The 72,089-nt window shown below is 42.5% G+C and overlaps 2 protein-coding genes and 1 pseudogene across 2 annotated transcripts; 2 read left to right on the top strand and 1 right to left on the bottom strand.

The window, feature by feature from the left end:
* Positions 1 to 15,320: 15,320 nt before the first annotated feature.
* On the top strand, positions 15,321 to 18,205 carry DEFB129 (defensin beta 129). The gene is made up of 2 exons (XM_012755300.2): positions 15,321 to 15,378; positions 17,760 to 18,205. The coding sequence occupies exons 1-2, from the start codon at positions 15,321 to 15,323 to the stop codon at positions 18,203 to 18,205; spliced, it is 504 nt and encodes a 167-aa protein (XP_012610754.1).
* Positions 18,206 to 24,244: 6,039 nt separating this feature from the next.
* LOC105865795 (CDKN2A-interacting protein-like) lies at positions 24,245 to 42,977 on the top strand (annotated as a pseudogene).
* Positions 42,978 to 54,637: 11,660 nt separating this feature from the next.
* Positions 54,638 to 70,884, bottom strand: C16H20orf96 (chromosome 16 C20orf96 homolog). The gene is made up of 11 exons (XM_012755277.3): positions 70,672 to 70,884; positions 70,324 to 70,372; positions 69,606 to 69,723; positions 66,393 to 66,511; positions 62,689 to 62,847; positions 60,426 to 60,525; positions 59,368 to 59,525; positions 59,187 to 59,288; positions 58,937 to 59,023; positions 58,139 to 58,257; positions 54,638 to 54,978 (listed from the first exon to the last, which is right to left on the bottom strand). The coding sequence occupies exons 1-11, from the start codon at positions 70,689 to 70,691 to the stop codon at positions 54,918 to 54,920; spliced, it is 1,092 nt and encodes a 363-aa protein (XP_012610731.2). The 5' UTR covers positions 70,692 to 70,884; the 3' UTR covers positions 54,638 to 54,917.
* Positions 70,885 to 72,089: the final 1,205 nt, after the last annotated feature.

The following is a 72,089-nucleotide window of genomic DNA, read 5'->3' as shown; positions in this document are numbered from 1 at the left end:
ATCTTGTACATATTTTTGTTGGTCGTCACACAACGTCATGTTCCAATTATTAGTATGTGTTTATCTGCAATAGCCTGTGAGCCCCTAAAGGGCAGGTCTCTGGTCTTGTTCAATTTGGAGTTCTTAACACATAGCACAAAACTCATGCTCTATATACAATTACTGACAACGATGGAAAAGTACTGAACAAATTACTGCTACATAAAACACTCCAAGACAGTAATAAAGGGAATTAAGGCATTTCCTAAAGAAGGCTCTTTACCTTGTTTTGTCATTTTTGGACACCAGAACCTTAAATTTATAGTAATTAGGGCCCATCTGATCTAAATATCTTTTTGTGGCAGTATCTAGAAGAATTTTGGAATTTGTAAAGGCTGTGTAAGTATTTGTTAATGACGATTAAACTCTTACCAGAACATAGAGTTAGGGTAAGGGTGAGGATAGGAATGAGAATTGTATATAGCTTACTATGTTTACCAGTAACCAGAGCCCTTGTCCATTTCAGTCACTGCAGTACCTTATAATCCTTAAGTGACACAGAAGACAGAGACTGGTCAGGCTTTCAGAGTCTCATCAGATCCTACTGATAATATGAAGATCGCTAAGGTCATGGGTGCAGGAAATGTAGCCACTCAAAGATCAGAAGTATAAATATTCATTAAGGCTTTAACAAACAGATTAATCTCCCCCACCCTCACCCCCACATTGTACAACTACTCTTTTTTGTCAGCTATTTTATTTTTCTCCTTTGACCATGACAATCTACATCTCATGACAAGCAGCTGGGTTTTATTTTAAAATATGGAAAAACCAAACTACATACTGATGGTGCTGCCAATTTGAAGATGTTTCACCTCACCTTGGGTCTCTCTCCCTTCTAAAAGCAACTGCTTCAACTTTTGCTTTTACCTCCTTTGTTTCTCTGTACAAAGTTCAGATATGGTCTATACTCCCATCTCAGCTTCCAGGAACCTAGGAATTAATCTCCCTTTTGCCTCACTGTCTTCACTGTATCCCCTCTTCTTTACTTGTGCAAATCAACGTATCCATTTATTCCATAAATGATTTTTTAGTACCTACTATGTTCCAAGAACTCTTCCAAGCCCTGAAACTAGACACACATCCATGGAGCACAGATTCCAGGGTGAAGAGCAGATAAAAACCACACATAAATATACAGTAGATCAGACAGTGATAAGTTCTCTGGAGCAAAAGAAGACAGGGAGGGCAGATAAGAAGTTGGCGAGTGTGGAGTCGGGTATAGTCTTAAATAAGGTATTTGTGAAAAGACTGATTGAGGCAGTGATATTACAGCAAAGACTTGAAAGTTATCTGGGGGAAAGAGAAGATCTGGCAAGGAGAAGAGTAAGTGCAAAGGACCTGAGGTAGAACCATGCCCGGTGTGTTCAAAAACAGCAAGAAGACTGTACGAATAGAGTGAAGCAATGAGGAAAGACAAAAAGGAGATTATGTCAGAGAAGTAATTGAGGGAGAGCACATTTAGAGGCCAAAGTAAAGAATTAGACTTTTACTCTGAATGAAGTAGAGGTTATTGGAGGGTGCTGGCATGATCTGACATATTTTGAAAAAATGCTTTTGGCTTCTGTGTTCAAAATAGCCTGGGAGGGAGGGAAAGTGTAAAAGAAGGAAGCCTATTGTACAGGCATCGCAAAATCTAAATGACAGCTAATGGGGATTAGATGGAGTATAGCAGAGGAGAGGGTGGGAAATGGTCCAACTCTATATATCTACTGAAAATAAGGTCACTCATGGTAGAAGGGAAAAGGAATCAAGATGACACCACAGTTTGGGTCTGAATATGAGAGGATGGAGTTGCCACTAACAGAGATGGATATGATTGGAGTTCAGATTTTTTTTTATTTAGGGGAGGTTAATCTTTGTTTAAGATACATTCATTTTGAGGTGTTTAATAAACATCTAAGTGGAACTGTCTGGTAAACAGTTAGGAGAGATCGTAAACCACGAGATTAAATGGGATTGTCAAAGCCATGACCACAGAGAAGAGACCAATGACTGAGCCTTAGCGCCCCCCAATGTCGATAAGTAGGAACCACGCAAGGACACCAAAAGGGCCGTTCCAGTGAAGGAGGAGGAAAACCAGAAGAGCGTGATGCTCTGGGAGCTAACCGAATGAAGTTTGTCAAGAATGACAGAGTGCCACTCACTGCTGACACGTGGAGATGAGGAATGAGAATTGATCGGTGGCCCTTCCAGAATCCCACTTGGTTTCAGCTCCACCCCCCCTTACTGTGTGCCTGCTAGATGACAAATGCATTTTATATGATTACTTGCTTTATTCCTCACAAGAACACTATGAAGCAGAAGTTAATATCTCTATACTTTTAATTGAAAAACTACAATTTAGGCAGTTAATAACATGCCCCATGTCACAAGGCCAGTAAAAATTGAGCTGGGATCAACACAGGTCTACATGAACCTAAAAGTAAAGGCCTCCATCACTGTGCTAAGCTGCCTGTTCACCTGCCTCCTATGGGTTAATCTTTGGGAGATTGGAGGCCAAATATTCAAATACAAGATGTTACTTTATTCACACAATGTACTGGCCATGCACTTGGCTACCCACCCACTGACCCTTTTATATTCTATTCATCACTTAGAGGGCAGCTTGAGAGAATTCATATTTGTGATTTCTGCAGATGACATTATTACATCCTAGAAGTAATATTGATGGCCTACTTCAATATATTCCTAAGTCTGATTGTTCATCTGTGTCAATTCTTTAATATGGGCACAAGAAGCACACAGTCTCCTCGTTTTCAAGGCTCTTTGTAGCCAAGGAATAGATTTTCTCCGGGGTTTTTTCCCCCTTCCTCAGAGACTACTTGACAGATTTCCTCTTGAGTAGGCTGCGAAGTACAACAAAATGTTGCTTTTAGAAATGGTCAGTTAAAAAAAAATCAGCTATTAACATTTGTTACTGCATCTCCCACTGTGATCCAGAGTAGTACAAATAGCTTTTAATATCTTACTTGTAAATGGACTTTAATTGTGTTTCATTTCTGGGAAATATCCTCTGACTTCTACTTAAGATGTTATCTGTCCATACTGCGAGACAGGCTAAATCCAGGCAAGAACTGGGATAATTAATTTCCTTGTACAAAGACTGGATGAGTCAAAGCAAGATTCTTTTGTTGGCTATCTGGATGGACCCAATGTAAAAACAGGATCATTTGAATGTCGAAGCGGGTGAAGGAGAGTAAGCATCAGAGAAAGACCTGATAAGGCTGCAGACCTGGCTTTGAAGATGTAGGAAGGGACCATGAGCCAAAGAAGTGACTCCTCTAGAAGCTGGAAAAGACAAGAAATTCTCCCTGAAAGCCTCCAAAAGGAACACAACCCTGCCCATACCTTGTTTTTAGCCCAATGATACTCATTTTTAATTCAGAGCTGTAAATCCAAATTACCTTCAAAACCAGAGATGGTAAATATTTGTTGTTTTAAGCAACTAGATTTGTGGTAATCTATAACAGTAGCCATGGGAAACTTACACAACATTCAATCTCATGCCACGATGCCAGCAGTGCTTATGGTGATCTAGAATTATTCCATGATTACATCAAGTGATCGCAACAAAGCATGTGCTGTCAGAAAGGACACACCAACAAGCTTCAACTCCTGAACCGCATCTTTATTCACACACAGTTGGTATCCTCTATCCTAGCAAATAAACCCTGTGATAACTCAGTTGCAGGGATTTGTCTCTGAGAAGTTCCCAAAGTTTTAAAATCTAAACCACAGACATGTCTCATCCTATGATAGGACATCCCAGAGAGATCAGAGTTAACTCCAGGACAATGTGTGGGCTCAGGCTGGTCTTGAACTCCTGACCTCGGGTGATCCTCCCACCTCAGCCTCCCAAAGGGCTACGATTACAGGTGTGAGCCACCGCACCAGCCTATACAACAAATTCTTAACCTTGGTAACTTCCAGAGAGGGGAATGAGAGAGGTTTCAGAGATGAAGACACCAGTTTCCCTGGTTCCTTGAGTCACTGAAGATTCAAATTCTCCACTTTGTGAGGTAACCCTTTGATAAATCCTTTTCCTTTCTTTGGCTTTACTTGTGCCATCTGTAACATGTTAAACTAGATGGCCACCAACAACTTATTTTTTTTCTTTTTGAGACAGAGTCTCACTCTATTGGGCCAGAGTGCCGTGCCGCCAGCCTAGCTTACAGCAACCTCAAACTCCTGGGCTCAAGCAATCAAGGACTGGGTTCACATTAGCCACGTTGTAGAAAGACATTGCCATAATCTCACTAGTAGAGGCCACCATCACATACGTCAGTAACCCTAACTGCCTGGATCCACATCTCCCTGTGTAAGAAGACCTTAACTCTGACCATTTAACAACTTCTTACCTTATGTTTCTCTCATAAGTGGATCAATGAGTTCCAGACTTTGGGTACAAATGTATGAAAACACAAGAAAATCATATCTCCTTCTTAAAAGCCTAATCCCAGAAGTGATATCCATCACTTCACTTCATATCCATTGGTAAGAACAAATCACATGATCACAGAGATGCAAGAGGAATGGGATGTTGGCAACCACTCCCCAGTGAAAGTTATACATTATGGAAAGAGAGCTTGCATTTAAGAGGAAAGTTGGTCATCTCTGCCACAAGTGAAGAGTTCTGCAAACATAGGAAGGCATTGAAAGGTGCTAAGTAGTTAAAAGAAAGCGTCAAACGTCTATCACTGAAGGTCATTGGCACCAAAAGTTGCTTCTCAACTTACAATGCAATTATATCCCAATAAACCCTTTGTAAGTCAAAACTGTGTCTAATGTACCCAACCTGCTGAACATCCTAGCTTAACCTAGCCTACCTTAAATGTGCTCAGAACACTTACATTTGCCAACAGTTGGGCAAAACCATGTAAAACAAAGACTATTTTATAATAAAGTGTTGGATATATCATGTAATTCACTGAATACAGTACTGAAAGTGAAAAACAGAATGGTTGCATGGGTACCCAAAGTACGGTTTCTACTGAGTGCGTGTCACTTTCACACCACTGTAAAGTCCAAAAATTGGGCCAAACATCATAAGTTGAGGACCATCTGTATAAGAGTAAAAACTCTATTGTTCTTGCACAAATAGCAGTTATCAGGAAAGAAAGCACAGCAATTTCTGTTGGCTATACCCAAGCATTCGACAAGAAAAGGCATTTTGTACCAAAGTCATTCAAGCATCTATATGAAGAAGTAATTGTGTGCCTAGGTAATCAATGCTCCGACTGGGAATAGACAATTAAAATGTTGATGTATATTGTATTGTACTAAAATGTTAGGCTTCTTTTTTATTTGCTGTAGCAGTGCAAAAGTTCTTGCTCATTGTCCCAAAACAAATAGAACTATTACTTGTATTCCACTGTTTATGCCACTATGACATAGTTTTATAAATTAATCTATCCTGTTTCTGATACTTATACATACAATTTTCTTCTCTGGAGAGTTTCAGGAGAATATTCTTTGCCCTCCCCCCCGCCCCGCGCCCCCACAATTGCCTATGCACATCCTCAGAACATGCATAAGGCATACTGCACTACCTTAGCTGGAGGGACTAGGGAAAGTGTCTGCTAAGATTTTGCTCTCTTGGACCGTGGCAGAAGTGTATGGACCGGAGTGGCTGCAGATCATGTTGTGCCTGGGGTGAAGTCCCATTAGTAGGACTAAGAGAGATAACACACAGGTACAAGGTGTCTGTTCAGCCAGAGGGATTATTAGAAGCCCACAAAGAGTTCATTGTACTTTCCACACTAGGCTACATTGATCATAGAAATCACCCTGGAGTCATATAACTCAGATGAAAGAGCTGACCTTGCTACTACATCCTCTTCGTTGGGGCCTTTTATCATCTAAGTCCCTTAACCCACCTTTGCCAGGACAATTCCTTTATTCCTTGCTTTGCTTCAAGGGACAATAACCCTACCAAGACTCTAACAATAGGGGCAGGAGAAAGGGAAGTGTCCAGGATCACATTCCATCCCCTCCTTGGCTTACTTCCTTTGAATTGAGCTCCTGAGAAAACCACACAGCAGGTGCTTAAATAATGTTTATTGAATACTTAGGAAGAATCAGGGCTGTGCTGTATGCTTTAAAGAAGAAAGAAGATAGGTAGGGAACTCAGCATGGGAAAAGGTCAGAATTTCTGCCTACCTACCCCCCTTTCCACTTTCAACTTTATTGCCTTGGGGTAGAGATATTAGACATTATTTCCAGGATCAGATGTCTAGGACATCATATTGAGACTGACTACTCACATTATCATGCAAACAAGTTTTGAATAATTTCAGAGGCAACAGCAATGTTTTTTTCCCCATAGGCATCGATTTGTCTCTTGTTCTTATGGCATGTGTCCCTGCAGTTTGCTCTTCCATCCCAGCATTTTTGAATGAATAGCATTCTTGCAAAAAAGGAAAGAGAATTGGGTGTAGATTCATGTCTTAAGATGAAGCCATAAGTCACTAAAGGGTAAGGGGAAGAGAGAGAGAGAGGGAGAGCTGGTGTCTATGAATTTCTAGCCTTCTGGAATATTGATGGAAGCCCCAGGAAAAGGCAAAATGATTCTACACATCAGCCCCTGCATCAGTGTCCAAGGCTAGAACTCCATGTCATTCAGTCCCTCTTGTCCAACCATCAACCTCCCTATTATAATTATATACAGATGGCAATAACGGAGCATCTCTGGATTAAAAAGGGATGTGAACTCTGGGTTCTCCCTCTAGATACTGTTACGGCAAGTCTGTCCCATTCCCATGATTGGCAGGAAGTGATGGTAAATCATTCCTCCAAATAAGTGGAAAAACAAATGCAACAGGATTTTTGCATTTTAAGAGTTTAACATTTTGTTCCACTTTATGAGTTTGTCCTCTGTCTCTCTGCAGTCTTTGATCATTCTGGTGTTTCATTTCTCTCTTAAGACTTATTTCCTTTGTTGTTTTCTAATGATGCGTTTTCCTTTTGCAGCTCCCTCTTTTGTAGACACTCCTCCTATTTCAATCTCCTTAGACTGTTGTTTCAGAGCGATTACCTGTTATTGCCTCAGCATGATTAATTTTCCAGTTCATTCAGTAGATATCTATGGAACATCAGATGCTATGGCCCATGCCATGTGTCAGCCACTGTCTAGGCACTGAGGATACAGCAGCAAATAAAACAAATAAAAATTCTTGACTTCATAAAGTTTACATTGTATCTTCCCTACATATGAATGAGCCCTGCATCTCTATTGACAAAACAGTCTCCTTAGCCTGGGTCTTGTAACTCAGCAACTTGCTGGCTTTCTGTATTCAAATAACCCATCTTATTTCTGCCTCAAAGAATTTAAAACATAGTTAGTTTCTTCCACAAAAGTAACTTGGTAACTTCTTATGATGTTTATAATATGCTGCTTCACAACTAAGGTAGCTAGAAAAGCCAGCATAATGGTCTCTGTGTTACAGATGGGGAAACTGAACCCAAGAATAAAAAGCAGCTTTTCTCAGGGCTGGGAGATTTCCCAGAATGAAACCCAGCTCACCCTTATCCCATCTCACTCCCATACCAAACGTTTTGATTTGCATTTCCCTGATGAGTAGTGACATTGAGCATTTTTTTCATGTTTGTTGGCCATTTGTCTATCTTCTTTTGAAAAGCTTCTGTTCATGTCTTTTGCCCACTTTTTAATAGGGTTGGTTTTTTCTTGCTGATTTTTTTCAATTTTGAATTCTTCATAGATTCTGGATATTAGCCCTTTATCAGATGTATAGTTTGTGACTATTCTTTCCCATTCTGTAGGTTGTCTATTTGCTCTGTTGATCATTTCCTTTGCTGTGTAGAAGCTTGTTAATTTAATCAAATCATGTTTATTCATTTTTTTGTTGCTGTAATTCCCTTTGGAGTCTTAGTCATAAATTCTTTGCCTAAGCCAAGATCTAGAAGAGTTTTGCCTACATTTTCTTCTAGAATTTTTATGGTTTCATGCCTTAATTTAAGTCTTTTATTCATCTTGAATTAATTTTTGTAAGTGCTGAGAGATAGGAGTCCTGTTCCATTCTTCTGCATGTGGCTCTCCAATTTTCCCAGCACCATTTATTGAATAGGGCTTCTTTTCCCCAGTGTATGTTGTTTTCTACTTTGTCAAAGACCAGTTGGTTATAGGCAGTTTTATATCTGGATTCTCTGTTCTGTTCCATTGGTCTATGTTTCTATTTTTGTACCAATACCATGATGTTTTGGTTACTGTGGCCTTAAAGTATAGTTTGAAGTCTGGTAACATGATGCCTCTAAATTTGTTCTTTTTGCTTAAGATTGGTTTGTCTGTTTGGGCTCTTTTTTGCTTGTATATCTCTCATTGCGTACATACACTGTGCTGAACAAATATTTCTAGAGAAGAGAACCCTGGAGGTAAATTGGTAAGACAAAAAGTATGTATATTTAAAATTTTAGAATGTTGAAAGAAAAGAACTGTTAACATAAAATTGTCTTACTATATGCAGGAAAAGTATCTTTTAGGAATGAAGGATGAAATAAAGGCATTTTTAGATTAAAAAAAAAACTAGCAGATCTTCTCTAAAAGAAATGCTAATGAAATTTCATTAGGCAAAAGAGAAATACACCAGAGGAAAATGGAACTTCAAGAATGAAGATACTGATAACTTGAACCAGTAAAAAAAAAAAAAATAAAAAAAAAAAAAATAAAAAGAAGAATGAAGGAAGCGAGATGGCACACACCTGGATGCCCAGTACACAAGAGGACTGCCTGAGCCCAGGAGTTCAAGGTCAGCCTGGGCAAAATAGGGAGACCTCATCTCTTTAAAAAAAAAAAAAAAGAATAAAGGAAGAGCAACAGAAATGATAAATGTTTGGGTAAATATAACAAACCAGTTTTTCCTTTTGAGAACTTTAAAGCATGTATGGCAATGATTATAACACTGTCTGATGGAGTTTTCACTGTATGTAGATGTAATACATATGACAATTACAACATAAAGAGAGTAGAGTATAGGGACTTATATCATGGTAAGTTTTCTACATTTCACTTGAAAATATAAAATATTAATTCTATGTAGATTATGAAAAAATAATATTGTATATTATAATCCTTAGAGATATTATCAAGAAGCTACATAAAGAGATATAGTCAAAAACTCAACTAAAACAATTTAAAGAAATACTAAAAAATATTCATATAATTTAAAAGAATGCAGAAAGGGTGAAATAGGGAAATGAAAACTATTGAGAACAAACAGAAAACAAACAATAAAATGGAAGAACAAAATCCAAACATATCAATCATCACAGCAAATGTAAATGGTCTAAACACACAACTTAAATGATAGTGATTATATGAATGGATTTTCACTAGACAATTAGTGACCTGGAAAAGGGCCATGGCTTACTTTACTATTTTTAATTGTAGTAAAAAATACACATAACATAAAATTCACCATCATAACCTTTTTTTAAGTGTATAGTTGAATAGTAAGTACATTCACATTGTTGTGCAACCAATCTCCAGAATTCTTTTCATCTCATAAATCTTAAACTCTATACCCATTAAACAACAGCTTTCCATCCCCTCCACTCCCCATCCTCTGGTAAACACCCTTTTACTTTTTGTCTTTATGAATTTTATTACTCTAGGTGCCTCATCTAAGTAAATCATACAGTATTTGCTTTGGGGGGACTAGCTTATTTCACTTATCATGATATTTTCAAGGTTCAACCATGATGTAGCATGTGTGAAAACTTCCTCCCTTTTCAAGGCTAAATAATATTCCATTGTATGTATATACTACATCTATTCATCCATCAATGACACTTGGGTTGCTGCCATTTTTTGACCACTGTGAATAATGCTGCTATTAACATGGGTGTACACACCATTAAATTGGTGCTAATTGATCAACACATATGTGCATATATGGAAGTAACATTCATCAGGTGTCAGACAGGTGGAAGGTAAATTCACACCTAACCAGCACAGTGCACACTGTCTGGGGGATGGGCACACTTGTAGCTTTCACTGGGGCAGTGCAAAAGCAATTTATGTAACCAAAGGGTTTGTACCTCCGTAATATTCTGAAATAAAAAAAGAAAACCATGAGTGTACCAAATCTGGAACACCATGGGTATACCAGGTCTGGAAGACCCTGATTCTGTTCTTGTGTGAATACAATCATAGAGTTGTTGGATCATATGGTAATTCCATTTTTAATTTTGTCAGGAATCACCATACTATTTTCCATAGAGGCTGTACCACTTTACATGCCCATCAACAGTACACAGAGCTCCAATTTTTCCATGTTCTCCCCCACACTTGTTGTTTTCTGGGGGATTTTTTGATAGTAGCCATTCTGATGGGTGTGCAGTAGTATCTCACTGTGGTTTTGATTTGCATTTCCCTAATGATTAGTGATTTGAGCATTTTTAAAAGACCAAACTATATGCAATATCAATAGATTTAAAATAAAAAGATGGAAAAGGCATACCATACAAGCAACAATCAAAAGCAAGTTGGAGTGGCTATATTAATATCAGACAAAATTGACTTCAGATCAAAGAAAACTACCAGGAAAAAAGACTAATAATTTATGATATAAAATAACAATATTAATATTTTGGTTTTAAATGATACAACTAAAAAACAAACAATGTGAATAAACCAAGAGAGGTGGAGTTTTAGTGTTCTAATTCTTTGCAAGGAGGACAAAGACACTAATCTGCTTTAAATTTTGACACATGACAATGCATGATAAATTTTCTAGGTTAAGTATTAAGTGAATAGAAATAGAGTGCATACTTCCAAATCACTTATGGGGAAAAAAATTCAAGGGTCAAATAATCAGTCAAAAGGAAGACAAGGAAAGAGAGAAAAATATACAAAAAGAAAAAAATGGAATGAATAGAAAGAACAAAGCAAATAAATACTTAGCAGAGATAAATTCAAGGATACAAGTTATAACTATAAATATAAATAGATTAACTTAGACAACTAAAATATTAAGATTGTCAAATATGACAATCTTTTAAAACCTGGATATATACTTTTTATCATTGTTTAAAAATCATATATTTTTTAATTTCAGAGTATTATAGGGGTACAAATGCCTTGGTTACATATATTGCCTTTGCACCACCTGACTCAAAGCTACCAGTGTGCCCATCCCCCAGACAGTGCACACCACACCATTAGGTATGAGTTTACCTACCCCCTTCTCCCCTCTCTCACCTGCCCAACACCTTATGAATGTTGCTTCCATATGTGTGCATAAGTTTTGATCAATTAGTACCAATTTAATGGTGAGTATATGTGGTGTTTGTTTTTCCATTCTTGTGATACTTCAATTAGGAGAATGGGCTCAAGCTCCATCCAGGATAATACAAGAGATATTAGTTCACATTTTTTATGGCTGAGTACTACTCCATGGCATACATATACCACATTTTATTAATTCCCTCATGGATTTATGGGTACTTGAGTTGTTTCCACATCTTTCCAATTGTGAACTGTGCTGCTATAAACATTTGAGTACAGATGTCTTTTTTATAGAATGTCTTTTTTTCCTTTCAGTAGATACCCAGTAATGGGATTGCTGACTTCTACTTTTAGTTCTTTGAGATATCACCATATTACTTTCCATAGAGGTTGTACTAGTTTGAAGTCCCACCAGCAGTGTATGAGTGTTCCTATCTCTCCGCATCCATGCCAAAATTTGTTGTTTGGAGACTTTGGGACTTTTTGATAAAAGCCATTCTCACTGGATTTAAATGCTATTTAATTGTGGCTTTGATTTGCATTTCCCTGATGATTAGAGATATTGAGCATTTTTTAATATGTTTGTTGGCCATTAGTCTATCTTCTTTTGAAAAGTTTCCATTCATGTCTTTTGCCTACTTTCTAGTGGGGCTGTTTGATTTTTTCTTGTTGATTTTCCTGAGTTTTACATAGATTCTAATTACCAGCCCTTTACCAGATATACAGCATGCAAACATTTTCTCCCATTTTACAGGTTGTCTATTTACTCTAATAATAGTTTCCTTGACTGTGCAGAAGCTTCTTAATTTGTTCAGGTCCCATTTATTGATTTTTGTTGTTGCTGTGATTGCTTTTGGGGTCTTTTTCATGCATTCTTTGTCTAGGCCAGTATCTATAAGAGTTTTTCCAACATTTTCTAAAAAAATTCCAAGTTATTAAAGCAGAGACTAAAATGGTTGTGACCAGAGGCTGGGGCAGGGATGAGAGGTAGGGGAGGTATCGGTCAAAAGATACAAAACTTCAGTTAGGTAGGAGGAATAAGTTCAAGAGACCTATTGTACAGTATGATGAGTACACTCAATAATAACCCATTGTATCCTCAAAAATTGCTGAGAGTAGATTTTAAGTGTTCTCACCACAAAAAAATGATAAGTATATGATGAAATAGACAAGGTACAAAAAAAATCAATAAAGCAGTCTCAATGAATATAAAAAATTGTTGTCATATAAACATTATTCTCTTCCCACAATATATAAATTATTTAAAAATCATTAACAAATACATAATTAAAATATCACCACATGCTCAGATAAGAAACACATCTCTCGTCCAATGTTTCTCAGATATTAAAGTACATACACATCATCTAGGGATCTTGCTAACGTGCAAATTTTGATCATTGGCTCTGGGATGGGTTGAGATCCTGCATTTCCGACAAGCTCTTAGGAGGTGGTGATGTGCTGGTACACCCACCACCCTGAGAATAGCAAGGCTCAAACTAATCCATAGGTCAAAGAAGATGATACATTGGAAATTGAAAAGTGTTTAAATATTTTTAAGTGAACGACTATGATAATGAAACATTACATATCAAAAGTTATGAAATGCAGCTAAAGCATATATAAAGGGAAAATAAGAGTCTTGTCTACTTGGTTATAATGAAGAAAAGCTGAAAATTCATGAGATAACAATATAAAATAAGTTAGAAAAAATACAGAATAAACTGAAAGGAAGTTCAATGAAAAGAAGATAAAGCTGAGAGTAGAATATAACTAAATATATAAATCAAACATACAATAGAGAGGATCAACACAACCAAGAGTTAATTTTAAAAGGAACAATTAAATTAATAAATCCCTTAAAATAATGAGTAAGAAAAATATAAAAAACACCTTATGCAAAAGAGGAATAAAACATGTGGCCATCATTACCACTCTATAGAAAGTAAAGAGATCAAAGAAAATATTGTAAACAACTTTATGCCAAAAATTAAATTTAGAAGAAATCAACAAGTGCTTAATATAATCCAAGAAGAATGTGAAAATCTGACAGTTCTAAATTGTTAGAAAAATTAAATCTTTAAATTCAGTTTAGTTTTCCTGCTACATTCCAATGTCTGATCACCAGCTCTGTGGGTTTCAAGAGACGGTTGTAGTGGCAGCAGTAAAATATCTTTTTTTTTTTTTTTGAGACAGAGTCTCACTTTGCTGCCTGGGCTAGAGTGCTGTGGCATCAGCCTAGCTCACTAGCTTGAGCCCTCAAACTCCTGGGCTCAAGCAATCCTTCTGCCTCAACCTCTCGAGTAGCTGGGAATACAGGCATGCGCCACCATGCCCGGCTAATTTTTTATATATATTTTTAGTTGGCCAATTAATTTCTTTCTATTTTTAGTAGAGACGGGGTCTCGCTCTTGCTCAGGCTGATTTCGAATCCTGAGCTTGAGCGATCCCTCCTGCCTTGGCCTCCCAGAATGCTAGGATTACAGGCACGAGCCACCACGCCCGGCCAAATATCCTTATTCTTATATTTAATATTATAGCTAGCATGGTGTGTTCTTGAAGTCAACAGGTCCAATCATGTGCACCTGATCCCCTACCTTCCTCATTGTGGAAGAAGCAGCAGATTCTATGCTGGGCCAGTTTGCTGGAATTGTTGTGGAAGTCATTCTTGAAGCCCAATCCTAGAGTCATTTTCTGGGGGTCTTGGAAGCACCTAATTTGGGGTATTAAAAGTATTTCTGTTTAAAATACCTAATGTTTTCCATTTCCTGCAACTAAATCTTAACTGATAAACATAGGTGTGACACCTTACACATGTGCATAATTTGTCTTCTTACAGAATTATTCTATACTATTGATGAATTCATCTGATATGCACATGCAATATACAGCAATTAATTTTTTATAACTTTCTAATTTTTTATTAGCTCAACCTTCTGTTCTATAATAATTATGCTTCTCTTCTTACTGACACTCTCAATACTTTTATTGCTTCTGGACTAACAAGACATGATGGGGTGAATCATGTTATTTGAATGTGTTTTACGACACCAGAGACCAACGAAAATGTGATATTCAGGACTAACTGATCCCACAGGGCTGTTAATTCCATTTCTCCGTGTCAAGGTAAGTAAATATGCCTTAGCTTGATTATTTTTGTTCACAGAACTAAAATGTACATTTCATAAGTTGAAAGTTCATAAGTGGAACTGCTTTTTTTTAATAACAGCATAGTTTAAACAAAACAGGGAATTGTTAGAAAGATAACTATGGTAGCTAATGAAACCCTAAGGAGACTTGAACTTTAGAAAGGTGAGGAACCAAGGAAGCTCTTAGAACTTGAACCATTAATTATATTCAGAGCAAATGATCTTCAATATTTGAGTTTCTTAGAAGAAGTTACAAATTAGCAGGAAAGCATCTGATTGGTAGGCTTGGCTCTACTGTTACCCCTGAATCAATCAGCTATAACCAAGAAATCAGGGCAGCACACTATAAAATTGCTGCTTCTAGAAGATGTGAGAATCACTGTAAACTCAAAAGTTAAAGATATGCCAAGAGCTGCCTCCCACAAACTTGTTCAACAAACATGAACCGAGCTCATGTGTGGATCCAGTACCCTTGCTGGCCACACGAGATACCAGCAGGAACAAGACTGAGTCTCTGTCCCTCTAGTTCTTCTGATTCTCACACAGTAAGTGCCAAACTCAGCATAACAGGGCTGACAAATATGTAACCAAACATATAACTCTTGCCCTGCTCCAATATTAAGAAGGAGAGATGCAAAGGGCTTGCTCTTTCCTTCTTATCTTATGTGTCTTATATTCTCCCCCAGGATCAAGAGCAGGGAATTTGTTGCATAGAGGTATTCAAAAAGGGTGCTATCAAACAGAATCAGAGAAGACACAACTTCTGGAAGCAGCATCTGCTTTGGTTGCACTTCACTGCCCATGGCCTAAGGCCATGAGGAGGCCAATAAAGGCCGACGCTCAAGAACACCAACCCAGACCCAAGGCTACCTCCCTGGCACCCAGCCATGAAGCTCCTTTTTCCTGTCTTTGCCAGCCTCATGCTACAATACCAGGTGAACACAGGTAATGCAGATTCCTGGGTTTAAGAAGGGTCAGTGTGAGGAACCAGGGATTTAGCTGCCTGTGACAATGAGAACCCAAAGATGTGCTGAAAGGCGAGATGCTCAAAGAGATGGCTAAAGAACTCACCCATTGCATCAGTTACACATCATCCTCGATGCTTCTCCGTATGCCCCAACCTCCAGAGCTGTGTCTGAGGGAGACACCCAGAGAACTAAAGGGAAAGGAGGGTATTTTGTGTGTGTGTACTCAGAAACTATCCAACAGGCCAGGCACAGTGGCTCACATCTGTAATCCCAGTGCTTTGGGAGGCTGAGGCAGGAGGATCACTTGAGGCCAGAAGTTTAAGACCAATCTGGGAAATACAGCGAGATCCCATCTCTTAAAAAAAACAAAAAAACTAACAAGACATGGTGGTGCACACCTGTAGTCCCAGCTCCTCAGGAGGCTTAGGCAGGAGAATCACTTGAGCCCAGGAATTCAAAGCTGCAGTGAGCTATGACTGCACTCCAGCCTGGGTGAGAGAACAAGACTCTGTCCCCTAAAAAAAAAAGAAAGAAACAAAGAAGGAAAGAGAAACTCTCCAACATATAATGCTGCCTTCCTGCCGTGTACATATATATATTATCCTGAGGCTCTGCCAAGGTCTACTTAATTTATCTCTGTTTCTAATTGCAACCATTTCTTGAAGCAAAGGTCCCTATCAGTTTGTACTTTGGTGTAGGAAGGAGGAAGTCCTCACCCTCATGCTCAAAAAAAAACTTCCTCTGAGGACCCAGTACACAGGCTATGTTCTTCATCTATGTTCTTCATCTCAACTTTTTCAGGTTTTTCAGAGTCTTATCCCTTCTCTCAGCTTTTGCCTTCCTAGAGACCCCAAATTACCATAAGGATGTCTAGAAATGCATTATGGCTAAAAGCTGAACAAGAGGATTGGCCATTTAAAAAAAAATAAGGAAGAATCATTGAGACCTATTTCAGAATACAAGAATCACTCAGATATTTGGAATAATTAGCAATGGGTCAGGGAAGGGAAAGTGAAAGAGTCAAAGACGTTTCTAATGTTTTTATCCTGGGACCCTAGCAGAAGGGTGGTACCATAAGCAAGTATGGCTGTGTCCTCTTGGGTGAAGTCATTGAGCCACTTTGAGTTCCCACTTCCACACAAGTATAATGGGGTTAATCAATGCAACTGCTTCCAATACAAGAATTTTTCTGTTCTGTATTTGGTGAGAAAATAACATGAAAATGTAGTGCTTTGAAAATTATTTGATGCCACATAAATCTCTTATAATTGATGGACATTAACTGTTAAGATGGGTGAGGGGGCATGGTGGCTCACACCTGTAATCCTAGCACTCTGGGAGGCCAAGGCAGGAGGATCACTTAAGGCCAGGTGTTAGAGACTAGCCTGAGCAAGAGCGAGACCCCATCTCTACAAAGAATTAAAAAAAAAAAACAATATCCACCACTACATGGTGGCACACGCCTATAGTCCAAAGCTACTCAGGAAGCTGAGGCAGGAGGATCGCTTGAGCCCAGGAGTTTGAGGTTGCAATGAGCTATGATGATGCCACTGCACTCTAGCCCAGGTGACAGAGCAAGACCCTGTCTCCAAAAAAAAAAAAAAAAAAAAAAGATGGGTGAAGAAAAAAGATCTTTCTTGATTGAGGGGAAAAAAGGTGAGACATTGGATTGGAAAAATCATCCAACAGATGAAGATGAGGTATTAAGCTGCACAGGGAATTTAGAACAATCGATAACCATATGGGAGTTAACTTGATAGAAATGAAGTTAAGGCTACGATAATGACTAAGACCTCTGAGGGACAAAGTGTCCAGAGAAGCTAAAAGTGATAGAACACCATGCCCCAGGAATCACAGGTCTAGCAATTGTCAAAAAGAAAGAAGTCAAGGATTAGTGGGTTTGGTGAGAAGACGGCACTCCCAAAAGTCCTATTGATTCTCTTTTGAAATTCTTTCTTGATTAGTTTTATGAATGGTTTTGCTTTCATTGGTATTTCCTAGTATCAAAGAGATAGGATGGTGATGCCCCACAAGTGTTTAAGATGCTAAGTTGGAGGTCTGAAATCCTATCCTAAAAGGAAAAATTGGGTTACCTATTCTTTCCTCTCTGTGTCCTTGGCTTATTAAAGTTACTCAAGGAAAGCAGACTACACATGAGATTTATTTTGGATTTCAGAGGTGTTCAGAGACTCGCTTGGCCTGCCCAAGTACCTCCATCAGCATCTAAACCCTGGACTTAAAATTTAATTTTAACAAACTTACTCTTACCCTATTCATCTCCCTCCAGCACTTTTAATGCCATTTCTAAGTTAAGTTATAACCTTGGGCCAATGGTTTTCTCCTCTTTTTTTTGTGCAGAATATTTTGGCTTGAAAAGGTGTTTAAAGGGTTTGGGGAGATGCAAGGACCAGTGCAATGTGGATGAAAAACAGGTGCAGGAATGCAAGAAGAAAAAATGTTGTATTGGACTCAGAGTGCTTGAGTTGATACAAAACTACATGCAACATGAAATTCCCCACATACTTAGCGAAGACACCCCAAAAATGCTAAACACTACAAAGGATTTAAGTGCCATGATACAAACAAAACATATTTTACCTGGGGCTCTCCCCCAGATCAAAAACTCCAGCTCTTTTGCCAATATCAACTCCATCATCATCCCAATTGTCGTCTCTGAGAACTCTGCCACCACCAGCACCAGGACACCAGGACATAACACAGACACTGCTACTTCTACCAAGAACGACACCAAGAAAAGCAAGGATTCTGCTGTTTTCCCACCAGCAGCACCACCTCCCCCATAAACACTGCCAACACCGCCGCTGGAGCTGGAGGAAGAGATGAGCAGTGACCTGGGTCTTTCCCTTAAGACAGCGAGTTCCGCCCTGCTTCCACTATCTATAAAATGAGACATAGAACTGCCTCCTCTGTCATCTGCCATTCAATAAATACTGTTTAAGCACCTACAGTTTATGTAATGCTATCATTCTCACAGGAGCCTCACAGAGGAGGTGGAAAAGGGAGTGATGGAGGTTTTTGGGTTTTTTTCAGCATATTATGTGGGTACAGATTTTAAGGTTTCAATAAATGCCCTCTCCCCCCTCCCCCCACAAATCTGAGTCTCCAGCATGACCATCCCCCAGATGGTGCACATCTCACTCATTATATATGTATATACCCACCCCCACCCCCCTCCCACCTGCCCAATACCCTATTACTATAGTACCTATGTGTCCACTTAGGTGCTGCTCAGTTAATACCAGTTTGCTGGTGAATATATGTGGTGCTTGTTTTTCCATTTTTGGGATAATTCACTTAGTAGTATGGGTTCCAGCTCTATCCAGGAAAATATAAGATGTGCTATATCACCGTTGTTTCTTCATGCTGAATAGTACTCCATGGCATACATATACCACATTTTATTAATCCATTCTTGGATTGATGGGCACTTGGGCTGTTTCCACAGCCTTGTAATTATGAATTGTGTTGCTATAAACATTCGAGTGCAGGTGTCTTTTTTGTAGAGTGTCATTGAATCTTTTGGGTAGATGCCCAGCAATGGGATTGCCGGATCACATGGTAGATTCACTTGTATCGCTTTAAGGTATCTCCATATTGCTTTCCACAGAGGTTGAACTAGTTTGCAGTCCCACCAGCAGTGTAGGAGTGTTCCTCTCTCTCTGCATCCACGCCAGCATCTATTGTTTGGAGACTTTTTGATAAAGGCCATTCTCACTGGAGTTAAGTGATATCTCATTGTGGTTTTGATTTGCATTTCCCTGATAATTAGAGATGTTGAGCATTTTTTCATATGTTTGTTGGCCATTCTTCTGTCCTCTTTAGGAAAGTTTCTGTTCAAGTCCTTTGCCCACTTTTTAATAGGGTTATTTGATTTTTTCTTGCTGATTTTCATGAGTTCTAAGTATATTCTAGTTATCCGCCCCTTATCAGATGGGTAGAATGCAAAAATTTTCTCCCATTCTGTAGGTTGTCTGTTTATTTTCATGACTGTTTCTTTGGCTGTGCAGAAGCTTTTTAGTTTGATTATGTCCCATTTATTTATTTTTGTTGCTGCTGTGATTGCCTTTGGGGACTTCTTCATAAACTCTTTGCCTAGGCCGATGTCTAGGAGAGTGTTTCCAACATTTTCCTCTAGAATTCTAATAGTTTCATACCTTAGGTTTAGTCTGTTATCCAGCGTGAGTTGATTTTTGTGAGAGGTGAAAGGTGTGGGTCCTGCTTTAGCCTTCTACAAGTGGCTATCCAGTTTTCTCAGCACCATTTATTGAAAAGGGATTCTTTTCCCCAGCATATGTTTTTGTCTGCTTTGTCAAAGATTAGATGGCTATATGAGGATGGTTTTATATCAGGATTCTCACATCTGTTCCACTGGTCAATATTCCTATTTTTGTGCCAATACCAGATTGATTTAATTACTACAGCTTTGTAGTATAGTTTGATATCTGACATGTTAATGCCTCCCATTTTGTTTTTGTTGCCTAGAATTGCTCTTCTATTATATCTTCAAATAGCTTGTCCAACGTTTGAGTGTTTTCTTCTTCCCCTTCTGGTAACCCTATGACCCTCACATTAGGTTTCTTCACATAATCCCACATCTCTTGTAGGCTTTGCTCTTTTCTCTTGTTCTGTCTGCTCTATCTCTGTGACTGATTTATTTAATTGGAGGGTGTTATCTTCAATCTCTGAGATTTTTCTTCTGTTTGATCTATCTTGTTCTTGAGACTTTATTTGTAGTTCCCTGAATTGATTCTTCATTTCCAGGAGTTCAGTTAAACTTTTCTTCATTGTGTTGATTTCTTTAGTGAACTTTTGTTCCAGGTCCTGGAGGCTTTTTGTGGTTCTTTGTGTTGGTTATTGAGTTGTTCTTGCAGGTCGTTGAATTTTCTTATGATCCACATTCGAAATTCCTCTTCTGTCATTTTGGTTGCCTTATTTTGGTTGATGTCTGTTTCTAGGGGGCTGGTGCTCCTCTTTGGGCGTGTGTCTTCCGTTTGGTTCTTCATATTTCCAGAGTTCCTGCGCTGATTTCTTCCCATGTCAATCAGTTGTTGTTTCTTTCCTTTAGGTTTTCATTTGGGTATTCACATGCCTTGTTTACTTTCTGAGCCAGTACTTGGTGTTTGTGGGTGAGATTTGACCACTCCCTGTATAATGAATGAGTCAGTAGGTGCCATGAAAAGGGTGTGCAGGATGGCCTCCCTGTCAGTAGGTGGCGCTTGCTTGGAGGAACAGGCTACGCTGTTGTTTTTGTGTCCTGTTATCAGCTCTTGCTCCTGTAGAGAGGCACTCTAGTGCCTCAGGTGGCCGGTGGGGCCCTGGGACTTCCAGGTGTGTCCTTTTCTCCCCCTCAGTGAGGGCTGGTCTAGGAGAGAGTCTGGGTGGAGCTGGGTTGGGTAAGCCTGCCCTCAGGCACCACCAATGTCGTTAGCAGGGGTCAAAGTTCTGTTCTCTGCTTCCAGGAAAAGCTGTCAGGGAGGGGTGCTCACTGGAGGCAGCCGTCTCTGGGCTGGTGTCCGTATGTCTCTCCACCTGCTGGGGAGCCCACCAGCAGTCCGAGATGCAGGGGAGGGGAAACTTGGCCTATCCATCTACCCTTCCCGCTGGTCTCCAGGATGCTCTGGCGGTCTCAGCTTCCAGTTCTCCTCCGCAACCTCCTCCTCTGGAGTCTCCCATGGTTTCAGGTACCCCTCCTTCCAACCCTCGTCCACTGTATGCTCGTCTTCTTGCTTCTTTCTTCTAATTTCTGCTAGAATCTGTCTTTTCTGCAGAGACACTCTGTCTGACGGTGTTTCTCGTCCACCATCTTGATTCCAAAACCTTAAAAACCAGGAGTGATAGAGTTTTAAGTTTAGATGCCCAAGAGAGAACAAGCACAAGGAATGGTGACTACAGCATTGTTTAGCCCATGGATGGCCTACGTTAAACCTCAGTAACAAGCATTTATAGCTCTCACATGGTCTGTCTTTCCTGGAGCAGCAGTAAGGAAAGTATCAGGACATATTTTTCTTATATTTTTGGGAGAAAGACCCATATGCAAAATAGAATGTGTAGAAACCAGAAACAGGTAAAATTACTTTTAAGAATATATTTTGTTGAATGCAATATATTCAAAGCGTTATCATATCAACATGTAATCAATATAAAAATTATTTGAGAAATTTTACATTCTTTTTTGAACTAAATCTTTGAAATCTCATATGTGTATTATACTTAAAGTACATTTCAGTTTGCACTAGTCACATTTCAAGCGCTCATAGTCAAATTTGGCCAGAGGATTCTACATTATATTGGACAGCACAAGGTTAGAGAGTTTTGAGGGTACAAGTAGCTATAGGACTATTAGACAAAGGGGATGGCACTAATCCAAACAAGATGGCCATATTTGTGACAGCTGTGACATAGAATTTAAGAATACAGAAACCCAGATCTGACCTTCCCCTTGCTAGCCTGCTGATTCTGGCACTTTTTAGCTGTGCGATCTTGAACAAGTCATTTACCTACACGTGACCATCAATTTATTTCTTCATAAAATGGAGAGGTAAACATTATATTATTTCCCAGAATTCAGCATTCTCAGATCACACTCCCTTTTATTGCCTAAATTATAATGGCACAGAATCCTATTTTTTTGTTTTTCTAACAGATTTATTGAGGTACAATTGATATACAAAGGACAGCACATATTTAATGTGTATAAATGCATGAGTTTGAACATATACCTGTGATACCACCACTACAGTCAATAGACATATCCATCGCTTCCCAAGATTTGTTTGTGTCCCTTTGTTTTTTGTTTTGCGGGGGACTTTTTGTTTGTTCTTCTGTTTGTGTGGCAAACACTTAACATGAGATTCATCCTCTTAACAAATGTTGTAGTGTATACAATAGTATATTGTTAACTACTATCTAAAACTTGTTTATCTAGCATAACTGAAACTTTATACCAATTAAACAACTCACCATTTTTCCCAGCCCTTAACCCCTGGCAACCACTACTCAATTCTCTGCTTCTGTGAGTTTGACTTTTGTAGATTTCCCATAGAAATGAGGTCATGCAGCATTTGTCTTTCTGTGCATGGTTTATTTCACTTATCACAATGGCCTCTAGGTTCACCCATGTTGTTGCAGATGGTAGGATTTTCTCCTTTTCTAAGGCTAAATGATTCCATTATATGTATATACCATATTTCCTTTATTCATTTATCTGTCAATGAACATTTGGATTGTTTCCACATCTTGGCTATTGTGAATAATGCTGCAATGAACATGCGAGTGCAGATATCTCTTTAAGATATTAATTTAACTTCCTTTGGCTATATACTCAGAAGTGGGATTGCTGAATCATATAGTAGAATAGTAGTTCTATTTTTAATTTGGGGGGAACCTCCATACTGTTTTCCATAGTGACTGCACCATTTTACAATTCCACCAACAGTGCACGTGGGTTTCAATTTCTCCACATCCTCTCCAATGCTTGTTATCTTTGAGTTGTTTTTTTTTTTTTTTTAAATAAAAGCCACCCTAATATGTGGGAGGTGATATTTCACTATAGTTTTGATTTGGATCTCTCTGATAATTAATACATTGGGGAGATCAGGGTTGGGATCGAGGTGTCCGACTGGACACAGGTAGTATGTGGCTCCTCCACGGAGAGGAACCACAGTAGTAAGCAGATTCTCACATTTATGTGTCTTGTGTAAGACAGCTGGAATAATGCCTGGACCACAGTTGTACTAAACAAAGATAGTTCCTTCACTTTCCATGTCATAAATCAGACTAGCCCTGTGCTCTTCTTACAATATTTCTGGTCATTCATTCATTTGACAGCTACAATACTAAGCAAGTTCAGAAGAACAACAAAGTGGGAACACTTTCATTTTCTGATTTTAAAACTTACTATAGGCCAGGCATGGTGGCTCATGCCTGTAATCCTAGTACCCTGGGAGGCTGAGGCAGGAGAACTGCTTGAGCTCAGGAGTTTGAGACCAGCCTGAGCAAAAGTGAGACCCTGTCTCTACTAAAAACTTGAAAGAAATTTGGCTAGGCAAATAAAAATATTTTAAAAATATTAGCTGGGCCAAGAGCGGTGGTTCACGCCTGTAATCCTAGCACTCTGGGAGGCCGAGGCGGGAGGATCACTCAAGTTCAGGAGTTCGAAATAAGCCTGAGCAAGAGAGAGACCCCATCTCTACTATAAATAGAAAGAAATTAATTGGCCAACTAAAAATATAGAGAGAGAGAAAAAATTGGCTGGGCATAGTGGCACATGCCTGTAGTCCCAGCTTCTCATGAGGCTGAGGCAGGATCTCTTGAGCCTAGGAGTTTGAGGTTGCTGTGAGCTAGGCTGATGCCACCGCACGCTAGCCAGGGCAACAGAGTGAGACTCTGTCTAAAAAATATATATATATTAGCTGGGTGTAGTGGTGCACCCCTGTAGTCCCAGCTACTTGGGAGGCTGAGGCAGGGGATCGCTTGAGTCCAGGAGTTTGAGGTTGCTGAGAGCTAAGCTGATGCCATGGCACTCTACCAGGCAACAGAGCAAGACTCCATCTCTAAAACATTAAAAAATAAAACTTGCTATAAAACAATCACCATCAAATTAGTGTGGTACTGACATAAAGGCAAACATATAAATCAATGAAACAATGAAGTCATGAAACATTATTTACAAAAGCACAAAACTATAAAATGTGTAGGAATCAGCTTAACCAGATGTATGTTCCGCAGAGAACACATTATTGGATATTCTAAGGAGCTGATAAACTTAAATTATATGAAAGATAAAAATTCCACACATAACTACGTCAACCTAAACAAGAGGCATGAAGAGGTGAACACGCTAGATATTAAGATATCCTATAAACCCACAATAATAAAAACAATACGGTATTGATTGAAAAATACTAATAGAAAAAGAAACCGATCAGAGAGCTCAGACAGCCCCATGTGAATATATTTATCTCAAAACTTTTCCGAAAGATGTTTTCCATACATGGAAACAGCTTAATTGACTTTTTCTGATTATGAGGTTACCTATAGTCATTTTATAACATTCAGACTAAATAGAAAACTATGAAAGATAAAATAAGAATCACAATCCTTCCCAAAGATAAAGACAATTAAAATCTGCTGTATCTATTTCTCCAGATTATATATAATTTATATTTATAAATATACATATATATAACAAAGATGAGCTCATGCTACAGTTTTTTTAATTATTTTTCTTTTTCACTTACTATATCATTGACATATCATAAATACAGTCATATCATTTTTATATCATAAATGTAGTCCTCAATTATCATCATTGTTTGAAACTGCATGGAATTCTAATGTATGTACCATAAATTAGCAAATTATCTAGTGATAGACATTTAGCTTTTCACCTTCACCTCTGAGTAATGCTAAGAAGGAAATGTAGTATTTAGACCTTTGTGAATTTATCCTTTTATTCTACGCGTATTATTTCTGGGTCGAAGTAAGTGACTGAGGCAAAAATCTCAATTCAGCTGCTCCGGGTGCTGTCGTTTGGTTGTTTGGGCTTTCGGAGGGTGGTTCTCCAGAGGGTCGCAGGTCCAGGCCGCAGGTGCAGGCCACAGGTGTAGGCCGCAGTGACAGGGCCACTCGCCCCGCGCAACCCTCCTCTCTGCAGGTGCCCGTCTGCTCTGCGCGCGGCCTCCGCGGGCCGCGGGCCCAGTGTGGCGCAGGAGGTGTCCCAGTACCTGAGCCAGAACCCGCGGGTCGCCTCCGGGGTGAAGGCTCCGCACAGTGAGGGCGGTGAGGGCGAGGCTGACAAACCCGGCGCCGCCGCCAGGAGTCCTTGCTCCACGACGGGGGACCTGGCCCCCCGCTGCCGCGGCTCACACCGGTGAAGCTGCTGTCGCCGAGAGCGGGGCCCGCCACTGGCGGCTTTCCTTCTCCATGGCCTGGGCAGAACACGTCTTCCTCGGGTGCTGACTGATACCCTCCAAACGTTGCGGACAAAACACTTAGTAGGGCTGAAGGCATGAAAGTGTATTGTGGCTGCTCCCATCCACACAGGAGACGAACGGGTTGCCAAGAAGGGGTAGAGCAGCCACCCAAAAAAACCGAGTCATAGAAGGAAAACACAGTTGTACAGTTGAGCAAGATCATGCGAAGATGCCTGCCAGGGCAGAACGTGCATCAGCTCAGCAGGGTAACAGCTGGGCGCGTGCGGGTCATCCACCCGGTCAGAGGGTAGCGGAAACTCACTTGGGAGCCCGGGCACCTCCAGCCAGAATGGCTCCACAAGGGACAGAGATCCACCCGTCTCCAGCCAAAGAGGAAGCAGCATTCCTCTCAGTGGCAGGATCTGGAAGAGCTTCAGATACAGAAACTCCACACAAACATGGTTGCAGCATCATTTTTTCTTCCATGCTAAAGTCCAGCGTCAATAGGTACATGACCCATCCACTGATTGCAGACAGCAAAGGGGATCACCCACAAAGAGTGCTTGGGTTCTCAAAGCAGCTCAGAGATTGAGGAGCCCAGGCTCAGAAGCAGAGTTGTCATTATTGTCTTCTAAACCTAGTTCACAGACAGCTGCAAGTGGGTTAACTTCTAAAACTAGTTCAGAGGTAGGTGTCTCATCATAGTTTCTAAAAATGGTTCCTCATCAGGCACATCCTCACTGACTCCCAAGAGCAGCTCTTCAACAAATACATCATTGCTGTCTTCCAAAAGCCCTTCCCAAAGCAGGTAGCTGCATCACCGTTAGCTTCCAAGAGCCACTCCCAGACTGGTGGATCTCTGGTTTCCAAAAGCATGTCCTTAGCAAGTGTGACCCACCTGGCTTCTAAGAGAAGCCAAATTGATAAAGGAGTACTAGGCAAGAACTGTGATAAGGGCCTAGCTAAAAATAACGGTAATAATTAGCCACTGTCCCCGTTTGCTTCTCTATAATTGCCACTCTGGAGCCACTTAGCTGGAAGCTTTCGTGTAAACATTCTGAGCTTTCTCCATAGATAACATCACCTTTTTGAAATCTAGGGGTAGTTTCTGAGATACCTCCAGGTCCCACCTTCCAGTGGAATGGCTGACCACCCCAGACCAGCAGCCCATACCAAGAAACTGACTCGACCACTCTTGTGACCCCAGTCCAAGAACCTGGGCGGCAAAGAAGACAGCTTCTACAACGCTATGGTTCCACCCCGAACCCAGACAATTAGCAGACTCAATTGCCTATGCCAAACGCTCCTTACAAACCTTGCTTCTCCCAAATTCTCGGGGAGGCGGATTTAAGAAATTTCTCTCATCTCCCCGCTTAGCACTATGCAGAAAAAGCTCTTTGTCTGCCATAAACCTTGTTGACTCAGCGCATTGGCTTCCTCTTGGGCAGTGGGCAAATGAACCTGGTTGGGCGGCAACGAGAGTAGTTCTCAGACTAGCACCTCACAGTTGCCTTCTGAAAGGGTTTCATGGCCTGGTGAGAGCTCTGTCAAATTCTCTTGTTGCAAGTTAACCAACAAAGATGTGAAACAGAATCAACCGTTCTTCAATAGACTGTGTAAAAAGGTGGCAGGGAAGCTGGTAGCTGTTGGTGGTTAGTCCCAGTGGGAATCACGGGGCACTCCACTGAGGCTCTGGAAACAACACTGGATGTGTTGTTTGTCCCACTAAAAGAGCTGGCAGACTTGCCTCAAACTAAGCTCTCAAGAAAGTATCCTTGGTGAATTGAGGTACAAGAGTGTGTATTTGGGCACTGGCTATAGAAAAAGCAAAGAAAATGCAAAAGCAGTTGCATCATGAGAAGCATTAAAGTTATTTCTCAAGAAAAAGGTGGTGGTAAAAATCTATAAAAGGAAATACAGAGGCAGTGAAATTTGTAAATAATTCATAAATGACAGTACACATTAAAAGGTATGCATTGGCCGAGCGTGGTGGCTCATGCCTATAATCCTAGCACTCTAGGAGGCCGAGGCGGGCGGATCACTTGAAGTCAGGAGTTCGAAACCAGCCTGAGCAAGAGCGAGACCCCATCTCTACTATAAATAGAAAGAAATTAATTGGCCAACTAATATATATATACAAAAAATTAGCCGGGCATGGTGGCGCATGCCTGTAGTCCCAGCTACTCGGGAGGCAAGGAAGATGGCTTGAGCCCAGGAGTTTGAGGTTGCTGTGAGCTAGGCTGACGCCACAGCACTCACTCTAGCCTGGGCAACAAAGCGAGACTCTGTCTTAAAAAAAAAAAAAAGATATGCATTAACAGCATACCAGTATGCCATTTTATTTGCTGAAGAAGATATTATCTTCTATTTTTAATGATATATTAGGTACAATGTACAGTTCCGTAGAGTCTTAAAATTTTTGTACTACTTTCAACTGGTGAAAATATATTAAGCTGTCTATCATGCTTTTTTGCCTGGCTGAATAAACCACATCAAAGAAAAGGGACTACAGTATTTGAATGTCTGAAAGTCTGTGAAGCCTAAAGTTTTAAAAATGTTGCCCATAATCTTGAACATGTTTCTTAAAAAAATAAAAAATAGTTGCCTCAGGCTATTTTTATGAGAAGTTGTAAGCAATCTTAAGATATAAAACAGTATAAAGTACTTATTGTTATTTTATTCTGAAGTTGTTAAAAACTCACCATGATTTTGACCACTGCATATTCTTTTTTTTTTTTTTTTTTTTTTTTTTTTTTTTTTTTTGAGACAGAGTCTTGCTTTGTTCCCCGGGCTGGAGTGAGTGCTGTAGCATCAGCCTAGCTCACAACAACCTCAAACTTCTGGGCTCAAGTGATCCTCCTGCCTTAGCCTCCCGAGTAGCTGAGACTACAGGTGTGAGCCACCATGCCCTGCTAATTTTTTTTGTACATACATATATATATATATATATTTTTTTGGTTGTCCAGCTAATTTCTTTCTATTTTTTTAGTAGAAAGAGGGTCTCACTCTTGCTCAGGCTGGTTCAACTCCTGACCTCAAGCAATCCTCCCGCCTCGGCCTCCCAGAGTGCTAGGATTACAGGCATGAGCCACCACGCCCGGCCTACTGCATATTCTTTAAGCAGGTTAATTTATGTTTTGAGGCAGAATATAATTTATACTTTTTCTTAGAAGACATAAATGTGGGTTTTTGTATTAAGCATATTTTGTGACTACTATTAACAGATTGATTTGTTTAGATAGTAAATGCTTTAAGCTATTTTTTAAAAAGCTCAACCAGTGGAGGTTTATTAAGCCAAAGTTGAGGATTTGTAGGGGTGTGTGGGGCAGAAGACACAAACCACAGACAGACCTGTGGCTTTTTCTCAGAAGGGGAATCTGGAAGTTTTCAGCATTTAAAGAAAAAAGGCAGAAAGAAAAAAGGCAGGGAGCTGGCAGTAGTGAGACAATGGTCACATTCTTGTGAGACCCAGGAAAATCTACATTGTACATAAGGTAAGACAAATGTTAAAAGAGAAAAAGGAAGTGAAAGAAGCATCAATTATGTAGATATCCCTGGGTAGGTGGGAAACATGTCCGATTCTGTCTTGTCTCTGTTCTGTTACCTATAAAGATAAACCTTATAATTCATTATTTGTGTGGAATCCAACGGACTTTAGTTTTAGGTGCTAGACATGGCCTGCTGACCTAAAGTTGTAATTTGCACGTCTTTGCTTATGGGAGGCCAGTAAGGAATGTCCTAATGAATGATCTGTGGAGTGCAGTTCTTCACAGGTGTCTGAGGCCTTTACTTCCCTTTTGCATAAGGAGTTGGTTAGGGAGTGTCGAGATTTTTCATTTTCTTTTTACAAAGGGCAAGTATAGTTTCGTTTAACTTTGTTTTAGACGTGGAATATATATTGACAAGTTGCTCTCACAGGAGCAGTACGCGGTAGTCCCTATTTGCCTCACTCTTGCCAATGGTAACTAGAAAGTGTATTTTCAACATTGGATGCTAGTCTTCCAGGTATTCTGTGAGTGCTCAGTCAATATATGCAGGAGCCAATTAGACAGTCTAATAAAATCTATTTGCCCTAATGGCAGAGATTTCTACTTTATCCTTGGCTCACTGCCCAACTTTTGATCTCATCTGAAGTCCAACAAGGGTTGGAGCTCCAGGCCAATGACATAAGTAGCTCTGTCCCCATCTACCCCATCCACCCACCCATTCTCTTAAGGCATGTCCCCATCCTTCAGGCATAGAGTTCTTGCCTCTGGCTTTTGCTCTCTTATTCCTGGCTTCAATGACCTTGAGTAACCTGGAATCTTTCATATCAAAAATAGAATAACAAAGGAGAGGGGAGAGGAAAACAAAAGCATTAGACAAATCTACTTTAAAGAAGGAAAATTTTAGAATGGACATCTATAGAAGGAGGAGCAATGGCCTGAATCCAACAAAAAGAAAAGAATAATTGTGTCATTTTGGACTTAGATCTAAAAATCATCCACAGGAAGAAAAGGAGGGAACTAGTAGTAGCCCATATGGCAAGTGCTTGAACTCTTTCATTGACTAGCAGAGACCCATAAAAAAGTAAATGGGACTTTTACTAATGAAAGCATAGAGATAGTTTACTCTTTCTGTTCATATATTAAAATTCTTTCTTCAAAATATGTGGGCAACTCTGAAGATAACTGAAATTAAGCTTTTTAAATTTTTCTGAGGCACATATTTAGGCCACCACGGTAAGAGAAATCCAGGCAGCTGCTGATGTTCTCTGTTGACAGTGGCTTTACTGTTCTCTGCTTAGTAGCACAAACAGTAAATCCTATGAAGCAACTTTTTAAATTGTGTTTCTTCACGAAACATAGCCTTGCAAACATTGAACCTCTAATGTTGGCAAGGGAGTGAAGGAGTCCAAGGAGATAGATGGAAGTTCTGATCATAAGTAAAAAAGATTGAGTACATTCAAAATTAGACTAGGTAATCTTGCAACCATCATGGTAAAGATTGGATCAGGCAAGAATCATCAATGGTTGCTAAAATCTGGGGTATCATTTTGATGATGAGCAAAGATTTTCATGGTCTTAAAGTGGCTCCTCGCCCCCAGGCTGCTTAGTAGTTGCAAGGGAGAAACATCACAGTACATATAAGGTGGTGAGAAAATTGGGCAACACCTTGATCAAGGGATCAAAATTAACATTGCCCAGGAGGGACAAGTGGACATCTTGGGCCTCCAACCGTGAGAGCCTGAGCACACAATATCATCTGTGCCAAATGATGTCTGAGAATGCATAGTCACAATCTAACCGTAAGGAAACGTCAGACAAACACAAATGAGAAAAATTCTAACGAAACAAAAATAGGGCCGGGCACAGTGGATCACGCCTATAATCCTAGCACTCTGAGAGGCCAAGGCAGGCGGATTGTTTGAACTCGGGAGTTTGAGACCAGCCTGAGCAAGAGCAAGACCCAGTCTCTACTAAAAAATAGAAAGAAATTACCTGGACAGCTAAAAATATAGAGAAAAAAATTTGCCGGGCGTGGTGGCGCATGACTGTAGTCCCAACTACTCAGGAGGCTGAGGCAGGAGGATTGCTTGAGCCCAGGATTTTAAGGTTGCTGTGAGTGAGGTTGACGCCACGGCACTCTAGCCCAGGCAATAGAGTGAGACTCTTTCAAATAATAATAGGAAAAATTGTATTATTCAAAAATTACAACATCTCCAGCCTGCTCCCCAGATTTTGAACTTGCCAGCCTCCACAATTGCATGAGTTAACTCCTTAAGATAAATCAATCTCTCTCTCTCATATATATATTTATAATTTATATATATAAGATATATATATCATAAATAGATAGGTTCATCCTATTCTCTGGAGAACCCTGACTAATACAGGAGGCTAAAGGGACAATGCAAAGACAGTATCTTACACAATGGAAAACTATTCAGCTATACAAAAAAAAAAAAAAAGAGGCCGGGCGTGGTGGCTCACGCCTGTAATCCTAGCACTCTGGGAGGCCGAGGTGGGCAGATTGCTCGAGGTCAGGAGTTCGAAACCAGCCTGAGCAAGAGCGAGACCCCATCTCTACTATAAATAGAAAGAAATTAATTGGCCAACTAATATATATATATATAAAAAATTAGCCGGGCATGGTGGTGCATGCCTGTAGTCCCAGCTACTTGGGAGGCTGAGGCAGCAGGATTACTTGAGCCCAGGAGTTTGAGGTTGCTGTGAGCTAGGCTGACGCCATGGCATTCACTCTAGCCTGGGCAACAAAGCGAGACTCTGTCTCAAAAAAAAAATAAAAATTAAAAAAAAATTTAAAAAAATTAAAAAAAGAAAGAAATCTTGTCATTCATTCATAGCAATGTGGACATTAAGTTAAGTGAAACAAGTCAAGCACAGAGAGATACATACCGCACAGCCTCACTCTTATGTGGGAGTTATAAAAAGTTGAGCTCGCAGAAGTAGCAAGTAGAACAGTGATTACGGGAGGCTGGGAAGAGTAGGGAGGTATGGGGGAGAAGGAGAGGTTGATCAATGGACACAAAATTACAGCTAGATAGGAGCAATAAGTTCTTGTGTTCTATATCACTGTAACTATAGTTAACAATAATTTATTGTATATTTTCAAATAGCTAGAAGAAAGGATTTTGAATGTTCCCATCAAGAAGAAATGACAAAGAATGGCCTTTATCAACAAGGCCCAAAACAATAGATGTTGGCGTGGATGCGGAGAGAGAGGAACACTCCTACACTGCCGGTGGGACTGCAAACTAGTTCAACCTGTATGGAAAGCAATATGGAGATACCTTAAAGTGATACAAGTAGATCTACCATTTGATCCAGCAATCCCATTACTGGGCATCTACTCAAAAGATCCAATGACACTCTACAAAAAAGACACCTGCACTCGAATGTTTATAGCAGCACAATTCACAATTGCAAAGCTGTGGAAACAACTCAAGTGCCCATCAATTCATGAGTGGATTAATAAAATGGGGTATATGTATACCATGGAGTACTATTCAGCTCTAAGAAACAACGGTGATATAGCACATCTTGTATTTTCCTGGATAGAGCTGGAACCCATACTACTAAGTGAAGTATCCCAAGAATGGAAAAACAAGAACCACATATACTCACCAGCAAATTGGCATTAACTGAGCAGCACCTAAGTGGACACATAGGAACTACATTAATTGGGTATTGGGGGGGGAGGTGGGAGGAGGGTCAGGTATATACATACATAATGAGTGAGATGTGCACCGTCTGGGGGATGGTCACACTTGAAGCTCAGACTTGAGGGGGGGGGGGCAAGGGCATTATTTGAAACCTTAAAATTTATACCCCTACAATATGCTGAAATTTAAAAAAAGAAGAAGAAATGACAAATGTTTGAGGTGATGCTATGCTAACCACCCTGATTTGGTCATTACACATTGTACATTTGTATAGAAATAACTCTCTGTATCCCATAAATATGTCCAATTATTATATGTCAATTAAAAATAAAATTAGTAACTGCGATGTAGCTACCATTAACCACACACATTGACATACGCACTAAGAATGAAAGCATAGCATCTACTGCTCTGAGAGTTGAATGACATCAGTATTTGCTTGTCAAAAACTGTAAACAGTTATACTTTATTACATTTTCACCCCACCCTGCCCAGAAAGTATATTTTACGTGTAATTATAACTCTCAAAAAATCTCTCTCTTTTTTAAAAATGACATACAAATAAATTACCTAACTATTTAAACTTGATGATTCTCTATAATCAACAACCTAGTCTAAAGAAATGTGTGAATGTGTTAGTACATTGTACTGTCAATCCTCTGATATCAGTTTAGAATTGTTTTTTGATTAAATGTGTTCTGAAATTTAAAATAAATAAATAAATAAAATTAAAATTTTTTTTAATTAAATAGAAATACAATATATGGCCGGGCGTGGTGGCTCACGCTTGTAATCCTAGCACTCTGGGAGGCCGAGGTGGGCAGATTGCTCCAGGTCAGGAGTTCAAAACCAGCCTGAGCAAGAGCGAGATGCCGTCTCTACTATAAATAGAAAGAAATTAATTGGCCAACTAATATAGAGAGAAAAAATTAGCCGGGCATGGTGGCACATGCCTGTAGTCCCAGCTACTTGGGAAGCTGAGGCAGGAGGATCGCTTGAGCTCAGGAGTTTGAGGTTGCTGTGAGCTAGGCTGAAGCCATGGCACTCACTCTAGGCTGGGCAAGAAAGCAAGACTCTGTCTCAAAAAAAAAAAAAAAGAAGAAGAAAAGAAATACAATATATGACCTGACACTGGAATCTGAACTGAAGGAGGAAAAAAAATTCTATAAAAGTCGTTGTTAAGTCAGTTGGCCAATTGGATTATGATCTATAGATGGTAGATTAGATTGAAGTGGTATCAATGTAAATTTCTGAAGTTGGTAACTATACCATCATTATATAATAAAATATATATACTTATTTTTAGGAAATACACATTGAATTATTTAGGAGTAAAAGGCCATGATGTATTTAACTTAACACTCAACAAGTTCAGAAAAAAAAGTATATAGAGATAAATATAAATATACCTATAGATAGAGAGAAAGGAAACAAATGATAATGCAAAAAAGGTAAAATATTCACAACAGGGAAAATCTGGGAGAAGCTGGGGAAACATGTTGTACCGTATGTATTTTGCAACTTGTAAGTTTTAAATTATTTTCAAATGAAAAAAATATCTTACTAGGTCAAGGAAATTGGGGTGGCTCAAATCAATGATGAGATGGACTGTGCATGCTGTATGGTAACAAGTGGGAAAAAGTGTCATTATTGCTTAACAAGGGAAAGATGAAAAGACAACCAACTTGTGGAGAATGTGCACAGAGGCACAAAAGTCTCCAGTTCTGTAGTTATGGGTTTCGCAAGGGTGTGAAAGGGATTGCATATATTTTAGGACTATAATTTACAATACCTAACTGAAGGAATTATAAATTCTAAAAGATATGTGCAAATTTGAGCAACTGCTAAAGTCTTGGGACATATTCTTGCCAAGTCCTGGGTCTTTTGCACCAGGAAAAATGAGATACTAGAGCCACTGTACTTAGGTGGTCCGAATCAGGACTATCGGGATTCTCCTCTTGCATTGGAGGCACCATGTTGGATGAAGAATTCAGGAAAACTAGAGCTTGACCACAAGAGAAGAGTGTGGACGGTAAACAGACTCAAAAAGATGCTATAGGGGGATTTAAAAAAAAACCAAAATATTTCTGGAGAAGAATGTGGAGATGGTAAACTCCCTATAATCCAGAAACCTTAAACTCTAAAGAAAGAAAGCAAAAATTTGCAGGTGAGAGAATTCATATTAAAACTCAGACAAAAAGTAATTTTCCTATAAAAATATCTTTTCTTTTTCTAATGATGAAAGTATATGTAATCTTCTTCCCAAAACTCAGACATTTTGATAGATAGATGATAGACAGATACACAGACACTCACTTGCATACATACATACGTACATGTATCTGTAGGCACATAAACAGATGTTTCTTTTTAAAAGATTAAATTATACTAGAAGTATATCTTGTAGTATATCTTGTACATTTTTATATTTTGTCATCATTTTTAATGATTGTATAGTGTTCTATTATATCATATATTTTTGTATTAGATTAGACCCATATTTTGTCATAATTCAGGTGGCTTTTGGTCTTCTGCCATTGTAGACAATGTTTAGATTAAACCCCTTTATGTACTTTTTTTTTTTTTTTTTTTGAGACAGAGTCTCGGTTTGTTGTCCAGGCTAGAGTGAGTGCCATGGCGTCAGCCTAGCTCACAGCAACCTCAAACTCCTGGGCTCGAGCGATCCTTCTGCCTCAGCCTCCCGAGTAGCTGGGACTACAGGCATGCGCCACCATGCCCGGCTAATTTATATATATATATATATATCAGTTGGCCAATTAATTTCTTTCTATTTATAGTAGAGACGGGGTCTCGCTCTTGCTCAGGCTGGTTTTGAACTCCTGACCTTGAGTAATCCGCCCGCCTCGGCCTCCCAAGAGCTAGGATTACAGGCGTGAGCCACCGCGCCCGGCCTCCCTTTATGTACTTGTCTAATTATTTCCATTAGACAACAAAAGTCTAAGGAACAGAATTTCTGAGTCAAAAGGTAAGCACTTTTTCAGAATCCTCAAATGTACGTACATTGCCGAATTATTCTACAAAAGAAAAACTGTATGAATTAACAATACCAGCAACAACACAGGAGAGTACTAATTTCCCCACACCTCACCAACAATGGCTAGAAAACATAGTTTGGAAGATAAGTTCTATGAACTGATTCACTCTTTCTTCTGCCTCTCCCCCTCCCAACAGCCTAGAACGCAGGAGCTCAATAAATCAATCCAGGTTCCAGTCCAGCAGACATTCTGATCTACTCTGACTGCCCTAGGTGACAGAAAATTCTCCCTTTGATTTGCTTCCCAGTATCCTGGTACCATGTGGATCCTATAAAAGCAGTAGTTCCAGTCACATTACAGAAGGCCCCAACTCCATTAAGTCACCACCTGCTCCCCAGGCCACCCAGTCAGTCATGAAGTTGTCACTCCTGGTCTTTTTAGTCCTTGGATTGCTGGCCCAGGTGACCCCAGGTAAAGTGGATGGTGGGGAGAGGAAGGAGAGCTAGCAGGGCTCACACCACTGAGTTGCAATCTAAAGTAGGGATCTCCTAATATCCACCACTGGCCTCGATACCCTAGACCCAGCCACCATCCTATACAGCCTTGTACAGAAACTTGTTTTCTATTCTAACTCTACAATGACCCTCAACCTGGTCCAAAATATCTTCTTTTTTTCACAAATAATAAGTTATTGGGTTTTTTTTATATTGGAAACTACAATCTTTTTTTTTCAGACTATAACGGGGGTGCAAACATTTAGGTTTTATATATTGCCTTTGCTCTGCCCTAGTCAAAACTACAACCATACCCATCCCCCAAGCAGAGTGCACCACACCTACTAGGTGTGAATATACCCATCCCCTCCTCCCTCCTTCCACCTTCCCAATACCGAATGAATGTTACTACCATATCAGCACATGAGTGTTGATCAATTAATACCAATGAGATGATGAGTACATATGGAGCTTGTTTTTCCATTCTTGTGATACTTCACTTAGTAGAATGGGCTCCAGCTTCAGCCAGGATATACAAGAGGTATTAGTTCACCACTGTTTTTTTTGTGGCTGAGTAGTACTTCATGGTATACATATACCACGTTTTATTAATCCACTCATATATTGATGAGCACTTGAGTTGTTTCCACATCTTTGCAATTGTGAATTGTGCTGCTCTAAACATTCAAGTGCAGATGTCTTTATTATGGAATGTCTTTTTTTCCTTTGAGTAAATGCCCAGTAATGGGATTGCTAGATCGAATGGTAGTTCTACTTTTAGCTCTTTGAGATATTTCCATATTACTTTCCATAGAGGTTGTACTAGTTTGCAGTCCCACCAGCAGTGTAGGAGTGTTCCTGTCTCTCTGCATCCATGCCAACATTTGGTGTTTGGGGACTTTTTGATAAAAGCCATTCTCACTGGAGTTAAACAATATCTCATTGTGGTTTTCATTTGCATTTCCCTGATGATTAGAGATGTTGAGCATTTTTTCATATGTTTGTTGGCCATTAGTCTTTCTTCTTTTGAAAAGTTTATGTTCATGTCCTTTGCCCACTTTTTAATGGGGTTGTTTTATTTTTTTCTTATTAATTTTCCTGAGTTCTATATATTCTAGTTATAGAATATCTAGTTCTATATATTCTAGTTATCTGCCCTTTATCAGATATGTAGCATGAAAATATTTTCTCCTATTCTGTAGATTGTCTATTCACTCTGATGATAGCTTCCTTGGCTATGCAAAAGCTTTTTAATTTGATCAGGTCCCATTTATTTATTTTTGTTATTGCTGTGATTGCCTTTGGGGTCTTCTTCATAAATTCTTTGCCTAGGCCAATGTCTATAAGAGTTTTTTTTTGTTTGTTTGTTTTTTGAGACAGAGTCTCGCTTGTTGCCCAGGCTAGAGTGAGTGCCGTGGCGTCAGCCTAGCTCACAGCAACCTCAAACTCCTGGGCTCAAGCAATCCTTCTGCCTCAGCCTCCCGAGTAGCTGGGACTACAGGCATGCACCACCATGCCCGGCTAATTTATATATATATATATATATATATATATATATATATATATATATTAGTTGGCCAATTAATTTCTTTCTATTTATAGTAGAGACGGGGTCTTGCTCTTGCTCAGGCTGGTTTCGAACTCCTGACCTCAAGCAATCCGCCTGCCTCGGCCTCCCAGAGTGCTAGGATTACAGGCTTGAGCCACCGCGCCCGGCCATGAGTTTTTCCAACATTTTCTTCTAGAATTCTTATGGCTTCAGGCCTTAGGTTTAAGTCTGTTATCCACCATGAGTTGATTTTTGTGAGAGGTGAGAGGTTTGGATCCTGTTTCAGTCTTCTACATAAGTCTATCCAATTTTCCCAGCACCATTTATTGAATAAGTACTCTTTCCCCCAGTGTATGTTTTTGTCTGCTTTGTCAAAGACCACATGGCTATATGAGGATAGTTTTATATCTGAGTTCTCAGTTCTGTTCCATTGGTCTATGTCTCTGTTACCATGCCCTTTTGGTTACTATAGCCTTGTAGTATAGCTTGAAGCCTGGCAAATTGATGCTTCCCAATTTGTTCTTCTTGATTAAGGTTGCTTTTGCTTTATGAGGTCTTCTCTGGTTCCATACACAGCATATAATTATTTTTTCTAGATCTGCAAAAAAATGATGTTGGTATTTTAATAGGGATTGCATTAAATCTGTAGATCACTTGAGGTAGTATAGACATTTTAATAATATTGATTCTGCCAATCCATGAGCATGGTATGGTTTTTCATCTGTTTACAATCTCTGCTATTTCCTTCCTCAGTGTTTTGTAGTCCTCACTATAGAGGTCTTTCACCTCCTTAGGTAAATGTATTCTCAGGTATTTTATTTTCTTTGTTGTATTGTGAATGGCACTGATTCTTTGATTTGGTTCTCAGTTTGACTGTTGTTGGGGTATAGGAAAGCTACTGATTTATATACATTGATTTTGTAACCTGAGACTTTGATTAATTTGTTTATAAATTCTAGTAGTCTCATGGCAGAATCTTTGGGGTTTTCTAGATATAAGATCATATAATCAGCAAAGAATGATAGTTTGACCTCTTCTGCTCCCATCTGGATGCCCTTGATTTCCTTCTCTCGTCTGGTTGCTCTGGCTAGGACTTCCAGAACTACATTAAATAGAAATGGTGATAGAAGACAACCTTGTCTGGTTCCAGTTCTAAGTGAGAATGTTTTCAATTTTCCCCCATCCAATATGATGCTGTCTGTGGGGTTGTCATATGTAGCTTTTATCATTTTGAGGTAAATCTCATCTATGCCTATTTTGTTAGGTATTCTTATTATAAAAGGGTGCTGAATTTTGTTGAATGGTTTTTCTGCATCTATTGAGAGGATCATATAGTAATTCATTTTTACTTCTATTTATATGGTGAATTACATTTATAGATTTGCATACGTTGAACTATCCCTGCATCTCTGGGATGAAGCCCACTTGGTTGTGATGGATTATTTTTTTAATAAGCACCTGAATTTGGTTTGCTAGGATTTTATTGAGAATTTTTGCATATACATTCATAAGGGATATTGGCCTGTAGTTTTCTTTTTTCATTGAGTCCTTTCCTGGTTTTGGTATCAGGGTGATGTTGAATTCATAAAACGTGTTGGGCAGGATTCCTTCCTTTTTGATGTTGTGGGATAATTTCTGCAAAATAAACATCAGTTCTTCTTTGTAGGTCTGGTAAAATTTGGGTGTCAAACCTTTTGATTTGGGACTTTTTTCTTTTTAAGAAAGTTTTGTATTGCTGCTTCAATTTCAGTACTTGCTATTGTTCTGTTCCAGAATTCCATTGCTTCCTGATTGAGCCTAGTTTTAGCTGTGTCCCATAGATTTTGATAACTTTTATCCCCTCTATCATCTAGTTCAAAGAATCTTTTGATTTCCATCTTAATTTCCTCCTTGACCCAATAATCATTCAGCAGTAGGTTGTTTAGTTTCCATGACTTTGTGTAGAGATGAGTGTTTTTGTTGGAGTTGACTTATAATTTTATTCCACAGTGGTCTAAGAAGATGCATGGTATAATTTCTATTTTTTCAAATTTGTTGAGACATGTTTTGTGGCCTAGGATATTGTCAATCTTAGAGAATGTCCTATGAGCTGATGAGAAAAATGTATATTCAGTGGTTTTGAATAGAATGTTCTCTAAATGTCAGTCAGGCCCATTTGTTCTAGAGTTCTATTTAAGTCCATTGTTTCCTTGTTTATTTTCTGTTTCCAGGATCTGTCCTGTTCTGTCAGTGGGGTGTTAAAGTCCCTGGAGATAAAGTATGATTTGCCTTATCTGGGTGCATCCGAGTTAAGTGCATAAATATTTAGAATCGTTATGTCTTCTTGTTCAATTGTTCCCTTTACCATTATATAATGACCATATTTGTCTTTCATTAGTTTTGTTGATTTGAAGTCTAAGTTATCTGAAATGAGAACTGCTACACCAGCTTTCTTTTGGTTTCCATTTGCATGGAATATTGTTTTCCATCCTTTCATCTTGAGTCTGAATGCATCCTTGTGGGTTAGATGTTTCCTGAAGACAGCAAGTACTTGGCTTGTGTATACTTATCCATTCAGCCAGCCTACGTCTCTTCAGTGGGCAATTCAAGCCATTCACATTTATTGAAAGAATTGATAAGTGGGGCAGATTTCTGTTCATCCTGTCGAGTTGAACTTTGTTCCCTTGTTTTCTCTCTTGAATCATTGTGGTATCTGGCCTTTGACCTTTAGCTTTTGGATGATTTCACACCGGTGAGTGTCTATGGTGCTGACCTATGTATAACGTTGTTCTGAGTACTGGAGAGCAGGTCTTGTCTTGATGAATTCCTTCAATGTTTGCTCGTCTGAGAAGGTGTTTATTTCTCCTTCACATAAGAAACTTAGTTTTGCAGGATACGGGATTCTAGGCTGGGCATTATTTTGTTTGAGAAGACTGAAAACTGGGGCCTCAGTCCCTTCTGGCTTGTAAGGTCTGTAAGTTGAGAAGCCTGCAGTTAGTCTGATGGATTTTCTTTTTTTTTTTTTTTTTTTTTTTCTTAATGGCTCAGGATTCGGGAAGGATTTTCCATTGTAGGTTACCTGCTGCCTTCACCTTATATCTTGTAGGAAGGCCTCTGTCATGTTTATTTTGGCCAGTCTGATGACTATGTGTCGTGGTGTTTTCCTTTTTGTGATGAATCTCCCAAGAGTCCTTTGAGTTTGTTGTACCTGTATATCTTGATTTCTAGCAAGGCCAGGGAAATTTTCCTCCATTATTTCCTCAAATATAGTATCCAACCCATGTGTATTTTCTTCTTCACCCTCAGGGATGCTTATGATTCTTATGTTAGGTCTTTTCACATAATCTCATATTTATTGTAGGCTTTGCTCTTTTCTCTTATTTTTCTGCTCTGTCTCTGTGACTGACTTGTTTAATTTAAAGGTCTTGTCTTCAATCTCTGAGAATCTTTCTTTTGCTTGATCTAACCTATTCTTGAGGCTTTCCACTACGTTTTGTATTTCCTTGAATAAATTTTTCATTTCCAAAAGTTCTGTTTGATTTTTCTGTAATAATTCAATTTCTTTAGTGAATTTTTCATTCATTTCCTGCATTCTTTTTGTGGTTTCTTTGTGTTGGGTTTCCATTTTATCTTGCATTTTATTGAGTTTTCTTACAATTTATGTTCAAAATTCTTCATCTGTTGTTTCAGTGTTCTGACTTTGGTTGATATCCATTACTAGAGAGCTGGTGTTCCCTTTTTTAGTATCCTATTACTCTGATTCTTCATACTTCTAGAGTTCTTTCACTGATTCCTTCCCATCTAGAGCAGCTATTGCTTCTTACCTATGGATTTTCTTCTGTTTAGATAATGACACACCCATATAATCTCTGAGCTGGTATGTGGAGCTTGTGGGTAGTAATTGACCACATCCTATATGATGAGTTAGTAAATGAGTTTTGTAACAGGGCATGCAAATTGACCCCCCTCTGTAGGTGGCACTTGCCAGGAAGAGCAAGCTGCATGTGGTTTTGGGGTCCTGCAGCTGGCTCTAGTTCCTCAGGAGAAGCACTCTAGTGCCCTAGGTGGTGGGTGGGATCTTGAAGCTTCCAGGTGTGTCCTTATTCTCCACCTCAGCAGGGGCAGGTGGAGGAGTGCAGCTGGGCAGGGCTGGCTTGGGTGAGCCTGACCTGAAGCTCCACAAATGCTTTTTGCAGGGGTCAAAGTTCTGTTCCCTGCCTCTGAGCAAAGCTGGGGTGGGGAGAGGTGGAAGTGGCCCCACTCAGCCAAAAAGTCTATGTGTGGGGGTGGGGCTGTCTGAGACCTGTAGTCTGGTAGTCTGGAGCAGGCCTTGCTCCTCTGCTCCCTCCCCTATTCCATGTTTTCTCCCAGGCCTCTGGCAGGCAGGACCTCAAACCAGCCAAATTCCCCAACAACTGTTGTGCAGGCCAGGAGTTTCCCTGCCCATGCGAGAGGAAGGGTGCCCAGCGTGTTTACTGAAGCTAGGACCCACTCTGTACTCTCCCCCCTGATTTGCCCCTTCAGGCACCACACTTCACAAGACTAATTCACAAATATCCCCTTTGTGCCCCCAGGCAATGCAATCAAGACCTGGGCGTAAGGGGTCTGGCCTGCAGGCCTGTGCCCCAGACCCCAAAGATCAATCCCTATCCACACCAGGGAGAAAAATGCTGATCCCAAGTCACCCATGGGATACCCAAGCTGGGTCAATGTCCCTCCACCTCGGGTTTGCCCTGCTCTGCTGGAGTCACCAGGCAAGCAGTACCAGGGAGGGCTGGTGGGTAGGGAGATCACAGTCCAAGCATCCCCAGGACCCCAAAAGGAAATGACTGAGCCCTGTTCCCAGTGGATACCTCTGGGTGGTGGCTAAATTGTCTCTCTCTGCAACCACAGGTAGGGGAAGGGAAGGGGAGAATAAAGGACTAGGTGGAGGAAGGTCTGCACACTGGTGGTCTCTGACCCTCTCTCTGGGAAGCAGTCTGCCCAGAATGGCAGTCTGGAGCCATACAGATTGCTCGGACTCATTGGACCCCCATGGCTCCTGCAGTCTGGGCTGGAGTTGGGAAATGTCTGTGTGGGGACGAGCAAGATGGATCCTGGGGAGTTGAGCCCCCCCCCCCAGGGAGGACAAAGGTGCCCAGTGGGTAGAGAAGCAGTATAGCGCCTGCCAACTGGCTCACGTCTGTGGGGCAGGAGGCGCCCCTGGGGAGCTGGGAGCCTGGTGCCCTATCTGCAAGAAGCTGTCCGCTGACTGTCTGCAGCAGTCTCTGGGCTGGCGTAGGCAGGTCTCTCTAGCAGCTCAGGAACCCACCAACAGTCCGTGATGTAAGGGAGGGGAATTTTAACTGTTTCATCTGCCCTTCTTGCTGGTCTCCAAGCATTTTGGGGCTTAATCCCTGCTGATGCCTTTCCCCTTCCAGGTCTGCTCTGCAACCTCTTCCTGTGGGGTCTCCTGTAGGTTCAGGCAGCCTTCTTTCCACCCTTCATCCGATCTATGTTTGTCTGTTTGCTTTTTTCTCTTTCATCTAAAATTTCTCCTTCTTGTAGATATGCTCTGGCTGTTAGTGTTTCTTGCCCACCATCTTACCCCCAGCCCAAAATATCTCCTTTCACATTATATGAGCTCCCTATATCTAAGCTCCTAGAACACTGTGAAGGGTTCTCTCTTCGCCATTTGCATCTTTTGATATCAACCCTGAGTTAAGAGCTCAGAGAGATATTGAGCCCAGAAGGAAGAGATTCAGGGTCCTGCTCCTGTGCCCAGCAGAGAGCTGGCACATGGGGCAATGGAAGGAGACCTCTTAGAAGACAAGTTCCCACAGGACGGTAAGCAAGGTGCTCAGCTCAAACCCTGGGGAGAGGAGAGAATACAGAATCAGAGAGAAAGCCATAAGAAGAGGGCCAAGCAATGGACGTGAAGAAAGCCAAAAAGGAAGAGGGTGCTCAGAAGGGGCCAATGCTATGAGCCAGTGGCAGACACACAGCACTGAGACAAAGCCCTCAGTTTTGATCAGAACGAGGTCCCTGGTGCCTGGCACTGTGAATGCAAAAATACCCTGTCAGTAGCAAATATTATTTTCTGTTTATTCCTTTTGGAGAATGATTTGACTCCCCACACACGTACTCTGGGTCCTCACACACACATTCTGGGTTGACTGATATTTACAGTTTTAGACTCTCTTAAAACAAATGAGGCAGAAGTACCACAAAAAGGGAGCCTGTGGGGTGAGTAAGAATAGCCCTGATTCTCCCTTTCAAGTATTCAAGCTCTTCCCTGACAATGAAGACCTGGTTCCCCACCCTTGTTTTTACCCATCCATCCTATTCTGCAGTACCAAATAGAGCAAAATTATAGGTCTTAACTAGCTTCAAAGATGCAGATACCAGCACAGAAAAAGAGCTCCTCAGACAAAGTTCCCAGAGGCCATCAATTCAAGGAGACTCTGTCTACTTGTCACTGTGTTTCAAGTCTCATTTGCACAACATCTTAAGCACACATCTCAGAATAAAAAGCCAAAGGCTCCCATCTAGCCCTGACCCTTGGCAGTCCCTATGCTGCTTCTAACAGTGATTTCTCTGCATTTTCCCCTCCCACACAGCTGGTTTTGGCAAACTAAAATGTGGGGAAACTATCCCAGGACACTGCAGGGTGACGTGCCACTTCCAAGAGAGATCATATTTCTCCTGTGACAGTCAGAGATTATGCTGCCTACCTGAAAAATATAAACCTGTGAGCGGCCATCGCTAAATCTAAGACCTCAAGCAGAAAAACTGCACAAGCGCAAGGTGAGACCCAGCAAAGGACCGGAACATCGCCATAACAAATGCTATTATCTCCACCAACTCACTGCACTCTACCTGGGGCAACAGAGCAAGACTGTCTCAAAAAAAAAAAAAAAAAAAAACGAGAAAATAAAAAAATCCTAAATGATAGAATATTATGTATTACTAACATGTATAAACATGTACATATACAATGCTTACAGAATAATGGAACAAAATAACATCATTCAAAATTGCATTTATTCTGTAGTTGTCATGCATTGTATGATATGAAACTCATGAAAATTGTGACTTTTTTGTTCGGTTGAAAAACAGAATCATGCATAAATTTCTTCCTATGGTTTGATGTCCATTAATTTTATATAACATTTATGTGATAGGTACCAACTTCCACCCAAGAAGAACCAGAACACTCAAGCCTAAACAATTAAAAGCAGTCCTAGAAACTAGCTAACCATACCAAAAATATTTTAATGCCAATTCCCTACCTCATATCTTAGGCCAAAGCTAATTCCAGATGGTTTAAAAATGATAGTGTAAAATATAAACTATTAAAAGATTATATAGTCAAATATTTAATTTGAGAGCAAGGAAGTTCTTATTAAATATAACAATAAAGGCAGAACTGATGTAACAATAAATTGATTCGATGGTATAAAATATTAAACTTCTCTATATCAAAAGACATCATTTTTAAATTCATCCATCTTATTGCATCTGTCCATGGTTCATTCCTTTCTATTTATGACTACTATTCCATTGTATGAATAAACAACAATATAATTCTCCATTGATTTGTTGATGGACATTTGGATGGTTCCCAGTTTTTGGCTATTACAAATAAAGCTTCTATGCACATTCACATACAAGTCTTTGCAGCGACCTATGCTTTCATTTCTCTTAGGCAAATACCTAGGAGCGGAGTGATGGGATCATATGGTAGGGGAATGTTTAACTTTTAAGAAAATACCAAACTGATTTCTGAAATGGCTGTGTCATTGGACATGCCCATCAGCAGTATGTGAAAGTTCTAGTTGTTCCTCATCCTCACCAGCATGTGTTATGGTCATTCTTTCTTATTTTAACCATTCTAGTAGATGTGTAGTGGTATCCCACAGGGGTTTTAATTTGCATTTCTTTAATAACTAATTACCAAATAAGTATATTCTGTATCATTCCATTTACATCAAATTCTTAAAAATTCAAAGTAAGATCTAATGACAGACAGCAAGTCAGTGGTTGGGGATGTGAAGGGTGGGTGGGAAGGGTGGAAAGAATGGATTGCAATGGGTGTATACAACCACGATGAGTAAGATGTGCAACGTTTGGGGAATGGACATACTTGAAGCTCTTAATCGAGGGGGGAGAGGGGCATGGGCAATATAAGTAACCTTAACACTTGTACCCCCATAATACGCTAAAATAAAAAATAAATAAAATAAATAAAAAAAAAGAATGGATTTCAAAGAGGTATGAGGGCTCTTTGAGGCGTGATCAATCAAAATATGTTTGTTATCTTGGTTGTGGTAATGTCCACTGGGGTATACATAAGTCAAAAATTTATCAAATTGTACACTTTAAATGTGTTCAGTTATTGTATGGCAATTATATTTCTGAAAAACTAACAAAATAAAAAAATCTCAAAGTGAAAGAGAAAAATAAAACTATCATAAGTAATTTAAAGACATAAGACATGTGACAAACTGAGACATATGTGACACAGTATGGATACCTATAAAATATATGAGTTAACACAAAACGACAAAGAAAACATGAAATCCCGGCCAGGCGCGGTGGCTCACGCCTGTAATCCTAGCACTCTGGGAGGCCGAGGCGGGCGGATCGCTCAAGGTCCGGAGTTCGAAACCAGCCTGAGCAAGCGAGACCCTGTCTCTACTATAAATAGAAAGAAATTAATTGGCCAACTAATATACAGAGAAAAAATTAGCCGGGCATGGTGGTGCATGCCTGTAGTCCCAGCTACTTGGAAGGCTGAGGCAGGAGGATCGCTTGAGCCCAGAAGTTTGAGGTTGCTGTGAGCTAGGCTGACGCCACAGCACTCACTCTAGCCTGAGCAACAAAGCGAGACTCTGTCTCAAAAAAAAAAAAAAAAGAAACATGAAATCCCCAGTAGAAAATGGAAAAGTGACATGAACTAGCAGTTTAAGTCCAAAAATGGCCCCCAAAATGGATTACAAGTCTGACTTGTAGGCAAATAAATGCAAATTCAGACTACAATGAGATCTCATTTTTTTTATCTATCAGATTGTCAGAGATTTAAAAAATGAGCAATCCCACTTTTGGCAAGGTATAAATAGACAGATGGGATGTCTGGCATTGAGGAAGCAATCACTTGATCTAACACCGACCCTGACAAGGTATAAATAGAAACAAATCTTGTCATCAGATGCTTCTGTTCAGGACTAAATGTGTCAATTCTGGAAGACACTTAGCTATACTTTTCAAAAACCTCAGAAATGCTCATGTTCTTTGGCTCAAAGACTCTACTTGTAGGAATATATCCTGAGAATATAACCAGCGTTCATATTTAAAAGATTAATGTATATATAACACAATCATAGCAGCATAGTTTCAAATAGTGAAAAATTGGAAACTGCCTAAATACCCAGGAGGAGGGAATTGTTGAATAAGGTGGATATATTCATGATGGGGAATGCTGTGTAGCCCTTAAAAAAGATAACTTCAGAGCTTTTTTCCAATGGAGTCAAGTTGTGTGTTATTCAAAGAGCAATTTTTAAATCATATATATAGTTGATCCCATTTTGTAACAAAAATACATGTGCACGCAAAAAACAATACCCAAAAAGCTGGGGTCCTATCAACTACTGGTATTTTTGCTCCATGCCCTTTTCCAAAAAGAAATGTGATGTATCCTACAATAGCTTCAACTCCACAATGCAGTCATGAGAAATAAATGTTTTGCTGAAGATTTCATGGGAACATGTGGAAGAAGTTTTGCATCACCACACACAGTTCGGCATCCCACAGCAGATCTTTAGGATTCCCTTAAAAATTCCTGTGTTTCTCTTGAGTTCCTTTTTAGCCTCCTGACACTTCATCCTCCCAGCCCATAGGCCCTGGGTCTCCCCTCGCTCTAGTCATTCACCTCACCTCTCCCCTACACCCAGTTCTAGTTCCCCCTCTTTTTATATGAAGGTCATTTTGCCCTCTCTCAACTTCTATTCAAATCCTTACATCTGTAACCAGCTCTTTAGGTAATAATCTTTCTTAGTGTTTACTTTCCTTAGACTTCTTCATTGTCTTAAACACATTTCTGATAGCAAGAGACTGTAATGGATATACAAAGATAGGGGATTGTAGATAATGTTTTCTATTAATTATTTCTCATTTTTCTACTTTTTCTACAGTAAACACATCACTGAGAAATGAAGTAATATTTTAATAGAGGCATGATAATTAGAAAGCATATCACAACTTAAACTAGCAAAACATTTTCAATGTTCTACTCATTCCCTCACTCTCTGTCAAGGATTCACAAGGATCTGTGGGGTAGAATGGTTATAAATGGTCCCCAAAAATGTTTAATGGTTTATTGGTTCCTTTGATATTCCAAATAATTGATTAAGAATATAACCATAAGAAGAAACAGTTCCACTGACACATAAAATGTAGATAAATTGCTTCTTCAAGACACAATCCCAAAATTATGGGTGGTGTTGTCAGTAATGAACAAGACCCGTGGAAAAGATAGGATACTACACCTTGTTTCTACCCCTCCCTCCACTCACAGTGAAGGGAAGGAGATAGAACTAAGAAGAATGTGAAAAGGCTGAGTTTACTAGAGCAATGCAAACCAGAAGAGAATGTTCTAGCAGTTAATCAAGCCCTGCACCTACGGCATCATCATTTGTCAGTCAAACATGGAGGAAGTGAAAGACACTGTGACATTTCTCCATGATCCTGCCCTTGATCTTCATCCAGTGTATCCTGAGGCTATGAATACAAGACATGCATTCATTTTCATAGAATCAGACAGTAGACAAGCAGGCTGAAGAATGCATTGGGCTCCCTCTATAAATCAAAAAACTTTTAGATTTAATAAATATGAGACTCGGCCTGCTAGACTCCAATTAGTACAAGATACATAATTTGCGGGACCCAGTACAAAATAAAAATGTGGGGTTCTTTGTTCAAAAATAATTAAGAACTTCAAGATGGCTACAGTAGAATATTAAACCAAGCAGAGAGTCCTTCTGAGCACAGGGACCTGGGTAATGCACAAGTTACGCGCCCACAAAGCCAGACCTGGCTGTCATGGTTAATACAGTAATTATTTTAGTCATGTGCAAAACATCAGAATAATCTGGACTTGAAGCTGCTGGAGTGGTGAGAATTGTGCATTTCTTCATGACAGTGCTGACATTCTGACTGAGCTAGGCGTGTCAATTGAGCACATTTATTTCTCTTTGCTGCCCTGACGTTGCTGAAAGCATCACCTAGCACAGTCACAGAATAGGCATGCAACATGGGTTGAATTAATCACAGATTTAATGGCCACGAAGCCACATTTCCAGGACTCATTCATGTATTTAGATAAGTAACAATTATGCTTTAAAGTATATGTGTCTTCCTTTCGGGTACAAACCTTAGAAAGTGCTGTATTATCAAACCATCTGACTATATAGTGTGGCTTAATTACAAAAGGGAGTAATTAAGGTACCAGGCAGTCAAGGTTCTTCTGGTAATTTATCAGTTCATACAACTGAAAGGTCAGAGACAATTCTCAGGGCAGCTGGTCAGGGCTCACACGATATCATCAGAGCCTGTCTTCCTTTCACCTCCAGTGGTTATATGGCTACCTTCTGCTGTATTGGATTCATTGTCAGGCCATACATGATGGCTTCAAGCAAAGAACACATCAACTCAATATCAAATCCAGTAGGAAATAGAGATCACTTTCCCCATAGCACAAACAGAATCCAAGACCCGAGCTTTGTTAGCCCTGACTGGCCTGACTCAGGTCGTGTTCCAATCCTTGAACCAATCAGTGAGTGGCTGGGGGATAGAATGTTCTGATTGGCTTAGCCTTAGTCATAAACTCTACTCCCAAATCCAGAAATATTAAAAGAATAAGCTGGGGTCAAGGTGGATTCCCAAATGGAAACTTAGGAATTGTTAGCGCAGGAAGCAAAGTAGATGTTGGACAACAAAACAACACAAGTCCACCACAAGCAAAGAGCAAGCCACCCCTACTAAGACGTTTCTGAGCTCCAAAAACTAAAGATATGACATCAAGAGCCATCCTGAAATTTCTGACTGTGTTTCAGTATTCTGGGCCATAGTCAATTGACTCTCTGAAAGTACCTTTTTTTTTTCATTTTATGAAACAACTGAAATCAAAGCCCAGAACCAGCACTAGGAACATGAGTTTGAAGTCAAACTGAGTCCATGTATTCCATGATGGAATATAGCCTGCAGTTCTCAAAAATGATTCAGGATCATGGGCATTAGTTATTTATATTTGTTTTTAACTTAAAATTGTTTTTGCAGTAAACAAATTTAAAATAGAGAATTGTTTAGTCAATTTTATACCAGTGTTCTCATTGACGTGTTGAAAATTACTGTGCCCATAATTATGCACGTCTAGGTAAAACTTTTATATAAACAATTATATAAACATTTATTTTTACTGTCTGTCAACTAAAAAAAATCTACTCCAGCCCTAAGATGCTGACCAATAATAACCCAACCACCATGTTAAGCAGTGAGATCGCTGACCTTTTATCTTGTATTACCTGCCTCCAGGCAAGGAGGATGCTAGTCACTCCTGTGTTCTCAGGAGACAACTTGCAGGCTCAATCTAAGTAGGAAAAAGCTGCACAAAAAGATTCAACGTTTAACACAGGGACACATCCCTGTGAAGATGACAGCTAACTTGGGATCACAGATATTCTGTTTACTGATTCACTGTAACGGGAGGGCATGGCCCAGAACCCATGGCTTGCCTTAACAAGCTCGCAGACCAGTGATAGTCCTCATAACTGCAGTGTGTTAGCCGTATGCACCACTTTTCCTCTCTATTGGTTCATTTTCACTTCATTTTCACAGCAATGCAAGTGTCACTGCTGCAACCTAGCTTTACAGTAAAGCCAGTTCATTAACTCAATAATTTAATAAATATTTATTGAGAACCAACTATGTACCAGGAACTGTTCCCCACACCAGGAATAGCAGTAAACAAGACTTGACAAACTGCCTCCCCTTGTGCAACTTATTATTTCAAAAGAAATAAATGAATGTGTAATCTACGATAGTAATCACAGCGGTAACGGACATAAAACAGAGCAATGGGTGGAAAGTGGAAAGCCATCTGGAGACCTTGAGACAACATTGAAAGCCCAGGACCAGCGGGCTCAAAGGCTGAGCAGGCAATGAGCCTGGTTGGTGGGAGGCATGCAGGCTGGCGGGAGCAGAAACTGGCACAGGAGTCGAGCGGTGGGAGATGAGGCTGGAGGCCGGCTCACGTAGGCAGGGACCACGCACTGGCGACGGTCGCACAGCAAAGCCCTCCCTCTCGCCACACCAGCGCCCAAAATGGTCGTCTCCGATAGCGAATTCCGCAATAAAATGCTCCGTGGGCGATTTACCAACCCGGGCTCGTCCGCCAGGAGCCGCCCTTGCAGGCGTTGGCCGGTTGATTTCCTCGGCCTTTATCGCCACCTGCCGGCAGTGCTCGGTGCAGCCGCGCCGCGGGGCGCGCACGTGGGCTGAACGCGGGCAAACCCAGCGCGCCGCCGCGGACCCCTCCCGATTCCTAGCCGTGTCCCAGACGCCAGAGACTCAGGTCGAGGTTCACACATTACTTCTCGAGATATACAGAAATGGGACAGGAAATATACAGAAGATACACAGTTCCCTGGAACTTCCATTTACCCAATTAGCCGGATTGTTTGGGGGCAGATCTAGGTACTTACTCTAGGTTATCCATATTGGGGACAGTCATTCAAAAGAGCAAACCGCTGGGCGCTGTGGCTCACGCCTGTAATCCTAGCACTCTGGGAGGCTGAGGCGGGCGGATTGCTCAAGGTCAGGAGTTCAAAAACCAGCCTGAGCAAGAGCGAGACCCCGTCTCTACTATAAATAGAAAGAAATTAATTGGCCAACTGATATATATAAAAAAAAATTAGCCGGGCATGGTGGCACATGCCTGTAGTCCCAGCTACTCGGGAGGCTGAGGCAGAAGGATTGCTTGAGCCCAGGAGTTTGAGGTTGCTGTGAGCTAGGCTGACGCCACGGCACTCACTGTAGCCTGGACAACAAAGCGAGACTCTGTCTCAAAAAAAAAAAAAAAAAAAAAAAAAAGAGCAAACCTTCCACTGCTCTTCCCTACTGTCCCTGGTGGACAATTACTAAAAATTAGTAATTTCTACTACATTCTCCCCTACCCCTCCTCATACTTTGCAGGTTACCAGGGACCCTTGACTGCCAATCATCCCCAGAGTGCCTCCCCAGTTGCCCCTACCATTCATCCCACTACAGTTGACCTGCAGACCCTGAGAATAAGAATAAATTCTTTAAAATCAAGGTGTCAGCTGGGCAAAAAGAAAAAATAAGAATAAATTCTTGTTGAAAGGCCATTGGGTTTTGCAGTCATTTGTTGTGCTGCATTATTATTGGGGACATAGCTGACGAATACAGAGAATTCCCAACAGGACATGCTGTTAGGGGTCTCTCTCTTTTATTAAGACAGGCCTGATGTATGTCCATATGCACATGCATGGAGGTATATTTCTGCACATGAGAGTTGACCCCCATGCAGCTCTGAGTAAGTGGGAGAAAATCTATGTACAGCACTGCACATGCGTGGGGTTTACTCTCTGTCATGTCTTGAGAGATGATATGGCTACATGGAATATGAGGGAATCTCCCATCCAAGTACTAACCAGGCCCAACCCTGCTTAGCTTCCGAGATCAATATAAGGGAATCTACATTCAAGCTTCATTTCTTGATTTTTCTCTTTAGAACTCAGGCATTCCCTCATAGAAAGAGTCCAGCTTTTGACTAAAAACCTATGTGCGACTGTTGAGCCCAAACACAAGCAAGGCCTGGGGAGAAGGCTGCCCTCCCCACACCAGACTTGGGCACAGCCAATACCCTGCAGGCTCTAAAGGCAGCTACAGTCAAGGACTCCGAGGCCCCAGACAGCCAAGCTCCTGCATTCCTAGCCCAGGTCTTCATCCAGACGCCTCTTTGCTGGGGACCTTCAGCCAAGACCTTATTAGGAGGCGAGGGGAAATTCTTGATGCTTTTCTCCACGCTGACTCGGTACTTTTTCCAGTCTCTCTTCCCTACCCCTTCCCTCACCCCCAGCTTCATAAACCGGCAGGAGCCTTTTGTTGGACGCTCCTCTGCTGTGAGACTATCTCCACATCTGTGCTCTCCTCATCCAGTATAAACTGGGACACAGTGGATGTTCTCTGGTTTACCTCTTCCATATATTATCACAGCAAGCAATTAGGGATTGGCTGTTTTAGGAGGGGAGCCCAGGGCCAGGATGCAGTTAGAGATAGGGCCTTGCTTTGTTGCCCATGCTGGAGCACAGTGGCTATTCACATGTGTGATCGTAGCTCACTGCAGCCTTCAACTCCTGGGCTCAAGCTATCCCTCCACCTCAGCCTCCCAAGTACTGGGGCTATAGGTGAGCGCCACTATGCCTGGCTTGGCTGTCACTTTCATTCTGACTCATCTTGATCAGCAACTCTGACAGTAGGCAGCTCAGCTCTCCCAGCTCAGCTGAGCTCCTGGCAGTATAGTGGTTAAGAGCAAATGTCTCTACCACTGACTAGCCTGGAGACTTTGGAAAAATCACTTTACCGCTTTATGCTTTGGTTTCTTCATCTGTACAAGGAATTGATAACCCTATCTACATCCCAGGGCTGTTTGTGTGAACATGTGCTGAGCTGATATATGTAAAGCATAGAATAAGCTCTACTTAACGTGTTTGCTATTACATCCAGCATGGTCCATCTCGGTTCAGAGATCCATACAGTTCTGGAGAGTGGCAATTAACTCAACCTCTGTCATGTGCTTCACCCCAACCACCCATTCCCCTGCTCCAAGGCAGAGTACATGACCTGGACAAAGCCAGTAGGCACCTCTCTACCTCCAACACTGGCTCAAGGTGGGCATTGATATAACCCAGTCCCGTCACAGTGAAAACTCTGGCTGAAAATGTTAGAACACAGCAGGACACATACAAGGAACCTGGGAAATGCTGGCATATTGGGACCACAAGGAGTGCCAACCTCAGGAGGAGGACAGTACCTTGGAAGACAAAATAGAGAAACAGAAATCAGGTCCCTGTGCCATCACTTGATTTCTGAATAAAGCCTCACCCAGACTATTTACCTGAGCCCTTGATTATTTAGGCCAATTTGAGTTGGTTGTTCTGTTATTTATAACCAAAGTCTTCCAACACAGAGTGCATCCATGAGTGGCCAGTCTCACGAGGGTTGTAGTGGTCTAGGTCCCCAAGGAAGCCAACTCTGAGATGGAGTGTAGGGGTCGTTTATTAGTGAGTGCTCTTGGAATCAACAACTGGGAAAGGGAGGAGAACCACGTGAGATTGGGCAGAGGAACCGATGCAGGCCCTAGGACAGTTTCAGCTGACCCTACCGGGGGTTCTGGGGCCAGAAGAGCCCCTGTTCCAAGTTGGGCCAAGATTGTCTGGGCCTTTGATACCTGCACATCAAGCAGTCACTGGATAGGGGAAGGAGCTTGACCTTGGCTGAGGTAGTTCTCAGCAGCTGAGGCAATCCCTGAAGCGTCTGATTGCTGAAATACCTGCCAACAGCGCCTCTGAGTCTTTGCCTGAAGGGGGATCTGGGCGGTCATGTCTTAAGTCCACCACAGAAGACTACGCAGTGTGGAATTGTGTATAACTATGCACCCGAGTGTGAGTTTGTGTTCATGTCCAAATGCAGTAGGGACAGAGGCAATGGACAGGCAGATGGCTGGACTAGAAGAGAGATGGCCATCTGCAGTGAAGGCCCAGCAAGTTCCCAGATGTGTTAAACTCAAGAAGTCTCCCCTTCACCATAGGCACTGGCTCAACAGGTCTGGGCACAAACTGGAGGGAAGCTGGGCTCCCACTGCACCAGGAGGGAGTGGCCCAGAGCCACATGGCCATGGAGACTTGTGCAGGGGGGTCACTCCAGCACTTCTTTAGGAGTAGTTTTGAGCCCCAGATCCTGTCAGCACAGTTGCCCACCCCTTATCTTAAGATGAAGTCCATTCTTACCACATCTTCTACAAGGCCTTGCTGGGGACCCCCAGATACTGGCAAAAGCAAATGCAAGTCCAGCTTTATTGGTAAAAGAATTGGTAGAAGGCATGACAGATTTACCTGGGAATTTCCACCTAGCCGAGCAGTAGCACCAGCAAGAAAGAAGGGAAAGAAAGAGAAAAACAAAGAGAAGGAAGGAAAGAAAGGAGGGAATGAGGGAGGGATGGAAGGACGAATGGACTGCAGATCAGTGTCTAAATGGAAACACGGTCCTGGAAATAAAGGATTCAAGGCTCCAGGTCTGGGCAGAGGGCAGGGAGGGAAGGGGTGGCCCACAGCACCGCCATCTAGAAGGGTAGCAGCTCTTCCATAGGTATGTTGAGGATGACCTCCATGTCTGGGGTGCACCTGGAGGGAAGCAGCAAAGAGGGGTGTGAGAGGCCAACAGGGTGCCAGAGTTGGAGTGGGCAGTGCAAACTCTCAGGGGAGCCCAGCTCTTTAGAGCAGTACTGGTACTTACAGTGAGGGGCAGGTAGGCCCAATCCCAAAACACAACCTGTGACCTGGAAGGCCAATTGGGCGTGTACACACACACACACACACACACACACACACACACACACACACGTACGTACAAAACATAAAAAATGGAAAAGGAATGAGTTTGGCAGGACCAGTGTTCCCCTAAAGAGTCTGAGGACAAGAGGCAGCAGGGACCCTGCTCTGAAATGCTGAGGCCCGTCAGGACAATCACTCTCTTTGGAGTCACGATGACTGCTTTGGGAACCTGACTCTGTGTCACCTTGAGACATTTTTCCTCTCTGAGCCTCACTCCTTCAGTTGGCACTTATGTGTCAACCACCCACTACATACCATATCCCAGGGAAGCCTCTGTTTCCTCTTATGTCAAATGGGGATAATAATTCCGACCTGGGTCATTGGTGGGAAGATTAAATGAGACCAGCATGTGATAAGTGCTCAGGAAATAACAGCCATTATTCCTTCCATGAAAGTAGCAAGAGAGATGGATTCCCATCGGCAGCATAGTCCCCATCTCAGTGACCAGCACAAACAGGTAACAGACTGAGGATCATGTTCTCTCTCCCAAGCAGATCGTCCACTCTCATGGTTTCCACAATCTACCAACACACATGGAGTATTTGGGCATGAAATGTCAGGATGTCTGCAATTTACGATACTTTAGCCAAAAAAAAAAAAAAAAGAATGAATGAAGATGAAGCCAAAATGGCAAAAATATAACAATTTTTAAATCTAGATGGGCAACTGGGTATTCATTATAATATTCTCTCTGCTTTTCTGTATATTTGAAATTTTTCATAATAATAGCTAAACAGTTCATCTCTATAGTGGCAACACCCAAATTTCTACCTCCAGCCAATATCTGTCCTCTGAGGTCTACATTCATCTACTCAACCGCCCACCTGATGACTCCACGTTGACATCTCACACAAACCAAACTTACCGTCCAAGTCAACTTCTGACTGCACCTACAGACGCACCCGTTGCCCCAGTCTTCCCAACCTCTGCGTTTGGCACCACCACACCCCCTGCTACAAAAGCCAGGAACCTAGGGGTTACTTCTGACACGTCCCTGTCTTGTACTTCCCACATCCAAACATCACCAATCCTACAGATTTTACCTCCTTAAATGCTTCTCCAGTCCATCCATTCTACCCATCTCTTCTGCCACCCGCTTGGCAAGGCCACTCCCAACGCTCCCTTGGACAACGGTCCTCACACCCACCTGGACCTCCCATTCCCGCTCTGGCTCCTCTCCACTCTCAGATATCCCCATGCCCTTTTCAAAATGATGTTTTTAGAATATAAATCTGATCATGTCACCGTTCAGCTTTCAGGATCAAGTACAAAACTCTGGCCTACAGGGTCCTAGGGGCTGAGCTGTCCAGCCTCCTCCCTGCCACTCTCCCCATCACTTTGCATTCCAGCCACACTGGCCTCACTCAGCTCCCTGTCAACACCAAGTTCCTTCCCACCACAGTTGCTTCTCAGCCTCACTGCTCAGCATGTGGTCCACTGGGACCAGCAGTGTAAGCATCGCCAGGGAGCGTCTTAGAAATGCAGAATCTTCAGCCCCATTCCAGACCTACTGATTTGGAACCTGCTTCTTAACAAGACCCCTGGTGTTTCCTACGCATGTTCTAGCTGGAGAAGCTCCACTCGGCAGCATGCCAGGCCCATGCCTGCTGTTCGTCCAGGTGGAAGGTGTCAGTGAGTGCACTGCCTCCTCCTCACTCTACTCCTGGAAAGGGGTATGACCGCCTGGATGGTGAGTCCAGGGAAGAAGGAGATGCAGATAGCCCAGCCCCTTCCTCTCTCAGCAGCAAGCAGCCCACAAGGACTACACTCTGCTTCAAAGGCTGCCTCCAGCCGGGTTCAGCTCCACCATGACCAGTTGGCTCAATTTGCTTAATTCTGAATTCACGATTCAGAAGCCAACAGGCCTAGATATGAGCCACATTCTCTAACATCAGAATAACTTTTACCAGAATAAAAGTGATAATCTGGCCCCTGTGTGCCCTGCCCTGTGAGTCCTATTCACTGGGTTCAGAGCTCAGGTAAAGACAATGAGTGCCTACTTATAACCTCCCTGAGAGACCCAGCCACCATCTAGAACTGCTGTCCCTTCAGCTCCTCCATGTGTCTCCTTTGCTTAGTGACCATCTATGCATCCTTCAGATGTCACAACCACAGGAAAGCTTCCTTGACTTCCCAGACTCACTGTCCTGGGAGAGGCTCTTCTGGTGCCATGCACTTGCCCCAGCAGCTCTGGGCTCAGCCGAAACTTGACACTGACTTGTGGCTCACCATCAGTTAATGTCCGGCTCCCTCCTTGGCTCCATGGGGGCAGGGCCAAGGGGGGTTTTCATTCACATGGTGCCTAGCACTTCAAAAATTCAACAGTAATTTTAAAAAAGAGGAAGAAGAAGAAAAGGAGGAGAAAAAGGTAGAGGAAGAAAAAGGATAGGAGGAGGAGAAAGACACAAAGATAAAAAATTAAATAATTTTCAAATGCCAGGCTCTGTCACACCTGCTCCTGTGGTGCCATCACGAAGAGGCCTAGCCCAGGGGACCCTCAACCAACCTCCATAATAGAGGGCCTGGTCCAAGCAAACACGGGCAGAGAATTGTTGTGGAAGGAAATTCTTCCCTTGGGGCCCAAAAGCCTGCCAAGTGGAGGAGACATCCTTCTCTCCTCATGTGTCTCGAGGGCCATTATTCCTTGAAACCAGCCACTGCACTCCACACTGCCTTCCCCAACAACCCAGAAGCCAAGGGGTGCACCTACTCTGTTGACACATGGAGTCTGGGAACTGGAAAAGTCCTTAGAGATTACATAAGCCAGCTTGCTGTGCAAAGATGGGAAACTGAGGCCCAAAGATGGGAAAGGTCACATCAGTGGCAGAGCTGAGATGGTACCCCGGCCCCCTCCCTCCCTGTACAGGCTTCTGCCATCTGCACCAGGCTGCCTTCCCTGAGAACAGAGAGCCTGGCTAGTTTAAGAGGCAGCTGCATAAAGATCACATACTTGGGTCTCCGAAGCAGAACATCCTTAAATACAATCTCTCGCGGTTCCTGGATCTGGGCTTCAAGCTCTTTCACCTCGGCCTTGAGTATGGGCATTTCCTCCTCAAACTGGTCAATAAACTGAGGGGAGAGGCACCACAGGGGAGAAGTGAGAAGCCAAATGTCCCCCAACCAAAAAGAGAAAAGGAAAAAATGGACAAGGATCAAAGATTCTGGGGAAATGGTGTGGGCTTCGTCACTGGGACATGCTAGACTCCAGAGCGGGGTCTCCCTGTGTGAGGCGGGGCTGGCTTGAAAGGTAGTGACAATATTCAGTGATGCTGAAAAAGGTGAGGGGATCGTGGAGAATGGAGACAGTCTGCAAAGGGGTAGGATTGCTCGATCACAGGAAGTAGCGGGGGCTGGTGGAGATGGGGAAGGGCACCATAATGAAAGGCAAGATAATGAAAACTAATTGGAAAGAGCAGTGATGGTGAAGTTCATTAACATGGATAATGAGTAGCAGTCAATGACAAGAATTAAGGGTGAAGATGGTTAATGGTTAAGTAGATGGTGCTTGATGAAGCTGCCTTTGGGTCATGGCCAGTGCCATTAGTTAATGAGGTAAGGCCCAGGCCAGTGCCAATCCCCTTCCCAGAGGAAGGACAAGTGACAGTAATGGCACTGGCAAGGAGGAAGGCCCACAGTAGCGTCAGAGACCTCCTGAGTACCAGATCAGGATGAGCCTGACTCCCATGGGCCTGGGGACCACCCACCACTGCTCCCCACAGAGGGCCCCTCGCCTTCCCTGCCTACTCACGTCTCTGTACTTGTTCATGACTTCCAGCATGCTCTGGCTAGCCTGGACCCTCTGTAGAAGAGCCTCCTGGTAGGGAGACTGGGTTTTCTGTGGAGGAAGGAGAGGTCTGGGCCCCAGGGGTCTCTGCCTGGGCAGCAGTACATGGTAGAGACCAAGGGCAGGGGGTGCCAGGGGCCTGGCACAGAGGAGAGGGAAGAGGGCAGGGCTGGATGTGGGACCTGGATACCCACCCCAGCAGCTGCCTACTCACCACCACCAGAGACTTCAGAATTTTTATTTTCTTATTCTCCACCTTGTTGGACAAAGATTCCAGGACGTTTTTACGCATCTCACTAAGGTCATCCAGCTCATCCTGGGGACCAGCAGGAGGGTGTTGGTCACCAGCCCTGCCTCCCACACAGTCCGGCAGAGCAGGGCCAGGGCTCCCCTACCTGCTGGCTGTCTTTAAGCTGCTGCAGCTGGCGCACAAGGCTGGCAATCTGGACCGATTTGACGGAGTACTCGTGATCCATGTAATTGCTCAGGAAGGACACTTCCTTGCGGGTCCGCTTGACCTTGGCATTCAGCTTCTCCACCTGCTGCTCCAGGCCTGGGGAGGGATGGGGGAGGTCAGGAGGGGCAGGAGGCAGGATCTTCCTCAAGGACCCCTCCCAGGAGGCCCAGGAGGCCAGGTCTCCTTGGCCAGTGGGCTAGGGTCTGGGCTGAGGTGAGCTCACACAGGGCTGGAAGGTGGCAAAAAGTTAAGCCCCTAGAGAATCTCTGCAGAAGAGGCAACTCTGGCCAGGAAAGAGAAACGAAACTAGTACAAGATCCCTAGATTGGTCCCAGCTCTGCCACTGACCTACAGTGTGGCCCTCAGCAAAACTGTCCCTCTCTGGACTTCAGTCTCCTAGGACACACACTCCCAAGGGAGACCCAGGAGATGGGGCAACGCTGGATCCCCAGGCGTGACCCACAGCAGGATGGAGACACAGTCTCTCCTGCCTTCCTCCATGGTGGGGATTGCCAATGTCTCCAGCTGCCTGGCACACTGCCCCTTTACTCAGAAGGCATCTATTCTACTCAAGGGAAAGAAACTGCAGGCCAGGCAAGATGGAAGCCGAAACAGCTGGGTCCTAGCCCAGCCACTGATTCCCAGAGGGACCCTGGCAGGAAACAGAGCCAGGCTAGGATTGGATTCTGGCTCCTAACTGTATAACCTCCAGCAAGCTACTTCACCTCTCTCAGCCTCAGTTTACTCATCTGTAAAATGGAAGGACAGTCCCTGCCTCGGAGGTAGCCATAATGAAAGTGTGCCCACAGCAACGCAGACACATGGGGGCCTAGAAGGCGCTAAGTGAGATATTAGTATCATAGCAATTCCATCTGCCTAAAAGGGAAATGGTGGGCTGGCTGGTTTCTGAGAGGCAGGTGCAAGGTGAATGCTCTGCTGCTGACCTGCCCAAAGTGCCAGGGATTCAGGTCAAGGAGCTGCCCCAGGGATTCTTACACTTCATCTTGCATTGCTCCTTTTCTTCCCACTCCTGAAGCTCAGACTTCAACTGTTGCAGCCTTTTCTTGTTTGAGCACTCCAAGATGTCGATGATGGTCTGTGGGAGTGGTGGGGCCAGCTCACCCCCAGGCTCTCGGGGGCTGCAGCCGGCTGTGTGCACCTGGCACTTCCTCAGAGGAGGCCCCAGGCCCAACCCCACTTCCAGGCCCAGCAGCCTGGCCCGATGCCGAGCACAGTTACCTCATTTGCCAGCCCCTACCAACACCCCGCTCCTCTCCTACCACCCCTACTCAGCCAGCAGCCCTGCCACACCCCCGGTCGCACAGGCCCAAACCCAGGCTCCAGGCCCTGCTCCCCTCTCTCATCTGAGATGTCACCAAGTTGTATGGATTTTACTCCCAAATGGCTCCCAGAGACATGCGCTTCTCTCCACCCCCACTGCCGCCGCCTTGTTCAAGTTCTCTTCATCCCCACCTGAAATATTAGGATGGCCCCCCTCTGCCCTGTAAATGAGGTCCCAACTCCTTGCCTTGGTTGACCGGCCCTCCTCGACCTGGATAGGGCCAACCACCTCTTTCTCCAGTCCCTGCCTCATATAGTATTGTCCGGCCACACTCAGCAGCATGTGGCCCCTTGAGCCAGCTAAGCTCCATCTCACCACAGGCCTTGGGCACCTGCTTGCTCTCCCTGGAATACTCAGCCAGTCTCTGCCAGTTAACACCTCCTCTGCAGGGTTCAGCCCAAGCATCACCACCTCCAGGGAGCCCTCCTGATCCTCCTATACCTGGGTCAGAGGTTCCCTCTGGGTTCCCCAAGTCCCCCGCCTCCAGCACAGCACACACATCCGAGGCTTTCTACCTGCCTATGACTCCGCTAGAATGAAAGCTTGACGTGGATGAAGTGTCTCACTGATCGCCATCTCCCGTAATGACCCCTAGGACACACTCAGGATGAACAAAAAATGTAAACGTGGACCAACAGAGGAAGAGTCAGACAATGACTTCGTCTAGGTATGGAGAATGTTCTGCTAAGTTTCCTTGGGTTGCATAACTCTGTATGTCCTTGGCCTTGGCCCCTCTTGTAGACTAAATTGTGATACCTCCTCCCCATTCATATGTTGAAGACCTAACCCCTAATGTGACTAAATTTGGAGATAGGGCCTTATAGAAAAGTAGTCGAAGTTAAAAGAGGTCATAAGGGTGGGGCCCTAATCCTATAGGACCGGTGTCCTCATAAGAAGAGGAAGGGGCAACAGAGCCCTCTCTCTGTCCATGCACAGGGGAGAGTCCATGTGAGGAGGACACAGCGAGAAGATGGCCAATCTGAAAGCCAGAAAAAGGCCTCGCCAGAAACCAACCCTGCTGGCACCTCAATCTTGGGCTTCTAGCTTCCAGAACTGTGAGAAAATAAATTTCTGTTGTTTAAGCCACCAATCTGTGGGATCTTGTTATGGCAGCCCGAGCAGACTGACACAGTCCCCAGAAGTCTGAATTTTCTCTTCACTCACCAACTCTAGGTGAGCTCAATCCTTCTCCTCCCTGGGCAGACTGCTGTTGGAGGGAACTTACTTCTCCATTAAACCATTTTCTCTGAATCTTCTCCTCCCTAAACTCCCTATGAACTTTCTGCCCTCTCACCGCAGTGTCACCAGTCTCTCCTAGAGGAGGCAGAGGATGTTCCCTGGGTTCTTCACCCTCAGTGCCACCCCCAGGCTGAGGGTGCTAATAATAGCACAGTGGAAAGAGCACAGATCCTGGCATCAGACTGACTGGGTGCAAATCCCAGCTCGGACCCTGGCCACCTAGGTGACCTTGAGCAAGCCACCTAGCCTTTCTATTTCTTCCTATGTAAAATGGGGATAATAATAGTGCCCACCCCATAGGGTCACTGGAAGGTCTGTATGAATAGCGCGGAGTATTACACAGCAGTGTGTGCGAATGGAGCTGCTGGTGGCTGCTACTTTTTCTTGCACAAGTACAATATGCATCCCTTTGGGATGGGTGCTATTGTGTCCCATTTTACAGAACTCAGAAACGGCGTTAACTCAAAGTCTCCCAGCTAGTAAGTGCTGGCGCGTTGGGATGAAACCCCCACCTCTGATTCCAAAGCCCAGGTGGGCGGGGCCAAGGGTGGAAAAGATGATCTCCCAGAGGGAGGAAGCGGCACGCGCAACGGGGCCAGGAGAGGGCGCAGGAGCGGCGAAGGAAGGCGAGAGCCGCGGGCACGCCCGCCGCGCAGAGGCCAGGAGCGCGGGTCTCACCGCCAGGATGTCCTGCTGCTGCAGCATCGCCCGCACGCTAAGGGCCGTGCTGTCCTCCATGTCCTGGATGGTCTTGATCAGATCCTGGTTGAACTTGGTGAGGAAGTACTCGTGGCTGCGGAGCTCCTGGAGCGAGATCCTCCTGCTCTTGAGCATCGCCTGCGGGTGGAGCGGGCGGGAGGGAGGCGGCGCTGCCGGGCCAGGTCGAGCCTCCGCGAGCCTGGGGACCGCGGGCCGCCCGCCCCCTGGTGGCCTCCGCCAGTAAACGCGGCCGAGCTGGGCGGCGGGGCCCATTGTGTGCGCGGGGGCCCCATTGTCTGTGCTGTAAGGGCGCCTGGACATCTTTTATTTAATTAATTAATTTTTAATTGACAAATAATAATTGTACCTATTCACAGAATACATAGTGATGTTTTGATACATATAATGTACTGTGATCAGATCATGGTAATTAGCATATCCATCATCCCAAACATTGACATTTCTTTGTGCATGGACTGTTCGATATCCTCCTTCTAGCTATTTGAAACTATATAATAAATTATTGTTAACTACAGTCATCATACAGTAGTATAGAACACTAGAACTTATTCCTCCTATCTAGCTTATGTAACTTTGCATCCTTTAACAAATCTCTCCCTACCTCCCCTTCCCCCCTACCATTTCCAGACTCTTTTTTTTTTTTTTTAGCTGAATAAAAAGTATTTATTGAATTTGATTCTAATTAAAAATTCTCAGAATGACTCTAAGGGAAGTATCTAACTTTATTAAAATTGCAGGTTAATAAAAACATTTAAAAACACATGGTATCAGTAAGAACTCTGAAATCCTCAGAATATAGCTTAGGTATTGTTTCTCAGTCCTCAGGCAGCTGCAGGATTTCCAGACTCTTTGGTTACCCTTTAATCCATCCTAAAACACTCATGTTCCCATGACTTCACATCTCTGTGGTGGGGATACATCTTACAATTGGTGGCGTGTCTCCATATAATTAATAAATGTTTTATTAGTGGGTAAATAAAGGTGTGCCTTAATAGCAATGGCTTCTTAGAATCAATGAAATATAGAAATAATAACAATACACTCCCCAGGTAGGTTAGAAGGTGGCAGAGGTGACTGCCACTTCTGGAAGGGAAGCAGGGGAGGCAAAGTGGGTGATCATAGCCACCACTTCCTGTTAGGTGGCTGACCTAATGAGTACTGTCATTTCAGACAACCTGTCCCTGTGGAATCAATGAGGGTCTGAGGGGTTAATGAGACTCAGAGAACTTAATGACTTCCCCAGTGTCACACAGCCAAGAAGTGGTGGCACTGGAATTGAAAAGCCAGACTTCTGAGTCCTCATGTGTATCCTTTTTCCACTACACTAAGACAAGAAACTGAGCAGGCTTAAAACTGCAAGGCGTGGCTTAACCACATACTGATTAGGTCTTGGGTGTTAGGTGTAGACACACACCTTGGTTCAAAATATCCCATCTCTGCCACTATCATCTAAGGGAACCTGGGCAAGTTAATTAACCTCCCAGAACCCTGGTACACTCATTCTAAAGGTGAGGAAATGAACATCTGCTTTAGAGGCTGCCATAAAAAATAAATGAGGGCCAGGCATGGTGGCTCACACCTGTAATCCTAGCACTCTTGGAGGCCGAGGCGGGAGGATGGCTCCACGTCAGGAGTTCAAGACCAGCCTGAGCAAGAGTGAGAACCTGTCTCTACTAAAAATAGAAATAAATTAGCTGGACAACTAAAAATATATAGAAAAAATTAGCCAGGCATCGTGGTGCATGTCTGTAGTCCCAGCTACTAGGGAGGCTGAGGCAGGAGGATCGCTTGAGCCCAGGAATTTGAGGTTGCTGTGAGCTAGGCTGACGCCACAGCACTCTAGCTTGGGCAACAGAGTGAGACTCTGTCAAAAAATAAAATAGGTAAAATTCACGATCAAGCAGTAGTGTCCACATGGCAGCAGTAGCCCAAGGACTCCTGAGAAAACCTAAGTCAGATCACACCCCTGCTCTACTCAAAACCCTCCAGTCTTCCTGTCTTACTCAACACAAAAATGCAAGGCCTAATCAGGAACTACAGGGCCATACACACCTTACCTTACCCCATTCACCTTCCTTCATCATCACTTGCTCCAGCCATACCAACCTCAGGGCCTTTGCACGTGTGGTTGCTCTGCCTGGAGCATTCCTCCCTCAGATGTCCATGTGGATGCTTCCTCACCACCTTCAGGTCGCAGCTCAAGTGTCACCATCTAAGCAGCCTTCCCTGAGCACCTTATCTAAAAATCACTGCCACTCCCTCCTCTGTGCCTCTCTAGTCCCTAATCTTATTCTTAGGGGCTCTTCGTAGCTCTTATCATCACTGCACATATTATATATTCATCTTCTTTACTGTCCATCTCCCCCAGTGGAATGCGAGCTCCCTATACCACATCACTGGTGAAGTCCCGCACTCAGAATGAGGCCTGACACACAGTAGGTGCTCAATAAATATCTGTTGACCAACTAAATGAATGCATGACTATAAGAGATAGTATTAAGAACTGGTTAGGAGCACAAATTTCAAAGCCAAATTGTCATATTCTATATCAAATAATACATAAACCCTTCTAAAGTCAGGATAAAAATAACATCCAAAATATGAGTTCTTCCTTTATGAATGCTAGGCTACCTCTAAACCATTCTGCAAAACTGAAGGTTAAAGGGAAAAAAAAAAGATTTCAAAGCAAATTACATATTCCCTTTCTCTTTATATAGTAGTCATTGTTCATTGAGCTATTAAAAACTTTCTTAAAGAATTCTTCTATAGTATTTTATAGTATTTTGTATTTTATTTTCTCCTATGTATACTAAAGACCCCTCTTCTTTTTTTCATTTTTATTTTTGTAGAGACAGGGTCTCACTCTGTTCCCTGGGCTGGAGTAAAGTGGTGCAATGGTAGCTCACTGCAGCTGCAAACTCCCAAGCTCAAGCGATCCTCCTGGCTTGGCTTCCCCAGTAGCTGGGACCACAGGAGCATGCCACTAAGCTCAGCTAATTTCTTTTATTCTTAGTAGAGATGGGGTCTTGCTATGTTGCCCAGGCTGATCTCAAACTCCTGGCCTCAAGCAATCCTTCTGCCTCAGCCTCCCAAAGTGCTAGGACTACAGGCATGAGCCACCATGCCCAGCCAAGACTCCTCTTTTAATTACTTCAAAAACTTTTGAAACATTGTTCAGGTAATTACATAAGCTATAAAACGATGCATGGTGAGAAAATTAATTTACAATTGTATCACTTGATGTGAAAAATTTAATAGGAAGATTCTAAACTTTGCTTTAAGGTATCCTGCATTCCATGAAAGGTTAATTTACTGGAAATTTTAAGATAACCCACTAGATTATGTTCCTAATGCAGAGAAATAAAGGGTGATTGTGACTGTGCTCTTGAGTATTGAACATAACAGCAAATGCTTTGTTTAACTGGCTTTGACCCCTGCTACTGCCAATTTCTGGCTTTGTGAGTTGGTATAAGTCACTTATCTCCCTGTACCTCAGTTTCTCCATCTGTAAAATAGGAATGATTATAAGCATGTCCATGGGGTTCCTATGAGGAGGAAATGAGTAAAGCCTGGCACCCACAATGTGCTCAGTGCATGTTTCCTGTAGCCACCCCCATGCCCCTACCCTGGGCCCAGCGCCTGTGGGCAAATGTGCCTCATACCTTCATTATCCGGATTTTGGCCTGTGTCTTCTTAGGGTCCAGCTTCTCCTTTCTGCGCAGCTGTTCTCGTGGACTCTTCGGCTGGCTTGCCACCAGCATGGTGGGCTTGGAGTGCAATTCTGGGAACAGATAGGAAAGGGGAGGGAGAGAGTGAGGGCATAGGCAGGCCTGGGGCCAGGTCCCAGGGAGTGCACCACCAATGAGAGGGGGCCCCAAACCCACTCACAGCCTTATCATGTGACACTGGACAGAGGAGGAAACTCACACCCATCAATAAGCTCCCGCGACCCACTCTGAGCCTTGATACAAGGGAGGGACAAGCCCAGGTGAAAGCAGTTATTATGAGTATGGACAGAGGGGAGGACAGGGGTAGCAATGGGAGACAGCCATTCACCCTGACTCTCAACTGTCAGTCAGAAAGAGAGTCGGGAGTTCCCACTGTTGTGTCCTGTCAGTAGTTGACACAGCACAGGACAGCAAGACCAGAGTCTGGCAGGCCTGAGTTCAAATCCCTGCTTTCCCATGAACCTGGCTGATGGGAAGGTTAGATGGGGTAGGAATTAATGAGCCAGACAGCCAGGTTTGAATCTGGGCTCTGCTTTCTACTAGTTGTGTGGCCTTAGGCACATGACTTCTCTGTTCCTCTATCTGTAAAATGGGAATAATCACCATGCCTGCCTCATAGGATTGTTGTGAAGATTAAGTAAGAAGTTACCCAGCCTGAGCAAGAGCGAGACCCCATCTCTAATAAAAACAGAAAAATTATCCAGGCATTGTGGGCATGTGCCTGTAGTCCCAGCTACTTGGGAGGCTGAGGCAGCAGGACCGCTTGAGCCCAGGAGTTTGAGGTTGCTGTGAGCTAGGCTGATGCCACAGCACTCGCTCTAGCCTGAGCAACAAAGCGAGACTCTGTCTCAAAAAAAAAAAAAAAGAGAGAGATGGAATGATTAATAGATTAATCTTGTGATTCTAATTTTAAAGGTATAAGTGAGATTTTGATTTAGATTTGTTTAAAGTTGAAAGGTTTAAGACTCTCTTATAAAATGTGTATGAATTACTGGAACTTCTCATTGAACATAAGATTACTCATATTTAGAAGTTTATTTATTAGATATATAAGAGTTATTTAAATGCTTGATGGTTTTTGTTAATCAGACAAGTGAACAAGTTGAATATGAAAATGAATATATTACATTTTAAAATGTGGCTTAGAAGGTTTAGGAGAATTTAATTAACCAAGTTCTAAAACCCCTTACAAGTGTTTATAAAAATTGGAAGATTTATAAGTTGAATTTAAATGTTTGAGGAAGATTTGTAGCTTCCATAACGAGTATTTATTTTCAATAGTGGTAGTAACCCTGATTGGTCTTTTTTTAATTAAACTTTTAATTTTGAGATAGTTCAAATTCACATGCAGTTTTAAGAAATAATCAAGAGAAATCCTATGTACCCTTTACCCAATTTCTCCCAATGGCGACATCTTGCAAAAAGTCCAATATAATATCACAACCAGGATACTGACATTAAGATGGGCAAGATACAGGACATTTCCATAACCCCAAGGATCACACCTGTTGCCTTTTATAACCACAGCACTTCCCTCCACTTACCATCCTCCCCAACTGTCCCTAACCCCTGCATTCACTAATCTGTTTTCCATTTCTATAATTTTGTCCTTCTCAGAATGTTATACAAATGTCAACACTTATGTGCACATATAGTAATAATATTCATCAGGTGTCGGGCAGCTGGGAGGGGGAGGAGGGGATGAGTATATTCACACCTAAGGGATGGGGCACTGTCTGGGAGATGGACATGCTTGAAGCTCTGACTTGGGTGGGGCAAACACAATGTATGTAACCTAAACATCTATACCCTCATAATATGCTGAAATAAATAAAATAAAATAAAATAAAAAGAATGTTATACAAATGTAACTTTTGGGATTGGCTTTCTTCACTGGGCATAATTCTCTGGAGATTCACCCAAACTGTAGAATGTATCAATAGTTCTTTCCTGTTTATTGCTGAAGAGTATTCCATGGTTTGGCTGTAGCAGTTTGTTTAACCATTCACTCCTCTAGGGTAGTGTCAGCAGGGTCCAGCAGTGAGCTGAGCCACAATTCTCACCCAGCACCCATGAGATTTAATGAGGTGGTGTGAGGTAGACTTTCCCCCCACTTGCCTACCCCTGTTGGTGGAACCTGGTGGGAACCTGAGCCTCTACCCCTACCCAGCATCAAGGAGGCAAAACAAGGTGGCAGGATGTGGGGCTACTTGGCATTCTGCTCTCCCACTCCCTTTTTGGGTGTCAGTGTTGCCCACAGGGAAGCTGATCTTATATTCCCCACTTAGTGGCAAAGAGGTGGTGAGAGTGATTTATGTACATAGCTATATACGCAGGTAGGTTATATTGTCTATGAAATTCATTTCAGGATACTGAAGGAATATTACAAAACATTTGTTATTAAAAGGGGTGTTGGGTCTGATGAGGCTGAACAATCATTTACATATATCCTCTCATTTAATTCTCACAACAATTCTGTGGGGTATGTATTAGTGTCCCCATTTTCACAATGAGAAAACTAAGGCATGGAAAGATGAATGACTTTCCCAAGTGAGTAAATGGCACAGCCCAGATTTGAACCCACATCTGCCTGAGCCAAGGCTTCAGAACTCCTCTGGAATGCATGATAATGATGTGCCAGAAATGGCCCTATGAATTCACCAAACACTGTTTTCTTCTCCTAGAAACACAGAAGTACTATATTTCCCACCTTCCCTTGTGGTTAGGGATGGTCAGGTGACTGAGTAATGACACCTGGAACATAAGTGAGAGTGATACATCACTTCAAGTCTGGGCCCCCCAAAAAACTGTCCACAAAATTGCCCATGTTCTTGCTCTCTCTCTCTTCCCTCTCCACCAGCTGGATGCAGAAGTATCCAGCAGAGGACCTCATGGCCTTACAAAATATCAGAGCCACACGGGAAAAGAAGCCTGGGTCCCTGAATGACCATATGGAACAGATTTCTAGACCTTCCCCCAGGTCTATGAATGCACTCTGAAATTAACTTTGATATTAATATTTGAAATTTGGGGTTTTTTTGTTACATCCGCTAGCCTGCCCTAATATGAATGGTGTCACCCAGGGCAAAGAGCATCAACTCTATCCTGTCTCCAACCCCCACACCAGCCCCCAGTGCCTCCACCCACCTGGTTGGACCTTAGTCAAAGTCTTCATTTTGCTTTTATTGTGGCTGCCGACTTGTTGGACTGGAGGAAAAGTAGATGGTTTGGTTTTCTGCTTGGACCACTGCCATGGAACATAATCCTACCAGACATAACACAATCAGTCAGTCACACAGCACAGTGGGTTCAAATCCCAGCTCCACCCTTTACAGATATATGTAACCTCGGGCAAATGATATTACCTCTCTGAGCCTCAGTTTTCCCATCTGTAATGTGGGCCTAATAATAAAACCTACCTTCGTAGGTTGGGGCAGGAATTCCAAAAGATGATATTTGTAAAGCATGTGGTAAGTGCTCCATAAATGTTAGCTATCATTTTTTTTTAATCAGCCAGCCAGAATTTACTAAAGCACATCCAAGCTGTGAGGTGCTAAGAACTGTGAGAAACAGAAGGCATGGAAAAGACCCAATACCCACCCTCAGGAAACCAGAGTAGCAATCAGAGATGAATAAGAGAGCAACATACTACACTCCTACATTCTGGTAAGGTAGTGAGAGGAGAAAAATGAGGTTCAGGGGCTTGCTCCGAGTCCCACAGCAAATGTGTAACACCACTGGGGCTGGAATGCGGGTCTCCAGACTACATCACCTGGAGCAGTGATGATCGTGAGAGCAGAGGGCAGGCAGACTGACTGCAGGGTCACCAGCGCCCCATCCCCAGCCCTAACCCTCCCAGACTCACCAGAACCTGTAACTTGGGGTCTGTGTAGTAAAACCCAGAGTGGCTGAGTCTAGAAAGAGTTGAGGCGAGAAAGAATTTCCATTATTCGCAGCCTATGGGGCTGCAAGCAGCAAACTCCAAACAGGCGTGGAGCATCGAACTGGAAACCGCAGCGCACCAAGCACACTAGCACAGCGGCAGCCCGGAGGGCGCGGGCGACTGGGGCGGGGCCGGGGTGATGTGGGCGGGGAGAGGGCGGGGAGAGGGTGGGGGCCACAAGGCGGCGGGTCGACCTCGCGGCGAGAGCTGGGCGACGGCGGGGACACGCATGCGCACTCCACCATTCCGCCAACGCTCCTTTTTACCTACCTCTGTGAGACTTGCGCCATTGGGGAGAATGGAAGGAAAGTCGTGAGTCTGTGGGTCCCTGATTTTCCAGAATGCCCAGTCGGCTCCTCCGATATCCTTGTCTCAGCGTAGATCGCGCGGTAGCCCAGGCCACTCAAACTTCCCAAGGAGACTTGATGTTTGCTCTGCGGTCTCGGTCTCCAGGGAAACGCGACGCCGGCTACCGAGCGCCTAGAGGGACTAATCTCGCAAGGCGAAACGTAGCTCGCCCCACTTCTCAAGTGGGTTTCAAATACCCTTCAGCTTGCCCCGCCCATAATTCTAGATAATTATATGAGATTTCTCCACCTCATCAAACCTCCATCACTTCCTTCTCCATCCTCACTCGTCGCTAATGTCTTTGCATCCTCTTTCACTAAGAAAATGGTGGGGATCAGTAAGCTCACCAGTTTACACCATTTCCTTTACTCACCTCCTTTATCTCTGTATAAACTGCCTACTAAGACCAATTCCTACACTGCTGCATCGAATCCCATCCCCTTTCATCTTCTCAAAGATATTGGCCCAGCAATTCTCCCCATTTTCTCCTATATCATCATTTTTCCCTCTCCTTTATATCATTGGTATACCAACATATTTTAATTTCTTCTGTTATATTAAAAAAAAAAGAATGACCACTTCTCCTCCACCCATTTCGGCTTCACTCTGTAGCAAAATTCCTAGAGAGGTTTACCTACTCTCTGTTTCCCTTTCCCTGCCTGCCCCCTTCAATCAAGCTTTCCATCTCCACCCTTCCACTGAAACTGCCCTTGTCAGCGTCACTGGTGACTTCCACTTTGCTATAAACCCCATGGTCACGGTTGGGCGTGGTGGCTCACATCTGTAATCCTAGCACTCTGGGAGGCCGAGGCGGGAGGATTGCTTGAGCTCAGGAGTTCGAGACCAGCCTGAGCAAGAGTGAGACCTCCTATCTACTAAAAATAGAAAGATATTAATTGGCCAACTAAAAATACATAGGAAAAAAAATTAGCCAGGCATGGTGGCACTTGCCTGTAGTCCCAGCTACTCAGGAGGCTGAGGCAAGAGGATCACTTGAGCCCAGGAGTTTGAGGTTGCTGTGAGCTAGGCTTAAAAAATTAAAATTAAAAATAAATAAATAAATGAACCCCATGGTCACTTCTCAGTCCTCCCTTTATTTGTCCTATCTGCATTTGACACAGTGGATCACTGCCTCCCTTAAAACACTTTCTTAACTTTGTGTCCAGGAAACCGCTCTTTTGAATTACTTCCTACCTCCTTCTCTGGTCCCTCTTCTTCTCCCTTTATTATTGGAGTGTCCCAGGGTTCAGTCCCAGCCCTCTTTTTCTGTACCTGTTCTCACTTCATTCATACTCCCCTCCAGTCTCATGGCTTTGGCTGCCATCTGTACCCAGATGCCT

This window comes from Microcebus murinus, chromosome 16 (assembly GCF_040939455.1).
Source record: "Microcebus murinus isolate Inina chromosome 16, M.murinus_Inina_mat1.0, whole genome shotgun sequence".
In the NCBI taxonomy this organism is placed as follows: Eukaryota; Metazoa; Chordata; class Mammalia; order Primates; family Cheirogaleidae; genus Microcebus; species Microcebus murinus.
The sequence above is the reverse complement of the archived record's forward strand: the minus strand, read 5'-3'. Positions and strand labels throughout refer to the sequence as shown.

Bases quoted from the DNA above. Each gene is read 5' to 3' on its own strand.
- C16H20orf96 (XM_012755277.3), bottom strand. From the start codon at position 70,691: ATGGCGCAAGTCTCACAGAG. The intron at 62,848-66,392 runs GTATGAGGCACA...CTCCACCCGCAG, and splicing joins CCAAAATCCGGATAATGAAG to GCGATGCTCAAGAGCAGGAG. The intron at 59,289-59,367 runs GTAGGGGAGCCC...GCTGGTCCCCAG, and splicing joins AGCTTAAAGACAGCCAGCAG to GATGAGCTGGATGACCTTAG.
- DEFB129 (XM_012755300.2), top strand. From the start codon at position 15,321: ATGAAGCTCCTTTTTCCTGTCTTTGCCAGCCTCATGCTACAATACCAG. The intron at 15,379-17,759 runs GTAATGCAGATT...TTTTTTGTGCAG, and splicing joins ACAATACCAGGTGAACACAG to AATATTTTGGCTTGAAAAGG.